Raw genomic sequence first — 72,089 nt, 5'->3', positions numbered from 1 at the left:
AGCTAAACAAGACATTAGGAATGACCTTAGAAAATGCAGGAAGTGAATTATCAATAAAGAGATGGAGATTCTGAAAAAGAACCAAATGGAAATCTTGGAAATGAAAGATTTAATTTCAAATTAAAAATTAAATAGAAAAGACCACCAATAGATTAGGTCACATTAAAGATCGATTTTTCAGACCTTGAAGACGATGTATATACTCTTGAAAATAAAGTTGACTGTTGAGGGCCGTCTTGGACAAGATGGCGCCTGGCAATGAGCCAAAGGGCACTGGGTACCAAAATAAGGAAGTACCCATAAAGGCTGCTTGCCTACTAGTTCCTTGGAGACTTATGACGTGTTGACGCCAGGCTCAAGGATTGGCTATCTAATATCATGCCGCGCGTGGACAGCTCATGATTCATATAGTGCTATGCTGACATTCCTCTGCATGCTCTCCTGTGTGAGAGAAAGCTTTGCTATAATTGGCTGATAAGCTTTGAGTCTGGGGGAGGAGAGAGGGAGAGGGAAGAAGAAGGGAGATAGTGGCAGAACAAAGGAGGCAGAAAAATAGGGAGGACGCAATAAATCTGGTCAACTAAAGATTGGTGGTGTCTCCTTTCTCCATGCCGGTTCTGGTGGACGGAACAGTTGACAAAAGAAAAGATGTTAAGAAACTATTACCAGAATATTAAAGAAATCTGGGATAATATTGAGACAAAATTTAAGAATCATTGGGGATAGAAGAAGGCTCTGAAATACAAACTAAAGGAACACACAATATTTTTAATGAAATAATATTAGAAAAATTTTCAAATTTTAAGAAGGAGATTGAAATCCAAATACAATAGGCATATAGAGCTCCAAATAAGCAAGATCAAAAAAGATTCTCTTCAAGGCACATTATAATAAAAATGGTTAATGTGTAGAATACAGAATTTTAAAAACTGCAAGAGAATAGTGGCAGGTCAAATATAAGAGTAAACCAATTTTAATTTCATCCAGACTCTAAAAGCCAGGATGACTTAGAATAACATATACCAACCTCTGAAAGAAAATGGGTGCCCACTAAGATTACTATAATCAGCAAAACTATCTTTCATAATTTAAGATGAAATAAAAGACTTCTACATTAAGCAGAAGCTCAAAGAATTCATAACCACTAAGCTTGCTCCATAAAACATACTCAATAAAATATTTCATATATAAGAAATGTAAAATAAAAGTGAAAACCAGCATAGGGATGAATTTCACTACAAGAATAATCAACTAAAAGAGAACCAAATCTGAATTATTAAAAATAAATCAAAATGGCAGGAAATAAATATCATCTCTAAAATTACATGGAATGTAAATGGTCTAAACCATTTACTCAAAAGACACAGATTAGCAGATCGGTTTTAAAAACAAGACCTAACCATATATTGTCTACAAAAGACACATCTTATAGACAAAGATATCCAAAGACTGAAGGTGAAAGGATGGGAAGTGAAAAATGAAAACAAAGAGAGGTATTTATACTTAGATAGTAGACTTCAAGTCAAAATGAATCAAAAAAGACAATGAAGGTCACTTCATTCTGGCTAAGGGAATCATTCAACAAGATATAATGATTGTAAATACTTAAACCCCAAACGACAGTTCACCTCCATATATAAAACAAACCCTTCTCAGGGCTGGGGTTGTAGTTCAGTGGTAGAGCGGTTGCCTAGCATGTGTGAGGCACTGGGTTTGATTCTCAGCACCACATGTAGATAAATAAAATAAAGGTCCATTGACAACTTAAAAAAATTTTAAAAAAACTAAAATCTTTCTCAATATAAAGAATCAAAGAGAGCACAATACAATAGTACTGGGTGATTTCAACACATCTCTCATTATTAGATAGGTCACTCAGACATAAACCAAGTGAAGGCACTTTGGAACTAAAACATACAATTAATCAAATGGCTCTAAGAGACATCTATAGAATATTTGATCCATTGATGACTGAATTCACTTTCTTCTCAGCAGCACATGAAGCATTCTGTAAAATAACTTATAAAATAAATATTAGCAAATATAAAATAATAGTTATAATTCCTTGCATCCATTGTATCAGTTCATAATGGAATGAAATTAGAAATAAATGACAAGATAAAAAATGGAAACCATTTTAATACCTTGAAATTAAATAATACACTTTTTTGGTACCAGGAATTGAAAACAGCAGTGCTTAACCACTACGCCACATCCCCAGCCCTTTTTATTTTTTATTTTGGGATAGGGTCTCACTAAGTTGCTTAAGACTTTCCTAAGTTGCTGAGACTGACTTTGAATTTGCTATCTTTCAGTTTCAGCTTTCAGAGCTGCTGGGAATAATACACTTTTTTTTTAAAGAAAAAATAATATTTATTTGCAATATAAACAAAGTCCCGTTGCTGGCTCGGGATATATATATATATATATATATATATATATATATGTGTGTGTGTGTGTGTGTGTGTGTATATACATATATATGTAGGATCACAAATTTTCCTTCATAAGATCATAAAGCAAAACTGGCCACCCTCTGGTATACCCTCATTTACACAAATCTGATACATCTTTCTGGTGTTTTCTTTTTAAAAATAAAAGAGAGAGAGAGAAAGAAAACCATGTACAGCTTGGAAGCTTTTTGTCAATTTCTCGACTGTGGCAAGATTTGAATCCACTGCCCTAAAGAATCCCTGAAAACCATCCCCCTGTGACGTAAGATGTGGTGGGGGCAGAGTTTCCGTGGCCTTGCTCACATGCTGAGTGCTGGCTCCATTAGGGACCTTGGCCCAACTGCTCACCCCTCCCAAGCCCCCATGCAGTCCTGACACCTGGTTAGAACTGAGGTTGGAGAAGGAACAAAACTGGAGGAGGGTAACAGAATCCGTGGCTTTGTCCTGCGGGTACAGGGCCGGGGGTGGGGAGCAGAGCCTCACACCCCTTCCACTTGTCCATTCTTACTCTACCTGCCCCTGCCCTAGGGCTGAAATGGGTACATGTTTCCTGGTAGTAAAAGGCATGGGCAGGAGGTAATCAAGGCAGGCTTCCAGAGAGAAGGGGACTGGGAGTTGCAGCTGGACCAAAGCAACAGCCAGGATGAAGGGAAGAACTTGGGAGGCAGGGCTGGGCTCCACCACCTAAGCTTACTTTTCCCCAGCTACTGGTTCTCCATGCCCAGTTACACAAGGAACTAGACAGAAGTCTTAGGTAAGTATATAGAAGGGTTCATGGCCTGGGCTCGCTGGGGGCTGAGACCAAAGGGCTAATGCTATGGCTTGGCAGTCCCCTGCAGCCCCACCTCCAGCAGGATAGTGGCAAGGGGGCGTGCAGGACCACCGTGGGGTGAATGGGAGGGCAGACAATGCAAAGACCCGGGTCCAGCCCACCAAGCAGAACTTGTGGCAGTGTGCACAAGCAAACACAACGCCAAGTTGGGCTGAGCCACGGGTGGGAGATGGCACAACTGGGGGTCCTGATGCCTGGAAAGCAGCAAGCCACCCCTATAAGAAGTGTCTGCTGGAGAAATGGAGGCCCCACACATGTGCAAAACACATTTGGTCAAGATCAACATGGGGTTTGTCTTTTCCATTAAAAACAAAAACAAAACGCACTGATAACTGCTTTTGAAATAGGAAGAAAAACAAAACTGAGACCACTTCACTCTCTCACAGGATCAAGAAAGGGATGAAATACTGGACTGGTTTATACAATCCGCTGCTGCATGTAGCCTGAAAATAATACTTTTCATTAAAAAAAGAAAAATCAAGAAGAGCTTGAATACTCTTTGCTCCGCAGAGCTTGGATTTACCTGCTAAAAGTAAAAAGTAAACTCAGGTCCATGGATGTGTCTTTAAAAACAGCCAGATTGATCAGGCCATCAGCAGAAAGGAGTGTCCTGGGACAAACATGAGGGTCCACTGGCCCCCAAAAGCCGTGTGTCTGACAGCTGAGGCCTCTCCAGCAAGTCCTGCCGAGGGAGGCCCTGCCCCCACAAGATGGCAGAGAGCTGGTCACCACTCAGCCTTGGCCTCTGGGCACAGGAGACATCCGTGGGTTCCTCAGGCCAGGGACAACAAGCTTGGGCCCTCCACTGGGCCCTGTGGAGGGGTGGGGGCCTCTGGCACCATGCCCATTCGTGCACCTGGCCTCACGTGGACTCAAGGGTGTTGAGTGGAAACAGGTTGTGGTTGGTGGGCGTGGAGAAGTACAGCTGCTCATTGGGCGCGTGGTTGTCGCATGGGCTGCTTAGCCCCAGCGTCCGCTCAAAGTCCAGCAACTGCCCCATGAAATTGAAGTTGGGTGAGATGTTGGACTTTTTCCTCTTGACGAAGTCATAGGCATCATTTAGTGACAGGTTCATCTTCTGCATTAGGTAGGCCACGGTGACCGTCACCGAGCGGCTGATGCCTGCCAGGCAGTGCACCAGGACACCACACTTCTTGGAGCGGGCCTCATCAATGAAGCTGATGGCCTCAGGGAAGAACTGGGAGAGGTTCTGGCTCCAGTGGTCAGAGATGGGGATCTGCTTGTAGGTGAACTCGCCACCATGCTCGAAGGCGTTGGGTAGGTTGGGAGTGACATTGAGGATATATTTGATGCCATATTTGCCGAGCACATCCAAGTTGGTGGAGTCCTTGGCACAGCCGAGGTAGAGGCAGGGCAGGATTTGAACGGGGAAGGCTGGCTGGCTGGATGGCACAGGGCTGCCATCCGATTCAGTGGCACTGCTGGGCAGCTCTCGGTCTGACTCGCCATCGGAGCAGTCAGAGCTGATGCGCAGGCCCCCCAGGCCCAGCACCGAGGTGGGCGGCGAACTGCTGGGCGAAGACGAGCTGTCCTCATTGGTCTCACAATGCTCTGAGTACTCAGTCTGGAACTTGTTGAAACCACCTTGGAGGTAGTGGGCCTGGCAGCCGTCGTCGCGTAGCTTCTGCAGGAGCAGTCCGAGCACCGAGGCAGGAGCACCGGGCTCGGGTTGTCACTCGGCCGTGGCCTCGTCGTAGAGCAGCACGGTAGCCGCCTTGCAACGCGTGGCAAAACGCTCCTTGTCGGCGTGGTTGGGGATGATGGAGTGGATGGCCAGGTTGCCCTTGCGCAGGCGGCGCAGCATGAGGCCCGGGATGGCCAGATTGATGGCCGTCTCAATGTGCGACGACTCGAAGAGCTCGTGGGGCGGGCAATCCAGCAACAGCAGAGACGCGCCGCCGCGCGCCTCCAGCTCTTCCTGCAGCCACCCGGCGCTCTTGCAGGGCATGGCCCCCGCTCCTGTCGCCGCGCCCGTAGCGGTGCCTGCGCCGGACCCAGACCCCACACCCGGTTCCGACCCCGCCCGGGTGCCCCCAGCCGCCGCCGCCCCCGAAGTCGACATGTGCACTCGCGCTGGAGGGCCGCGGAGCTGGTTTTTCATGGGGAGCGCGGGCGGCCCGGGGCCGGGGCCGGGCAGCCTTGCACTGGGATGGCGCCCCGGCCGCGCGGGCCCCAGCCACGTCTGCGGGCGCCCGCCTCCCGCCGAGCTGCGAGCCCGCCGCCCCGGCCTCCCGGCCTCAGTCCCGCCCGCCCAGCCCTCCGCCAATAATACACTTTTGAATGAAGAGTGGATGGAAGAAATCAGGGAGAAATAAAAAAATTCTTAGAATGAGAATAAAGATACAATATATCAAAATCTCTGGGGTAGTATAAAGACAGTTCTTAGAGGAAAGTTTAAAATATTGAGTTACTTCATTAAAAAATTAGAAAGATAAAAAATAAAAAATCTCATGTTACACAAGTCCCTGAAAGATGAACAAACTAATACCAAAATCCATAGAACACAGAAAACAAAACCAGAGCTAAATTTAATGAAATTCAGAACAACAAAAAAATTACAAAGGATTAATGAAGCAAAGCGTTGGTTCTTTGAAAAGAAAGCAAATTTGACAAAACCTTCACCAAATTAATAGAAGAAAGAGAAGACCCAAATTAACTAAATTAGAGATGAAAAAAGGAGATATCAGCTTTGAAAATTTATTTTGAAAATTTATACTCCAATAAGCTAGAAAAATAGCAAAGATAGTGACAAATTCCTAGAGATATATGCCATACCCAAATTGAACCATGAGGATCTAGAAAACTTAAACAGACAAAAATAAAGTAATAAAATTGAAGAAGCTATTAAAAACCTTTCAAGAAAGAAAAGTCCAGGACCTGATGGATTCTCAGCTGAGTTTTACCAGACCTTTAAAGAAGAATCAATGCCAATCCTCCTCAAATTATTCCATAAAATAGAAAGGGAGGGAACACTGCCAAATTCATTCTATGAAACCAGTTATCACCCTGATACCAGAACCAGACAAAGACACCTCAAGGAAAGAAAATTACAGACCAATATCCCTGATGAACATAGATGCAAAAATTCTTAATAGAATACTGGCAAACTGTATTCAAAAACACATTAAGAAATAAAGGTGCCATGATCAAGTGGGTTTCATCCCAGGGATGCAAGTTTGGTTCAATATACAGAAATCAATAAATGTCATACATCACATAAATAGAGTTAAGGACAAGAATAAATGATTATCTCAATTGATGCTGAAAAAACATTTGATGAAGTCTAGTACCTATTCTTGTTTCAAGCACTAGAGAAACTGGTGGTAGAAGAAACTTGCCTCAACATTGTGAAGGCTATAAATGACAAACTGAAAGCCAACATCATATTGAATGCAGACAAATTGAAAGCATTTCCTCTAAAAACAGGAATAAGAGAAGGATGTCCACTCTCACCATTCCTATTCAAAATAGTTCTGGAAACTCTAGCAAGAGCAATTAGGTGAGAGAAGAAAATTAAAAGGATACAAACAGAAAATTAAAAGGATACAAACAGGAAAAGAAAAGATCAAGTTAACTCTTTTTGCTGATGATATGATCTTATATTGAGAAGACCCCCTACTCCCCCCAAAAAAAAAACTCCACCAGAGGACTTGTAGGCCTGATAAATTTAGGAAAGTAGCAGAATCTAAGATCAACAAACATAAATCAATTGCTTTTCTATACTCCAATAATGAATCTGCTGAAAAAGAAATTAGGAAAACTGTTACATTCACAATAACCTAAAAAAACAAACAAAACAAACAAAACAAACAAACAAAGAAACAACAGCTTAGGAATGAATCTAATGAAGGAGAAGGAAGATTTATACAATGAAAACTACAGAACACCAAAGAGAGTCATTGAAGACCTTAGAAGATGGAAAGATCTTCCATGTGTTTATATAGGCAGAATTAATATTATCAAAATGGTCATACTACCAAAACTATTACACATAATTAATGCAATCTCTATCAAAATACCAAGGACATTCTTCCCAGAACTAGAAAAATTAGTTCTAAATTCATTTGGAAGAATAAGAGACTCAGAACAGTCAAAGGAATTCTGAGCAAGAAGAGCAATGCTGGAGGCATCGCAATATCAGACCTCAAATTATACTACAGAGCAATAGTAACTAAAACAGCATGGTATTGGCAACAAAACAGACATGAAAACTCAAAGAGTAGAATTGAAGACACAGAGACAAACCCACACAGATACAGTCATCTCATATTCAACAAAAGTGCCAAAATCATATGGAGAAAAGATAGTCTTTTTAACAAATGGTACTGGGAAACCTGGATATTCATATGTAGAAGAATAAAACTAGATTCCTATATTTCATCCTGCACAAAAGTCAACTCAAAGTGTATCAAAGACTTAGGAATTATACCTGAAACTTTTCAGTTGTTATAAGAAACATAGGGTCAACACTCCTTCATATTGGTGTAGACATTAACTTCCTTAACAAGCTTAAGAAATACAACTAAGAATCAACAAGTGGTATAGCATCAAATTAAAAGTCTTTTACACAGCAAAGGTAATGATTAAGATTGTGAAAAGGGTACCTCTAAAATGGAGAAAATCATTGTTAGCTACCCTCTGACTAGGGATTAATACTCAGAATATATAAAGAACTCAAAAAGCTTAACACCACTATTACCACCACCAATGAAAAGACCCCAATCAATAAATGGGAAAAAGAACTAAGCAGATATTTCTCAAAAGAAGAAACACAAATGGCCAAAAATATATGAAAAAATTTCAACATCTCTACCAATTACCAAAATGCAAAGCAGAACTACACTATGATTTCATTTCACTCCTGTCAAAATGGTGATTATCAAGAATACAAGTAATAATAAATGCTGGTGAGGATGTGGGGGAAAAGGCATGCTCATACCTTGTTGGTGGGACTGTGAATTAGTGCAGCCACTCTGGAAAGCTGTATGGAGATTCCTCAAAAAACTAGTAATTGGACCTTCATATGACCTATTATCCCATTCCTCAGTATACATCCAAAAGACTTAAAATCAGCATACTATAGAGATGTAGCCACACTAATGTTTAAAGTAGCACAATTCACAATAGCCATTCAGTGGAACTAACCTAAGTGCCCATCAATAGATAAATGGGTAAAGAAAATGTAGTATCTGTACACAACAAAGTTTTACTCAGCCCTAAAGAAGAATGAAATTATGGCATTTGGTAGTAATTGGATGGAAATGGAGTACATCATGCTAAGGGCAATAGCCAGACTCAAAATCAAGGGTTGAACATTTTCTCTCAAATGCAGAAGTTAGACCAAAATAAGTAAAATAATGATAATAATAATAAGTGGGTAGGAAACTCAATGAAAATAGAAGAGAGATCAGATGTACATATATGAATATGCCACAGTGAATTTCACTTTTATTTATATCCATAATGCACGAATTAAAAAATCTATATATAAAAAGATCAGAAGAGTAGAGGAAAGGGACAGGGTGAGGGAGGAGGGTAGGAAAAGGGGAAGTACTGGTGACTGAATTATAACAAATTACTTTCCACCCTTATATATAATAACACCAGAATGAACCCCAATATTGTGTATAAATATAATGAACTATTAAAAAAGTAAAAAGAGTTGTTTCTTTGGGATAGATTGATTTGTAGACTAATTTAATGAACTAACACTATGTTCACTTAAAAAAGATAACTCTTTGTTTCAGGGAGAAAGGAAAAAGGATTAATTTTGAGGATAATAAATTTCATGTCCTTATTATTTTCTTTAGGCCATTCTGCATTCCACTGGATGTTCTTTTTCACTCTGCTTTATACTATGAAGATGGCTCACACCTCTAACCAATACAGAGCTGTGTGAATCATCCAGGCTTCTAGCAGGGATTGGCATTCCATTCAGATGATTCAACTGGAAAGCTTCTAGTAGTCAGAGTTCTCCAGAGAAACAGAATCAGTAAGAGAATATATGTAAGTTTATTATGACAAATTGGCTTACATGATCAGAAGGACTAAGAAGTCCTATGATCTGCCAACTGCAAGTGGGAGACCCAGAAAAGTCGGTGGTGTAATTCAATCTAAATCTGAAGGCCTGAGAACCAGGGAAGGCACTGGTGTAAATCCCAGTCCAATCACAGAATTATATAAGTGAGATGTCTCAACCTAGGAATGGGGTTGGAATGAAGGCGGGATTCCTCCTTCCTCTTGCCTTTTATTCCATGTAGGCCCTCAGTGAATTGGATGATGCCCACACAATTTTGGGATGGCAAACTACTTTACTGAGTTTACCTATTCAAATACTAATCTCACCAGAAATCCTCTCACAGACACATCCAGAAGTAATGTTTAATTTGGGTGCTCTTTGGCACAATCGAGTTGACACATAACATTAACCATCACAGACCAATAAAGAGACTCCACGTATGGAGGAGTTGACAGAAATAAGAGAATCATGAATGGAAAGAGAGGCACACAGGGACTACTAATATTGAGAAAATATTACTAAGACCTGAAAAGAGCAGGGGAGGAAATGGTGCTTTGGAGCTTGGTGAGAGCTGCCACTGACAAGCAGGTATCCCCTGGGAGAAGCTGTAGTGAAAGATACAGCTATTGCGAGAACTGAGGAGTGTAACACAAGAAATATGCTCTCCAGACTGAGCCTTAGCGTTGGTAGGGCAGAGGGTGAGAGCACACTGGATTCTCACATACACTATTTCTAAATATTTAAAAGTTAAAAATCAAACTAAGAATTTGTATAGTAAAATATATTCTATCCTTCTACATTTTCAAATATACGCTTATGAATCTTGAACACTAGGTTCAACTTTATGATTCTCAGATTTCTTGGCGTTTCATGCAGAATCATGGTGTGGAGAGAGCTGGGTCTGGACTTCTGGCCCAGTTTGTGGCTCACATAGGAGGACGCCAAAGCTTGCATTTCCAGCTTTGCTCACTGCACCTTCAGTAGTCCCCCATCCTGATCTCTTGTGTCTAGGAATGTACAGTCTTTCAGTGGGAAGACAGATTCAGGAGAGAGGGTCACAGGAGAGGGCTCTGGAAGAAGACTCAGGGCCACAAGAGCAGTGACTCTCAAAGACCTGAGTACCCAGAGCTTGACGAGGAAAGGGAGAGGTGTAGGCGCTCAGTGGGAATGTGCTGTTTGTCGGGGTGTGGCCACCATATGGTCTTCTAAAGCATCAGGATCATGGGCCCCACTTGCCTGACTTCTCTCTCTGACTCTTCTATCTCCTGATGGTATCTCCTAATGGTTTAGTTCAACTGGTGGCCATCTACCAGTGGAGTCTGTGGAATGTAGTGTCTCTAGAGAATAATAGAGACAGCCATAAAGAGGGTCTGACTCTCTCCAGGGTGAGATAAGGCAGTTATAGTGTTAGGCATGTTATAAACATATTCATTCTCTATAAAATGTAAATCAATGTAGCCATTACTAAAAGTCAATAGAATGGTTCAGAGTTGTCACTGTCATCCCATTGACACCTAGCTAGGGGGTGGGATGAAGCTGTAGCTCCTGCTACTTCTGTGTCTCATGGTTGGAAGTAGCATTTTACCCCTCCTTTCTCTATCCTCTGTCTTTGAACATCTATGAACAGAAGCTGTACCCTGACTGCAGAGCTGGAGTCAGTACTTGCCATGGACACCCACTCAGGTCACATGAATGTCACTAACTGGTCATGTCGTGGAAATAGAGTCAGACTGGGTGGCTACGTAAGTAAAAAGCCAGAGTACTTTTGGAATTCATTAATTTTGATGTTTCTGATACCATGTCTAGGTGATATCAGAGCGAATAAATTTTATCAAGAATCTCCATGAGTTTCCTTCTTTTTTTTTATTATTGTATACAAATGGGATACATGTTGTTTCTCTATTTGTACATGGAGTCAAGGCATACCATTTGTGTAATCATAAATTTACATAGGGCAATGATGTTTGATTCATTATAGATTCTGGAGATTAGTGCTTTATCTGAAGTATGATTGGCAAAGATTTTCTCCCACTCTGTAGGCTCTTTCTTAGCATTGATGATAATTTCCTTTGCTGAGAGAAAGCTTTTTAGTTTGAATCTATGCCAGTTATTGATTCTTGCTTTTATTTCTTGTGCTATGGGAGTCCTGTTGAGGAACTCTGGTCCTAAGCCGACATGTTGAAGCTCTGGACCTACTTTTTCTTCTATAAGATGCACTGTCTCTGGTCTGATTCCGAGGTCCTTAATCCATTTTGAGTTGAGTTTCTTGCATGGTGAGAGATATGGGTTTAGTTTCATTCTGTTGCATATGGATTTCCAATTCTCCCAGCACCATTTGTTGAACAGGCTATCTTTTCTCCATTGCATATTTTTGGACCCATTGTCTAGTATGAGAAAATTGTATTTATTTGGGTTTGTGTCCGTGTCCTCTATTCTGTACCATTGATCCACCTTTCTATTTTGGTACCAATACCATGCTGTTTTTGTTACTATTGTTTTGCAGTAGAGTTGAAGATCAGGTATTGCGATACCCTCTTCTTCACTCTTCCTGCCGAGGATTGCTTTAGCTATTCTGGGTTTTTTATTCTTCCAGATGAATTTCATAATTGCTTGCTCTATTTCTTCTAGGTACATCATTGGGATTTTAATTGCAATTGCATTGAATCTGTATAGCACTCTTGTTGTATGGCCATTTTGACAATATTAATTCTTCCTATCCAAGAACATGGGAGATCTTTCCATCTTCTGAGGTTTTCTTTAATTTCTTTGTTAATGTTCTGTAGTTCTCATTGTAGAGGTCTTTCACCTCTTTTGTGAGATTGATTCCCAAGTATTTTATTTTTTTCGAAGCTATTGTGAATGGGGTAGTTTTCCTAATTTTTCTTTCTGAAGATTCATCACTTATTTATAAAAATGCCTTAGATGTATGTGCATTGATCTTATATCCCGCTACTTTACTGAATTCACTTATGAGATCTAAAAGTTTTCTGGTGGAATTTCCTGGTTCCTCTAAGTATATAATCATATCATCAGCAAACAGGGATAGTTTGAGTTCTTGTTTTCCTATTCGTATCCCTTTAATTTCTTTGGACTAATTGCTCTGACTAGAGTTTCAAGGACAATATTGAAAAGAAGTGGTGAAAGAGGGCATCCCTGACTTGTTCCAGTTTTGAGGGGGAATGCTTTCAGTTTTTCACCATTTAGAATGATATTAGCCATGGGCTTAGCACAGATGGCCTTTACAATGTTAAGGAATGTTCCCACTATCCCTAATTTTTCTAGTGTTTGGAGCATGAAGGGGTGCTCTATTTTATCAAATGCTTTTTCTGCATCTATTGAAATAATCATGTGATTCTTGACTTTAAGTCTATTGATCTGGTGAATTACATTTATTGATTTCCTGATGTTGAACCAACCTTGCATTCCTGGGATGAAACCCACTTGATCGTAGTGCACTATCTTTTTAATATGTTTTTGTATGTGATTTGCTAAAATTTTGTTGGGATTTTTGCATCAATTTTCATTAAGGATATTGGTCTGAAATTTTCTTTCCTCGATGTGTCTCTGTCTGGTTTAGGTGTCAGGGTGATATTGGATTCATAGAACGAGTTTGGGAGGGTTCCCTCCTCTTCTGTTTTATGGAATACTTTGAGAAGTATTGGAATGAGCTCTTATTTAAAGGTTTTGTAGAACTCAGCTGAGAACCCATCTGGTCCTGGACTTTTCTTTGTTGGTAGGCTTTTGATGACTTCTTCTATTTCATTACTTGAAATTGGTCTATTTAAATTGTGTATTTCCCCTCGTTCAGTTTAGGCAATTCATATGTCTCTAGAAACCTGTTGATGTCTTCAAAATTTTCTATTTTGTTGGAGTATAGATTTTCAAAATAGCTTCTAATTATGTTTTGTATTTCAGTCAGTCTGTTTTGATATTTCCTTGTTCATTATGAATTTTAGTAGTTTGGGTTTTCTCTCATCTTCTCTTTGTTAGTGTGGCTAAAGGTTTATCAATTTTGTTTATTTTTTCAAAGAACCAACTATTTATTTTGTCAATTTTTTGTATTGTTTCTTTTGTTTCAATTTTGTTGATTTCAGCTCTGAGTTTAACTATTTCCTGTCTTCTACTACTTTTGGTGTTGGTCTGTTCTTCTTTTTTTAAGGCTTTGATCTGTAGTGTTAGGTCATTTATTTTTTGAGTTTTACTTCTTTTATTAAATGCGCTCCATGAAATAAATTTTCCTCTAAGTACTGCTTTCATATTGTCCCAGAGATTTTGATATGATGTTTCTTTGTTCTCATTTACCTCTAAGAATTTTTTAATTTCCTTCCTAATATCTTCTGTTATCCATTCATCATATAATAGCATATTGTTTAATCTTCAGGTGTTGGAGTAATTTCTGTTTTTTACTCTTTCATTTATTTCTATTTCAATCCATTATGATCTGATAGAATACAAGGTAGTGTCTCTATTTTCTTGTATTTGCTGACATTAGCTTTGTGGCATAATATATGGTCTATTTTAGAGAAGGATCCATGTGCTGCTGAGAAGAAAGTGTATTCACTCTTGGTTGGATGGTATATTCTATAAATGTCTGTTAAGTCTAAATTATGATTGTGTTATTAAGATCTATGCTTTCTTTGTTCAATTTTTGTTTGGAAGATCTATCCAGTGGTGAGAGAGGCATGTTAAAATCAGCTAGTATTATTTTGTTATGGTCTATTTGGTTTCTAAAACTGAGAAGGATTTGTTTGACATACATGGATGAACCACTGTTTGGGGCATAGATATTTATGATTGTTATATCTTGCTGATTTATGCTTCCCTTAAGCAGTATGAAATGTCCTTCTTTATCCCTTCTGACTAACTTTGGCTTGAAGTCCACATTAACTGAAATGAGGATGGATACCCCAGCTTTTTTGCTGAGTCCATGTGCATGGTATGTTTATCCCCATCCTTTCACCTTTAGTCTATGGGTATCTCTTTCTATGAGGTGAGTCTCTTGCAGGCAATATATTGTTGGATCTTTTTTTATAATCCAATCTGCCAGTCTATGTCTTTGATTGATGAATTCAGGCCATTAACATTCAGGGTTATTATTGAGATATGATTTGTATTCCCGGTCATGTGGTTCATTTTTAAAATTTCATTTATTTATTTATTTTTTTGACACAACTTGGTTCCTCCTTTATTTGACAGTTCCTTTAGGATAATTCCTCCCTTTGCTGATTTGCTTCTTTGTGTTTTATCTCTTCCTCACGGAATATTTTGCTGAGAATGTTCTGTAATGCTGGCTTTCTTTTTGGAAATTCTTTTAGCTTTTGTTTATCATGGAATGATTTTATTTCATCATCAAATTTGAAGGTAAGTTTTGTTGGGTATAAGATTCTTGGTTAGCATCCATTTTCTTTCAGAGTTTGAAAAATGTTGTTCTAGGCCCTTCTAGCTTTTAGGGTCTGGATTGAAAAATCTGCTGATATTCGTATTGGTTTCCACCTGTATGTAATTTGGTTCTTTTCTCTCACAGCCTTTAAAATTCTGTCTTTATTTTGTATGTTACATATTTTCATTATAATGTGCCTTGGTGTGGGTCTGTTGTAATTTTGTGTATTTGGAGTCCTATAAGCCTCTTGAATTGATTTTCCATTTTATTCTTCAGATTTGAGAAATTTTCTGATATTATTTCATTGAATAGATTGTTCATTCCTTTGGTTTGTTTCTCTAAGCCTTCCTGAATCCCAATAATTCTCGAATTTGGCCTTTTCATGATATCCCATAGTTCTTGGAGATTCTGTTCATGATTTCTTACCATCTTCTCTGTTTGTTCAACTTTGTTTTCAAGGTTAAATATTTTGTCTTCAATATCTTATGTTCTGTCTTCCAGGTGTTCTATCCTACTATTTATGCTTTCTATGGAGTTCTTAATTTGGTTTATTGTTCCTTTATTTCAAGGATTTCTGTTTGTTTTTTTTTTCAATATCTCTCTTTATTGAAATGATCTTTTGCTTCCTGTATTTGCTCTTTTAACTGTCAATTGGTGCTATCAGTCAATGCCTGCATTTGCTCTTTCATCTCATCATTCAATGCCTGCATTTGCTCTTTCATCTCATCATTCAATGCCTGCATTTGCTCTTTCATCTCATCATTTGCTTCCCTGATCATTTTAATTATGTACATTCTGAACTCCCTTTCTGGCATTTCTTCTGCCATGCTGTCGTTGGATTTTATTGATGTAACATCTAGATTTGTTTGGGGCATTTTCTTCCCTTGTTTTCTCATATTGTTCAGGAATCAGTGGGTCCTTAAGATATTGCAGATTTCCTCTATTGACTTATAATATCCCTGAAGATTGCTAGTATATTCCCTCTTATCCTTCAGTAGCCTGCAGACTTGGAGGAAGTTGATAATGCGGTGCTCCACAAGGAAGTTGCCTCTCTAGGGATGGTGACCCTCAGGTGGGGTATATTCCCTGATAGTCGGCAGAGGTGCTTGGTCCACTTGTTGACCAATGGTCATCCAACGGGGAACTAGGCTACAGCCCGAGGCAAGGCCTATTTATGCCTGTATCTCTGGCTTTACTGTCCTTGTGGGAAAACCTCACCCGGCAGGGAAGACTCACCTGCTGGGGAGGTCTCGCTGGTCAGTTCCCCTCCTAGAGGTTCCCCTCAATCTACAACTATCACCTGGGCTGGTCTGTCTTCCTCTGCAATGTTCCCAGGGGCCAGGATGTACCTCCTGGACCTGGCAGCCTCACCCTTCGCAGACGAGTCTCCTTAGGCTGCTTCTACTCAGAGAATCTGCCCGCAGTCCTGGAAACTTCGCTCCACCCCTAGGCATGTCTCTGTGCGGCTCTTCCACCAAGAAGCCAGTCCTGGGACCCTGCTCTGTGCCTAATCACCTGGCTATGCGGCCCCTCCTCTGAGCCGCCACCTGGAGCCTCGTACAATAGCTCCGAGACCCAGAGACCCACCTCACACCTCCTCCTCCGGACAGTCACCCGGTTTCTGAAGCAGTCACTAGGAGTTCAAGCAACTCACTTCACGTCTCCTCCTCCCGCCAACTGCCCATAGCCCTAGGCAGTCAGTCCGAGTCCAAGTGACCCACCCTGTTCCTCCTCCTCCTTGGGGTAGCCCCCTGGGTGTTCTGGAGTGGTCTTTCTGAGTCCAAACAACTCGCCACGCAGCTCCGTCTCTCGCAGCCGCCTGTAGTTCTGATGCAGTCACACCTAGACTAAGCGACCCGCCTCGTTCCTTCTCTTCCTCTGGGCAGCCCTCCCCCGCCCCCTGGTGTTCAGAAGTGGTTGTTCTGAGTCCAAACAACTTGCCACTCACCTCCTCCTCTGGCAACCACCTGTGGCTCTGATGCAGTCACTCCTGGACCAAGCAACCTGCTGCACTTCTCCTCTTCCTCCGGGCAACCCCCCGGTGTTCAGAAGCGGTCCTTCTGAGTCCAAACAGCTCACCACGCAGCTCTTCCTCTGGCAACTGCCTGTAGCTCTGATGCAGTCACTCCTAGACCAAGTGACCCGCTGCGCTTCTTCCATTCCTCTGGGCAACCCCCCAGTATTCAGAAGCTGTCGTTCTGAGTCCAAACAGCTCACCACGCAGCTCCTCCTCAGGCAGCCTCCTGGAGCCCCAGTGGTTGCTCCAAGTCCAAGCGCTGAGCTGAGCTGCCTCCTCTACGATGATCCCAGTTGTCTGTGTTTACCACTCCAGTGGGGGGAGTGGCGTCTTGCCCAGCAACTCTACTTCACAAAGTTCCCTGTGTTCCGGGGCTACTGCCCCATCTGGGAAGCCTCCCCAACGGAAGAGACTCACCCGGCGGCTTTGAGTTGGTCCCAAGTCTCTCACTATCTCCTCTTTTGAATCCTGGTTCCTGGAGCAACATGAAATGCAGTCCGCCATCTTGAAAACCTATCTTTTTTTTTTTTCCAAGCATAAAAATTATAAGGTTTAATATGACTTCAATAAAGATATTTCATCTCTACAAATAAAAATTGGGATAACTTCACAAAATGATAAAGTGTTACCTACTCAGAAAATTTTACTCACATTTTAAAATAAAAAAGAAAAATTTTACAGATATTAGTATGTAGCATAAAAAAGTTTGTTCTACATTTTAAATGAAAGTTATTTTTATAAATTGCTAAGCCTTTACAATTTTAATTATAATTAACATAAGTTTTAAATTTAAGCCAAATACTAAGTCATATGAAACACTTTACTCTAAAACAACATAAAAACTTCCATTGAGCCAAAATTATTATCTACCTGAATGAATACACTTTTTTGTGTGTGTTTTCACAGAGTGTATTATTACCTTATTGCTTCACACATCAAATACATGCCTGCACAGATACATTTTAAGCACATGTTTATCAATCAGATTGTAACAGTGGTCTGCTTCACCTTTTGAATATAGCTCTGAGGCTTATCCGTAATCCTTGGAATAAATTATTCTAATATTCCCAGCCTAAGGCAAAATATGGAAATAATCACCATCCATTTGCCCTTTGTCTAGGACTTAATGGCAATTAAAGCAATGTGTTTATCATGATCTAATTCAATCTTCCCTGTGCCACTGGAGTTTAGAAAGGGTAGATTTAATTTTACTTTTACCTAGGAAGGCACCCAGACTCAGGGGACATTTGTCATGTTCTGCCATTGCACAATGTGACAATAAGTGACAAGATTGTAATTAATGCAAGGGTCCTGAGAGTGAGTTGTAAGGTGTGATGGTGCTCTCCCTGTTCCCTGCATAGGCGACAGCATGTTAACCCAGACTCAATTCAATATGATTTCTTTTCTATTTTCCTCCATTCCACTTTTCCTTGGGCATAATTAGGTGCTGCAGGTTCTCTTTCGGACCAGTTATTGATGCTTGTTCATCTTCTGCCATCCATCATCATGACTGGTTGGTTGCTCCATATCTGTACATATAAAACTCTTATTTAAAAAGTGACATGCTACACTGTAGGGACACATCATAATTAAATATAAACAAGTCTCAATGAATGACTTTTAAATTCCTCCAATAATTTGCTGTTACAAACAATGCTGCCATAAACATTCCTGTACACACATATTTTCACATATATTTGATTATATGTGTAGGCTAAGTATCATTCTATGAACAATTCTCAGAATGGTGCCCATTTCTATTTATTTTTGCCTGAAAAAGTGTGAAGATAGGCCTGTTACCCAAGGATGTGTTTCATTTTTAAATAGATTTTATTTTTTAAAATGACACATAATAATTTTGTTCTTGTATATGATATGTGATATTGCAATACAAATACATAAGGTGCTATAATCATCTTGGGTCATTGGCATATATATCACTTTAATCAACCATCATTTCTTTATGTTGGCAACATTCAAAATCCTGTGCGCTAGCTATTTTGAAGCATGCAAGTAACCGTTGTCAGCCTTCATTATACTACTGTGTTACAGAATGTTAGAAGTTACTGAAGTTACTCCTTCTAATCAATGTAACCCTGTACCAACTAACCATATTATGTCCATATCTCCTCTCCCCACACTTCCCAGGATCTGATAACTACTATTCTAATTCTACTTCTACAAAATCAAAATTTAAGCTTTTGCATATGTTAGATCATGCATCATTTGTCTTTCTGAGTCTGGCTTCTTTCCCTTAACATAATGTTCTCCAGTTCTATCTATGTGCTGCATAGGACAGAATCTATTCTTTTCTTATGGCTAAATAATATATATGTATATATGTAATGTGTACATATATACACAAATATATGATGTATATATGCTTATATAAATATCATATTCACTTTATCCATTCATTCATTGATAGATGATTCCATACACACACATATCTTGGCTACTGTGAAGAGTGCTATAATAAATAAACTGCTTTTATTTATTTTTGGAAATATACTCAGTAGTGGAACAGCAGGATCATATGGAAGTTCTACTTTTTCTACTTTTATTTTCATTTATTTTTTCAATTTTTGTTTTTTGTGGAACTTCCATACTGCTTTCCAAAATGGCCATACTAATTTATATTCCACCCAGCAGTGTATCAAAGTTCTCCTTTCCCCACATCCTCACCAGAATTTTTGTTTTGTAATTTTGATAATAGAAATTGTAACTGGGATGAGATGATACCTCTCTGTGGTTTAATTTGCATTTACCTGATGATTAGGGATGTTGAGCATTTTTTCATATACTTGTTGACCATTTGTATATTCTCTCTTGATAAATCTTTCCAGGTTATTTTTTCATTCTTAAATTATTTTTATTAGTAAAGTATAATTATGCATAAAAGTGGTTCATTATGAGATATTTATACACATATAACATAATTTGCTCCATTGGATTATTTAAACTTTTTGGGCCTTTGTGTTGCCTGCAAGGATGTTTTTTGAGTAAGGTCCTAATTCTTATGTTTCTAAAAATTTCCAAAGGGCATGCTTCATATCTTTGTTCCTCAGGCTTAGATCACAGGATTTATGAATGGGGTTCCTACAGAATAAAACAAGGTAACAAGTTTCTGCATTCCAGCTTCATGCTCAGATGTTGGGCTCAGGTACATGATCATCACTGAGCCATAGAAGAGTGAAACTACAGTCAGATGGGATCCGCATGTGGAGAAAGCTTTTCTTCGCCCAGCTGAGGAAGGAACTCTCATTACAGCCCTGAGGACCAGAGCATAGGACCCCATGATAAAAAGAAAGGAAATAAACAGGAGCAGAGAACTTAGTATCATCCAGAAGAATTCCATCACTGGGGCTCTGGAACAGGTGAGGACTAACAGAGGACCTGGATCACACAGGAAGTGGTCAATAATCCTGGATCCACAGAAGGACATCTGGGAAATGATGATGATAGGGACTGGGAACCAGAGGAAACCAAGTGCCCAACAGGTGGCCACGAGGATGTTGCAGAGACGCCCAGTCATAAGAGTAGGGTAGTGTAGGGGCCTGCAGATGGCCAGGTACCGATCAAATGCCATAACTGCCAGGAAAAAGCATTCTGCAGAGCCCAAGGAGAAGAAGAAATAGAACTGGAGGAAGCACCCAGAGAAGGAGATGACCTTGGTGTCAGACAGGAAGTTGGCCAGCATGTTGGGGACCGTGGAGGTGACATACCAGATCTCCAGGAAGGAGAAGTTGGCCAGCAGGAGGTACATGGGGGTGTGGAGTCTCTGATCCCAGTGCACAGCACAGATGATGGAACCATTGCCCATGAGGGTCAGGAGGTAGACAGTGGAGAAAAGCACAAAGAGGAGGATCTGCTCCTCCCTGGGCCCAGGGAAGCCCAGGAGGATGAAGCCAGTGATGGTGCTGTAGTTGCTGGGGGAGTTGAAGGATTTCATGTCTGTGAGCTGTAACAGCACCTGCAATTATTGAATATTCTAGGAATAACAGTGGGACTTTTTTTTTCTGAAGAAGAAACTGAAAGTTATTTGTTATTAATTTAAGATTTATTGAGTATTTATGTTTGCTAGGTATTTCTTGTAAGCACTGGGCATATAGTAGTGCACAAAGCAAATTGAAATCCTTAGTTCATGTAGCTCTCCCCAGTCATGGCTCTTTTTCTTTCCTCTTGAACTAATAATACTAGTTCAGCTCTTTTCTTGGTCAACACCTTCATCAAAGTAGAAATTTTTGCTATTTCAAGGAACCATATTGTGGAGGTGATTGGGGATATGCAAAATTCTTGCATTTAGAAGGGTTTATAAATTTTTAAAAATGAAATAAGTGTACTTCCTTTGTACTCTAAACCATCACCTAAGGCATTGGCTTGTTGGCCTTGATAATTTAGGGAACAAAAATGTGGGACATTTTGGTTGGGGAGTAGCTCAGTGGAAGAGTGTTCACCTAGGAGGCATGAGGTCCTGGTTTGATTCCCAGCACTGCATAAACAAAACAAGAAATAAAAGAAAAGGAAAGAATATGAGACTTTTAAAATCGATGCATTATAGTTGTACATAGTGATGGGATTTTTTAACATATTCATACACGTACACAATATAACATATAATTTGGTCAATATCACTTCCCAGCACTCTCCCCTTTCTCCTTGCCTCCAGGACTTTTTGATGTCACCAAAATATTATTGGACAGTGATCGTATTTAACCTAACTTGTGGAGTCATCATCTCTAATAATATTCTTTATGCATATAATGAGTGAATTATTAAATTTACTGAGAAAAGCTACCTGAAAAAGTATAGCTTAAGACCCCCTGAATAGGTAACCTGAAAGTTAAAATTAACATTTTTATTACTAGATGGATGAATAGTTGAGTAAATATTTGAGGACTCTTTCTCCTTCCCGTTTCAAACATTGTCCCTCTTCCATTTCTCATATTCTTCATATACAACCCAGTCGCAAATCCTAGTGACTATTTCCAGAATGTGCCTTGACCCATCTGCTTCTCTCTCTCTCCAGCCACTGCCTCTTACTCTGAGTTCAAGCTACCACTATTATTTCACTAGATCACTACAAAGGCTTCCCAAATGACCTATCTGCTTCTTTACTGCCCCTTCTCTATACAGCAGTCACACTGACCTTTTATCAGTGTAGATCAGATCATGTCATTTCTTTGCATAAAAACATTTAGTACCTTCTTCAACCTAGCATGAAATTCAAGTTTTGTGATGCATGGGCCCCTGAATAATCTGGCCTCTGCATATTTCTACTAACTTCCTCCCTTCTTCCTGCCTCTTTCCTTGTCTGCCTCCCTTTTCACATTTCTTCAGTTATATGGGCCTTCTTTCAGTTCCAGAATAAGCTAAATCCTTCTCTGACCAGGTCTGGAAATCTCTTCTGGAGCTCCTTCTTCAGTTTGTGTCCCAGGTATTCTCTCCTCAGGGAGAACTTTATCAAAAGTAAGCTTCTCTGCTTTTTCTGTGTTTGTAACTTTCTATGTATTTTCTTTCTGGAACTTATCAAAATCTGAAACTATTTTATTTCTTCACTTACTGGTGTGCCTTGTTTGAAAAATTCATTGTTTTATTATAGTTTCTAGGACATACTGAGTGTTTTCAAATGGTTGTATAACTGAACAGTTCTCTCTTTTATTAAAAGTATTTTTCTTACAATAACATGTTTATCATAGAAGCCTTAGAAAATGCATGTATAATAAGGAATATAATAAAATCCTTTAAGTACATATTAATCAAAGATATTTTGCAAAAATATGTTCCAAGTCTTAAAATAATATAATTCATATGAGAAGTATTTTTATAACATGTGAACCTAATAGCAAACAAAAAAGATGAGTAAAAGTTTCAAGAATGTGTAATTTACGAAGTCTGTATTTTCTGAAGTTAACAGAGTGCTGATAGAAATTTCATAGAATTCATCTGAAAGGGGGTTACGAGAAATAGAATGTTCTTAGTAGTGAAAAACATTTCATTTTAGCTTATTATTTCTCTAACTGCTAAATTATGGGCAATGGGGTAGAAGAGTGGCATTTAAAAAAATCAAACAACTAACTTGCTTTATGGAACTAACATAGTTTTAAACATGTTGGTGTATTAGTTTCTTAAATGTAAAATGGAATTGTACTATATAATTCTTAATATTATTCACCTCTAAGGTGTTTATGTGGGATTTTCCAGACCACACAGGACAGCTAGACTTGGCAAATCTAGAAGTGATGTATAATTATGGGAAGGAAAAATTTGGTGAACATTGTAGGAATTACGTATGAAGGTACACTATTCAGGATAATTCTCGTTCAACCTAAGAATAGAAAGCAGATGTTGGGTTAACAGGTCACAGTGTGAATTGACAGGTTCCTCCTGAGTTGGCTGCAGAGGGTGATGTGGCCCAGGTAGTGTGTGCAAAGTTCATCTATGCATGCCAATTTCTGGATGATAATTTAACAATCTGGGTAATTTTCACTGATACTTTCTTCTTTTCTGAAACTCAGACCTAGGGACTAGGGTGGTGTGGAAGTCTTGGTATTACTAGTTAACCTCTCTCAGCAACCAGTCCAGACAATAAGCATATTAGCAGAACCTTTGTCCTACCTGGCCTGGAGATGACATGCCGTGGAGCTTGACCATCTCTTTTAGGAGTGAATCCTGCCTCCACCTCTTCCGCTGTACATGTTAGGCAAATTTTTAACCTTTGAATGCTTTGGTTTCCTCTTCTGGAAAGTGGAGAGAGTAAAAGCACTGATTAAATATGGTATTTCAAGGATTAAATAAGTAATATTTGTCAAATGCTTGATATCCAGTCAGTGCTATCCAGCTGTCTGTCCCATTGTATAAGCTCTTTCTTGAACTCCTTTGACAATAAGTGTCACCCACTATTGGCAAGTGGTAGGCAGCTGTGATACATTAGAAGCAGTGCTGGATTGGAAGACGGAGCCCTGGAATTTGGATTTCAGCATTTACCTTGCCCAATGATAGCAATTCTACAAACCAATTATTTCTTACTACATAGTTTCCTCAAATGTATAGTGGAAATAATGATGCCTTCCCAAAGGGTTGTCATGATGAGCGCTGAAGGAGATAGAGAATTGACAAGGTAGAAACACTTTGTCAGTATCTGACATACAATGAATAGTAGATGCTTTGTGGAAAACTATGGTAGAGTTAGCAGGAGACTGTTTTTCAGAGGTATAGATTCTCCAGTTATATTTTAATATTTTCTCTCATTTAATACTACACTACCTTCTTTCCTGAAGCAAAAAAGAGAATCCCAAGTGAAACTTCTCAATCAGCTTCTTGCAGGTTTTTCTGGGAATGGGGTAGTTATCTTTGTAATAACAGCTGGGGAGAAGGTGTGAAAATAGGTTGGGATGAGGATCAGTGAATATATTGTTGTAGGATCCTGGGATTATAAGCAAGCCTGACTTTTGCTCCTTGAGAATTCATTTACTGCTTCTAGAAGAACAGTACCAGAGACAGCTCTCTACTAGTTATTCCCTTGACAACTTCCATTCTTCTTTGGAGACCTTTGTGCCTTCCTTTCTGCTTTGATAGTCCCTAGTGAGGGATGAAGTATACCTATTTTATTGGGTTTAATCTCTCAGAGGTGGCCAGTGATGCCATCAATAGATCTGTCAATCACTCACCGAATCTCTTCAGAATACCTATCATATGCTCAATGCAAACAAAATACAGGGAAGGTGTCTGTATTGCAGGAATTTATTTTTTTGGCCTTCTGATGAGTTGATTTCAGTTGGTGGTTCTGAGGATGTATCTTCCATCCTTAGCAGGAAGAGGAGATGAACTGGGGAGTAAGGGACCTCAGGCCAATTGGTCTGTGTGTTTACAACAGGAATCACACCCTTCTCAGACCACCATGGCCTGCTAGATGATCTCCTTTCTCTTCTTTCAGTTAGAGCTTCTGAGTCACAACAGTTCTACTGAGGAAACCTCCTCTCTTGGGACACTTATCACACCTGAAGGTACTTGAGGGGCCATAGCAGGGCCACTCTGCAGCAGGGTACAGAGAAGCTGCCATTGGGCTTCAAGTTTTCTTCTTCCCCAACAAAAGTGCAGTTTTGAAAGTATGACTCATAGTTTGTCCCTTCATAATCCTTGAAGGAATTTTTATCTTAAACATCATGATTTCCTCAGTCCATTGCATTACACTCAGAGTCCGGATCCTGGGTAGGGAGGCCCCTGCCACACAGCAACACTGTCCTATTTTGAAAGTCTTGCCTCAGAATTTCCTGTGCTTTCATCCTATGCTCTAGCCACATTTAGGCACACACACAAATTCCAGTCACATATTTGTTGAGTGAATCATTTCACCTTATGAAAGACATGAAAGATCACCCTTATTTGAAAGGACACTCCACCTCTGTGGAGTGATAATCCAAAGAGCTGAATTCAGGTGTGGAGAGGCTTAGAAATTAATTCCATGCAAGAATATCCATGTGTTTCTATACATGTTTTTCTTCTTTTGTCTTTCCAAACACTTCTGGTTCCTCTTATTAGATTTGGGAAATCATTGATATTATGACACAGGTGCATAGTGTGGTCAATAGTATATTATGTAGACTCAGGCATCTATTCACCATTTATTATTGTAGAAGTCAATCAACTTTCAATAATCCTATGGCTTGAATTTATATTTCTGGTAATGATTATGTAAAAGATATCCCTTGCAGGGAAACGTCATAAAAAGGTTACAAAACAGCATCAATGATAACCAAACCTTCAGAAGAGTTGATAATATTCTATTCACATAGTATTATTCTTATTCATTTATATTTTAGTGAGCTACTTTTAAAGGACAAAGTTCAAGGCATTTGTATACCATAACACACTAGTGTTAGTAATCACAGGCAAAGATCAGGGTGTAACTAACTTCTGTTTTTCTTTTTGTTTATTATGGGTTTACAGACTCCAGCCATTTGACTCAATGCTCATCTCATGAGCTCAGATCAGATACTGAAAACAATTTTTAATTTTTCTCTAGGAAAAAAATGTTTTAAAAGTCATGTATAGAGTCTGATAAGTACTTGCCATTTAAAGTTCAATGGTTCTTATTCCATTCTATTATTTATTTGTACTATGAGGCAGTTACTTTAATTTTCAAAATATGGAAGTTTGACTTTGGGGCTGGGGTTGTGGTTTCAGTGGTAGAGTGCTCACCTGGCACACATAGGCCCTGGGTTCGATCCTCAGCACCACATAAAAATAAAATAAAGGTATTGGGTCCACCTATAGAAGTTAACTTTGATGAAAATTCTTATCCATGGAGTTCTATAAAAAAGATATCTGTAGAATTCTATAAAAAAGAATGATTTTGCTTTAGACATATACTTTAGAACCTTGTTATTTTCAAAAATGTACTAACCTTTGCAGGCTCATTGATTTAAAAAGTGGCCAATTTGTCCCAAGGCCAACATCATTCTAAATGGAGAAAAATTGAAAGCATTCCCTCTACAAACAGGAACAAGATAGGGATGCCCACCTTGACCACTTCTATTCAACCTAGGCTTAAAATTCTCTAGCCAGAGCAAAAGGCAAAAGCAAAGAATAAAAGGGATATGAATAGGAAATGAAGAACTAAAACTAGCTCTATTTGCTGACAACATGATTCTAAATTTAGAATACTCAAAAAACTCTACCAGAAAAATTGTAAAACTTATAAGTGAAATCAGCAAAGTAGTAAATTAAAACTCATAAATAATTGCATTTCTATATCCAATGACAAATCAACTGAACGAGAAATTAAGAAAACCATCTCATTCACATAGCCTCTAAAAGAAATAAAGAGTTGGGAATCAATCTAATAAAAGAGGAGAAAGATGTCTACAATGAAAATTACAGAACACTAAAGAAAGTAATTGAGACTGGCCTTAGAAGATGGAAAGGCCTCCCATGTTCTTGGATAAGCAGAATCAATATTGTCAAAATCACCATACTACCAAAAGCACTATACAGATTCAATGCAATTTTCCATCAAAACTCTGATGACTTTTCATGAAAATAGAAAAAGTCATCATAAAATTCATTTGGAAAAATAAGAGACCCAGAATAGTCAAAACAATCCTTAGTGAAAAAAGTAAAGCAGGAAGCATCACAACACCAAGCCTAAAATTAAACTGTAGAGCTATCATAACAAAAACAGCATGGTATCAGCACAAAAACAAGCAAAAAACCCAATGGAACAGAATAGAGGACACAGAGACAAACCCACAAAAATACAGTTATCTCATACTAGACAAGATGCCAATAGCACACATGAAAGAAAAGATAGGCTCTTCAACAAATAGTGCTGGGAAAACTGGAAATCCATGTGCAGTGGAATGAAATTTAACCCCTATCTTTCACCCTGAATAAAACTCAGCTCAAAGTGGACACAGGATCAAAGACCTAGGTATTAGATCAGAAACCTTGCGCATACTAGGAGAAAATATAGGACCAACACTCCAACATATCGACTCAGGAACTGACTTCCTTAAACACAACTCTGAAAGCATAAGAAGTAAAATCAATAATCAATAATGGAATGGCATCAAACTAAAAAACTTCACAGCAAAGGAAGCAATCAAGAGCATGAAGAGAGAGCCTACAGAATGGGAGATAATCTTTGCTACGTACCTCAGAATATTAATCTCCAGGATATATAAAGAACTCAAAAAACTTAAACCAAAAACCTCCCAAATAACCCAAACAATAAATGGGCAAAGGAATTGAACACGTACTTCACAGAAGAAAAAATATGAATGGTCAACAAATATATGAAAAAATGTTCAACATCACTAGCAATTAGAGAAATGCAAATTAAAACCACTGGATTTCATCTCACTCCAGTCAGAATGGTAATGATGAAGAATACAAGTAACAATAAATGTTGGTCAGGATGTGGGGAAAGGGCATACTCATACATCGCTGGTGGGACTGCAAATTGGTGCAACCACTTTGGAAAGCAGTATGGAAAGTCCTCAGAAATTTTGGAATGGAACCAACTTTGACCTAGTTATCCCACTCCTTGGCATATACCCAAAGGACTGAAAATCAGCATAGTACATCAATGTTTATAGCAGCTCAATTCACAATAGTGAATCTATGGAACCAGCCTAGGTGCCCTTCACAGATGAATGAATAAAGAAAATGTGGTACATATACACAATGGAATATTACTCAGCCATAAAGAAGAATAAAATTATGAATGGGTCTGGAGAATATCATGCTAAGTGAAATAAGCCAGTCCCCCCAAACCAAAAGTCAAATGTGTTCTCTGATATGTGGAGCTAACCCACAATAAGGAGGTGGGGGCAAAGGGAAGAATAGAAGTGCAGCAGATTGACAATGGGGAATGGAGGGAAGGGAGCAGGTATAGGAAAAGGAAAGATAGTGGAATGACTCAGACATAGTATGAGTTTCTTTTATAAGACATGAATTTTATGTTATGATAATTTCTTCATGCATCTCTTGTCTCTTATTCTTAAGGTTGTACACTAGTTTAGAAATGAAATGTTGAAAATTACAATGCCTATTAGATTCCATATTCATGCCATGAAGATAGCCTCACATATATCATTATTATCATAAAAGAATAAAGCCAAGGCCAAGTTGGAGTCACAGAAGCAAATCTTTGTTGCACATCTGCTTAATGAACCCCTAATAAAGCTCCCAGGATCAAAACCTAAGGTCCCTGATGTGGAGGAAGGGAATCATAACAGCATATAATCAGGGCGAGCAGATGAATCTTATCACTGGTGCTGGGGATCAGGTGAGAGCCAGCAGAAGTCCTGGTGAGTAAACTGGGAGTTTCCCAAAGGCTTTTTGTAGGAGGTACTGATGTAAGATCAGAAATGAACAAAAACCAAATATTTATCAAATGATTAATAACTTGGCATAGTAGAAGTTGTAAGGGACTATGACAGCAGCAAAGCCACCATCCAATGCCGTAATTGCCAGGAGGAAGAAAATGGTCAAACAGCTGATGTCAGGCATGAACTTGGTCAAATGAAGAAATGTAAGCATTTTAGGTACAGTGGAGGGGATGGCAGATATTTATTTATTATTTTTGTTTAAGAAGAGTTTTACTAATGTGTTAATATTTTAGTAAAGTTACAGCAAGGGATTTAAAAGGCAGACTGTCAGGCTGGAACAGGCTAATTAAGTAGTTTCTCTTTTTCTTTTTGTACTGGGTATTGAAGCCAGGAGCCCTTAACCACTGAGCCACATCGTCAGTCATTTTAAAAAATATTTTTAGAGACAGGGTTTTGCTAAGTTGCTTAGGACCTCATTAAGTTGCTGAGGTGGCTTTGAACTTGAAATCCTCCTGCATCAGCGTCCTGAGTCTCTGGAATTTCAGGCATGCACCACTGTGCTGGGCATCAAAGGATTACGAGTAAAATATCACAGACTTATAGGATTTTTAAAAATAACTACCAAATCCAGAAAATAAATTACATTTGAAAGATTAAATCTGTGTTAGCACCTACACTATCTCTGAAAGTAAAACTTTTAACTGCTTCATTCTCTCCTGATATATTTCTTAACTTTCTCCAAACAAACACTAGGAATATGCAAGCAAAATAATAGCTAGAAATACTGACTCAGACTTTGGAGTTTAACTTTAAAGTCACTTAACTTACTTGTACCAATTATGATTTCTGTGTGCTGAATAATGTGTATGAGGAATCTATGAATGATAAGGTGGTCTGTAGGTTTAAAATTAGTAACATAAAGTCTTATTCCTATCAATTTTTCCTCCTAAGTAATATAACAAAACCATAAAATATTTATTATACTTGCTTATTACACATTCAGGGAAACAGTAGGGACATATGTATTTGATGATTTGTGTATTATTTGTGTAATGAGCAAGTAACACATACCACATCTTTCCAACATTCAAAGTAATTCAATAATAGCATAAAAGTCTCCAAAGAGAAATACTGGAAATTGCATTAAGTACTACTTTAATTACATATAACTTATAATAAAACAAATAACATTATCAATTATTTTTCAATGAGCTTTGCTTTGAGAAACAACAACAGAAATCAATCTTAGAATCTAAATCATGGCAAAATGATAGTTCTTTGAAATCTGGAAAATGCATTAGCATAACCACCATTATCCTCCTCTCATCTGGAGAAAAGACTTTTTATTAATTTGGGGAATAAGACTGCATACGGGCTGAGATATGACTTATTGAAGTCTAAAGTCACCTGGAAAACTGACCAAAGAAATGAAGAGAATTATTGTTACTGGTGACAGATAATAAATAAACATTGTGTTGGGCTGACCACTGCATATTTTATTAAATCACTTTGAATAATAAAAAAAGAAATGCTAGTAATCAAAAGATTACAGAGTCCTACACAATATGGAGACCCAAAGTGGATGCTGAGCTACTAGAAGATGCTCCAAATGTGGAATTTTGGGAAAGTTAGTACTTGACGTAATTGACACTGTGGCTCAGGCAGTCAACACAAAGGATTGATGCTCTGGAGAGGAGGTAGGGACACTGTGTGATCAGCCAGTGGGTAGATGAGTGTCCCAGCTGGAAGTGGGATCTTTAATTTTATGGTTTATCTTCCAAAGCTTATACCTCTGTCTTCATAAACACTAATTTCAAAGACTCAAAATCCTCTTTCAGTAGGGTCTTTCAGGAGGAAGCCATGAGGAGAATATATCTTCTCATTCTGTTCTTGAATATATTTAGAGACCTTAGAACCTTCTCATAATGAATTTCCATGCATAAGAAGATTGTATTAGAGTTTGAACTGTTTATTCAAACTGCTACCTATCAATCTGGTTTTCCAGCTATACGGGAACTCAATCCGGAAGTGGCAGTATGTGTCACTGCTGTTGTCTCCTGAATGAAAGCCTTCCAGGACACCAGCACCTGCAGCATCCTCATGGCGAGGTCAGGACCACCCAGCTGTGAGTTCTGGAGGGTGGTGAGGATGCGCCATGGTCAGATTTCCAGCAGGAGCCCAGGACTCCTGCTTACAAGCCCCTTGGATGTACCACCACCTTCGAACCTCCTCACCGGTCCCCTTTGTGCGTGTCACGGCTGGCCTTCAGTTACTGCCCTGCCCAGGCCCTGTGGCCCTCACATTCCTGTTTGACCCTGGAAACACCAACCCTGAGAGCAGATACGTAGGAAAGAGAAGTTGGCAGGCAGGGCTTACATGGAACAGTGGAGTCTCTGATCCAGTGGATGACACAGATGAACCAGTCCGATGACTCTCAGGAGGTGGATAATAGAAAAGGGGACAAAGAGGAGGATTTACACCTCTGTGGGCAAGAGGAATGGTGGAGCAAGTGATGGTGTGGGAGTTACTGAGTTGCCCCAGGTGTTCATGTACAAATATTCTTAAGTTGGGAGAACACTCATCTGACAATGGAGTGCCTGAAGAGCTGCTATCTTTAGTCTCACTTACACCAAGCTGAAGTGAAATGAGGCTCTAACTCCTGAGTATTTTGAAATATTCAGTTTTCAATGACCTTTCCAACTCCCCTCTTCTTCTCTCTCTCCTCTAGCAACATTTGGTGAATAGGTTCTCTGATTAGCCATGTGGTCAAGGGCTAGTTAGAGCAGGGGTGTGTGGAGACATCCTCCCTTCCTACTCCAGGCTGAGTGAATGACATTAACTGCTGATGGATGTCCCAGGACGGCTATTAGACAAATAATATGGCTATGGAAGGAGCCCAGAGAAGTATCAGAACCAAGTTATTCAAATGTTTTTTGATATGTTAATGTGATATCAAAGTGGTGAATTTAGTGACTTATTAATGGTCTCTCTAGTTTCCTGATTATTTACTTTTTTTTTTTTTTCAGTTCTGGGGTTGAACTCAGAAGCTTGTACATACTAGGTAAATCGTTATTTAACTAAGTTGATAAAACATTTAAATGGAAATAAGATTAAACAAAGGTGAATTAACATCTCTCTGGATAAATTAGTAACAGTTCTGAAAAATCAAATTCTGGTGGCAAATTACCACACTAGCAGCTGAAATATCTTTTCTGTATTGTCCTTTTTTTTCCTCCCAGGAATTTATCTTTAAGTGATTGGTTTAGGAGATTGATTAAACAGCCCACACTAGATGTTCAAGTCTAATAAGAAGTGACTTAATCTCCAGAATCTATAAAGAACTCAAAAAACTCTACACCAAGAATGCAAATAATCCAATCGACAAATGGGCTAAGGAAATGAACAGACACTTCACAGAAGAAGATCTACAAGCAATGAACAAACATATGGAAAAATGTTCACATCTCTAGTAATAAGAGAAATGCAAATCAAAACCACCCTAAGATTCCATCTCACCCCAATTAGAATGGCGATTATCAAGAATACAAGCAACAACAGTTGTTGCGAGGATGTGGGGAGAAAGGTACACTCATACATTGCTGGTGGGGCTGCAAATTAGTGCGGCCACTCTGGAAAGCAGTGTGGAGACTCCTTAGAAAACTTGGAATGGAACCACCATTTGACCCAGCTATCCCACTCTTTGGCCTATACCCAAAGGACTTTAAATCAGCATATTACAGAGATACAGCCACATCAATGTTCATAGCTACTCAGTTCACAATAGCCAGATTGTGGAACCAACCTAGATGTCCTTCAATTGATGAATGGATAAAGAAACTGTGATATATATATATACAATGGAATATTACTCAGCCATAAAGAATGATAAAATTATGGCATTTGCAGGTAAATGGATGAAACTGGAGAATATCATGCTAAGTGAGATAAGCCAATTGTGAAAAACCAAAGGAAGAATGATATCGCTCATAAGTGGATGATGACACTTAATGGGGGGTGGGAGGGGTTAGTGTTAGGGTTAGAGTTAGGGTTAGGGAGGGGGACAAGAATGGAGGAAGCAAGGACTGTATAGAGGGAAAAGAGGGGTGGGAGGGGTGGGGGAGAAGGGAAAAAATAACAGAATGAATCAAACAACATTACCCTATGTAAATTTATGATTACACAAATGGTATGCCTTTATGCCATGTACAGAGAAACAACATGTACCCCATTTGTTTACAATAAAAAAAAATTAAAAAAAAAAAAGTTGACTGAGTCCCTCTAATTTTTGCTTAATATAAGGCAATATTGTATAATTACAATGATTCAAGTTGCTGTTGTGTAGGAGTTAATCATATTTGATTATCCATGATTTAGATAGGGCAAATGTTCTGTTTCTTTTTGTAGGGAAGGAAACTGAGGCCTAGAGGTTTAAATTAGTTGTTTGAGGTTGCACAATTCTTGAATGACTGAAGAGCAAGTTGAACTTCAGCACATTGTGAACTGGCTGGCATAGTTACTATGATTTTTTAAAGTTGCTTGTACAGTCTTCCATATGCTAGCCAGTTTTTCTTTTCTTTTTTTTTTTTTTTTGGTAACCGAGACACTTTATTTTTGGTCTTCTTCCCTCTATTCTACTTCCTTTCCAGTTTGTCATGCTTTGTTGAAAGACCCTGATTTTGTTTATTATCCATCTTTGGTCTATTTTAAAAGCAAAACTATTTTGTATACTTAATCTTACCTTGGAGGGATTTGCATATTGTAAGGTTAAATGCAAAAGCAAGATGGGGAGAAGTCTATGTAGCATTATTTGATTTTTATAAGACAAACAACCCAAACCTCCGAATATATGATAATAAATATTTATATATAATTAGAAGCATGGAGTATAAGCATGCACTTATATTAAGTATAAGTACATCCTGGGTTATCAGTGTTGTTTATCTAGCAAAGATGGAAGGAGTGGAGTAAGAAATAGACTGAAGGAAAAGTGATGGTGGTGGGGAATAGCAGGGAATAAACAAAGGAATTACTAGAACAGTCTGTACAATGTCCCACTGATTTTTAAAATTTTTTTTAGTTGTAGATGGTCATAGCACCTTTATTTTACTTATTCATTTTCACGTGGTGCTGACGGTCAAACCCAGTGACTCATGCATGCCAGGCAAGGGTTTTACCGCTGAGCCACAACCCCAGCCTAATATTTATGATTTTTATGTTGAGAAAAGAGCAAGCTATTTTTTTTTTTATTGTGGGTGAAAAAACTAGTGCATAAGTCTTCCTTAAACAGAAGGTGTCAGCATGTCCCTTGAGTTAAAAAGAAAGTTAAATATTGAATCCATAAAAATCAGGTTAAATACACAAGGTACAGTTCAAATGATGTGATTCTGGCTCAGAGGAAAATAAGTTCTGAGTACAATGCTTTAAATATCAGCATAAATATTTGCACTTTGATATCCTTTGGAGATTAGCTTTTATATTGGGATACCAAATGACATATTTTCTTATTGCACCCTATTTCTCTTACATCTACCTGTGTACCTGTATCTATTTGTTGAACTGGTAATCTGTTACGTTTCAGAGCCTTATTGTTCTGATGAAGGATATCCATTAATAAATCAGTGGTCAATTGTGAATCATGTTGGCACAACGCCATGTGGACACATTCTGGGGACACTTCTGTTTTGTGTATTGTGATATATTGGTACACGGAGAGTGACCAGCTATATGCATTGTCACCCCTTAGTACTCTGGGCTTTTATTTGTGCCATTCTTCTACTTGCTCCACAGCAACTGTAATTCTTTGTTTGTAGAGCAACTTGTTTATCTACCATGGGTTTATGAGCCCCACAGGGAAGGAGATAGTGTCTTATTCATTCATAAATTCACTTATAAATCATAAATAAATGATTTAATCACTATCTCATGCCTAGAACATTGAATATGTCTATTTTTTAAAAATGACTAAGTGACCATGGAGGAAGATAACATAAAATTATAAGAAAAAAAACCACTTTCAATTTTTCATAGTTTACTTATTCTTATGGGTCATCAGAGGATGAAAACGTTTTCCCTTTGTCCCAACACAGAGAACTTGAGTGAGATGATACCAAGATTTCACCAGATTTCTTATTTTTTCATTTTCTATCAATAATCAGCCGTGTTCCTGGTTTCTCAAACAATTTTGAAGAAATGTTTCTCTGGTTTTAATTTTATAATGGTACAGTTCTAGAAGTTTTTTTTTTAAATTCTTACATTAAATGCTATTTTAATGTATGTTTCAATGCAATTAATTGCACATAAAAGAAATCTAAAAAATATAAAAGCATATATAGTGAAAATGTGTCTCTTTCCTCAAAGTAATCATTGTTACTAGTTTCTCCTCCTCCCTCAACCTCCTTTCTTTTTTTTTTTTTTTTTTTTTTGGAACCGGGGTTTTTTTGGTACAGGTGTGTTCAACTACTGAGACACATGCCAACCTGTTTTCAAATTTTTATTTTAAGGGAGGGTCTTGCTAAGTATCTGAGGCTGGTTTGAACTTGAAATTGTCCTGCCTCAGCCTCTCAAGTCCTGGTTACCAATATGTGCCACTGTGCCCCACTTCTTCTATCTCTCTCTTTTTTCCGCAAGAACATGTTATGCATTATGAACATAAATACATGCATATCTGTATAGTCTTTCTTCATTAAGGAGCCCAGGATAAAGATTTCCTTCATCTTGCTTTTCTTTTAACAATTTGTCTTGGGGATAATTTTCACATGTACAGAGCCTCATTTAAAAGTTTTATAGTTTTCTGTTTCATGGGTATTCAATAATTCACCTAATTAATGGGAATTTAGATGGTTCCAATTATTTGCTCTTAGAAACAGCAGTCAATATTCTTGCATGTGTGCCACTTTTCTTATGTTTATACACTGTAAGATAAATATCTAAGAGTGAAATTGCACTTGAAAGGGAACTCCAGTTAATTTGATAGATATCTGGAAAATGTCCTCTCTAGAAACTATGCCAGTTTATGTCTTTCTCAAGGAACAGGGAGGGTGTCTTGACATGTAATCATCAAGGAAGACACAGCTTCCATTTCCAAGTTTCTGTGGGAGGGAAGGAGCCTGACTCTGGTGGGCTAACTTCCAAGTTGTCAATCAATTTATTGGATTGTCCATGCTGAATACTGAATTCTGGTTTATTGCTTTTCAATAAAAAAAACTGGAAGTTTTCTGTGTTGACAGATTTGTTTTTAACTTTATTTTCCCCAATGAGTTTGACTAAATTTTTTAAATTGATGACTTTATCATTTGTAAAATTTGTACATATTTCAGAAAACTGGTAGCCCACACATTGTAGAAAATAATAAAGAAATTAAAAATACATAAATAAGTAAAATGAATAAAATAAAAAATAAATAAATCAAATAATACATAAATAAATAAAATATGTAAAAAACCAATATGAACAATTTTCTGAATGACATCAGTTAATTTTCTTTTTAAAGAGAAGATAAAATCATACTAAGTGAGAAAAGTCAATCTTAAAAAACCAAAGGGCGAATGATCTCACTGATAAGTGGATGATGATACATAATGGGGGGTGGGAGGGAGGCAAGAATGGAGGAAGGAGGGCCTGTATAGAGGGAAAAGAGTGGTGGGGAGGGGTTGGGGGAAGGAAAAAAAATAACAGAATGAATCAAACACCATTACCCTGTGTAAATGTATGATTACACAAATGGTATGCCTCTACTTCATGTACAAACAGAGAAACAAGTTGTATTCCATTTGTTTACAATAAAAAATAAATAAATAAAAAAGTAGATGAAATCAGAATCACAATCTTTTAAACAGACTCTTAAGGTAATATCCCCAGTAATTTCTTCATTGCACATTTCATATCAGTGTTCCTCAGACTATATATGACAGGATTAATGAGAGGAGTAAAGACAGAATAAAACAGAGTCACAATCTTGTGCATCCCAGCTTCATGCTCAGATGTTGGACTCACATACATAACCATTACTGAGCGGTAGAAGAGTGAGACCACAGCCAGGTGAGACCCACAGGTGGAGAAGGCCTTTCTTTTTCCAGCTGCTGATGGGACCTTCAATACAGCTTTGAGGACGAGGACATAAGACCCCATGATGAAGAGAAAGGGGATAAATAAATGTAGGGAGCTTAAGGTGGAGCTTGTCAACTCTATAACAGGGTTTCTGGAACATGTAAGGGCTAACAGAGGACCTGGATCACACAGGAAGTGGTCAATAATCCTGGATCCACAGAAGGACATCTGGGAAATGACAATGATTGGAATCAGGAACCAGAGGAAACCAAGTGTCCAGCAGGTGGCCACGAGGATGTTGCAGAGACGCCCAGTCATAAGAGTAGGGTAGTGTAGGGGCCTGCAGATGGCCAGGTACCGATCAAATGCCATAACTGCCAGGAAAAAGCATTCTGCAGAGCCCAAGGAGAAGAAGAAATAGAACTGGAGGAAGCACCCAGAGAAGGAGATGGCCTTGGTGTCAGACAGGAAGTTGGCCAGCATGTTGGGGACCGTGGAGGTGACATACCAGATCTCCAGGAAGGAGAAGTTGGCCAGCAGGAGTACATGGGGGTGTGGAGTCTCTGATCCAGTGCACAGCACAGATGATGGAACCATTGCCCATGAGGGTCAGGAGGTAGACAGTGGAGAAGAGCACAAAGAGGAGGATCTGCTCCTCCCTGGGCCCAGGGAAGCCCAGGAGGATGAAGCCAGTGATGGTGCTGGAGTTGCTGGGGGAGCTGAAGGTCATGTGTCTGTGAGCTGTAAAAGCACCTGCAATTACCAAACAACAGTGCAGAGGACAAATAACAACCCAGATGTTTTTTTATTCATCTTCAGAAATGCAATAAACATTTAAACAGCAATAGACAGCTTTTTCTCTAATCCTGAAATATTGTCCTGTTTAATGACATTAGAAGTTAGTGGGTATCACTGGATAGAGTTTTCTTTACTTAAATGTATGGAAACATGCATAGTATATAAATATATAGCTTAATAAGTTATTATAAAGAAAACACCACTGCAACTACCACTGAGCTCAAGAAATAGCACATCACTTATACCTGAACTCTCCCCTCATGCTCCATGTCAATCAATATCTCTGCTTCTCTGCTCCAGTTTTGACACTCTTCTTTCCTTATGGTGGTTGCTTCCTTGTTTTTCTGTATAATTTATAAACTAAGTATGTACTCCTAAACAATGTTCTTGTTTTTTTCCCTGTTTTTATACTTTGCACAAATGAAACTGCACTTTTGGACTTTGGGCTGTTTCTTTCATTTGTCAGTAAGTTTGTGAAATTCATGTTGTTACATGTTTGTGCAGGTGGTCCATTTTCACTGCACTATACAATTACATTGTATGAATAAGCGACAACTTAATTAATCATTCCACTGTTGAAAGCTTTATTTCCAGTTATTGTTATGATTTGAGTCTTAAGGAGCGATGTTACTTTTGCCATATAGTTCATCTTTCCTGGTTCACTTGTAAATGCACTTGTGTAGGGACAGCATGCCTTCTACTCTGGTAGATTAAGGTACACAGTTGTCCATTGATTATTGCACTGTTCTGCACTCTCATCAGAGTGGCAGTACATCAGAGATTAGATTGTCCATGTTCTCCTCTAATGCTCAGGTCTATGTGAGAGCCTGGGGAATGTCATGTAGACTGAACTGCATTGTAACAACTTCTCTCCTTTTCTTTCTTCTAGTGGCCATGGGGAACACTCTCTCCCTGGCAGTATTTCTTTAGGAGTAGGTGGTTCCATCAAAACTGCTCCATTGTCAAGAGAAACTATTACAGGAATGATAAAGAAAACAGTTACCAACCCTGGGTTAGGAGAACAGTTGAATGCAGAATAAAATTTTCAGCCACTCTGGGAAGTTCATTATCCATTTTCATGAGCCTTGTGATCAGCCCTATGATTTAAACCAGGTATTTCCTTACTGTACCTGTTTCTTTTCCTATATGCCTCTACCAAGAGTTCTTTGAATTGGTTCACTCAGGAACATCTTCCTGTGTAGCAAGATTTAAATATCACTTTGCCATGGGCTTAATGTCAATTTTCCTGAGAAGTTACTTTATTAGAAGTGACTGGTAATTAACTGAATGCTTTACACCTAGAGAATTTCCAATAATTATTCATAAAATGAGTGAACAAATGCAGTCTTTCAGTTCCCAAAGAAATATATCTATTCGAAGTAAAACCGATTCAAATTGTTTGACTGTGGAAGAGGGGACATTTGGGACTATTTGGAATCACTTGTTTCTTTGCAATAGTTAACTAGCTTGTTGATTTATGCTATTTGCAGTCTACCAATTTCAGGAGTAAAACACTCAAATTAATTTTAGGAAGCAGATGCCTCTTACTCTTCTTAAAAGAGTTCTCCGGCCCTGGGTGGCAGGTGTAGCAGAGGGACAGAATCAGCCTTAATTTCTTCTTGTTGAAACAGATTTTTTTTATTTTCTGGGTTGAGAAGGTAAATTTGCAGAGTCCATTATTTCTTATCCCATTTATACCAAATGTGGAAACTATCATTATTGATTTAATTTAAGGAAATTTTAACTTGAAAGGAAGAGACATTTTTTTTCTTCTCCCAACCACAGCTTAAGAGCACCTCTAGGTAGAGTAACTAGGATAATTATACTTCTGCATAATAACTTTATAAAAAATAACAACAATCCTTTATAAATGGCACATGCAGAAGAAACATGAAAAATATATATTTTCCACTTTTCTGGAATATATCATCTATTAATCAGTCAGTCATCTTGAAAGTTTGCATAGTTATCCAAGGAGTCTGACAATAATCTACTTGGAATATTGAAAACCAGTAAGATTTCCCTGGACAAATTGCAGGTGGTGATGGGAAAGTCTGTTGATTACAGTGTATTGTTATTTGGAAGGAGACTAGAAGACTGATTAATATTTTAGAACTTATAATATGCTTGAAAAAGTGTTCCTTCCTAGATGTAGTTCTAGATTTTATCTGACTTCCATGACAGGTACACTCATGTGTCCAATAAAATTTTCCAAGATGCTGCTGGTTCATGTCTTAATGTATATTGCCTCAGTCCTTTTGTGGAAAGAGCATGTTCCTGTTCCTTGCATTAAAAACTTACATTTTCTAAGTTCTCTTTGACTCTGATTTTAAGGACATATGACTTAGACTAAGATTAGGTTTCAAGATCTCAAATACTCATTTCTTTTGAAGGTGAATTTAAACCAGATGTAAAAATATCTAATAAATTTTGCATTAATTATTCCATTTTAGAATGAAATATTAAGAAGGCAGTTTAAAGTAGCTATTTAATCAAAAATCTTAGTTTTGAATGAGGTCATTAATAAATGTTGGAGCCATGAGAGTCCTTTTAACTGCTAATAAATGAAAGAAGTGATTTGAGAGAAAATTTACTGTAACAGATAAAGGTGATTTATGGATTTTAAATTACATAAAGTTAAAAAAAATCCGTTTTTTGATCTATAGGTTAGGTATTGACTAAAGGAAAAAATCAGTTCTTTACAAAATAAATTACTAATTATGATTGAGCATTTGAATCAAGGTGTTTTTTAGGATGTTTCTAAATGGTAATGTTTTGAGATAATCACTTTTCTAATTATTTAAAATTATTTTCAGCACTGAATGGTTTTGTTAATGTTCAAGAACTTTACCCCTGTGGTCTATTTTTTTTATTTCTTTGTTTTTGCAGTATTGTGGCTTGAGCTTAGGGCCTTGCACATGCTAGGCAAGCACTCTACCACTGACCTACATTTTAGCCCCCATAGACCCCTATTTTATTGTTTCTTTTTCTGGCCCCTCACATCCAATTTGTTAGTGATACTTGCTGCTTCTGTTGATAAAATATGACTTCTGCACTTCTCTTTTTTTTTCCCACTGCCTTGTCCTAAATTCAGATTATCACTCTATTAACTCTTTCAGAGTAGTTTCATGCCAGAAAGTCTTGCACAACTGTTTAGAGAACAGGGAAAATGTGTAAACCATTCTGGGTGGGCCAATACTATTTTATAGTTAGCCAGAATGCATTGCTCCTCACCTTTTATTACTTATCCTCTCTGTGCAGAAGAAACTATGATATTTACCTGCCACAAGTCGGAGCTGGAGTTGTCAAGAAAACAAACCATCCTAAAACAAAAAAGTCTACGCTGAGCATGTAGCTCAGTGGTACAGTACTTGCCTAGTATGTGAGACAACCTGGGTTGCATTTCCAGCACTGAAGAAAAGCACAGCAGGACAAGACAAAACAAAACAATAAAATAAAACAAAAATGTCTAGCTGATTCACTGTGCATCAGCTCTAGAGGGTTCTGTGAACACAGATACAATATTGAATTTATGGACCCAGGCTACATGGATTTTTTGACTAACAAGAGCAATTGCTTTTTTTTGGGGGGGGGTGTTTCAAGTACTCCTTAAATAATCAAACTCAGAAATGTTGAAACAGGTATGCCTGAGACAGGTTGTATCATAGTGTTTGAGAAAGGCAAATCCTGGATATTGTAATTTTCCCTCAAGGTTCAGGACAGTGGAAGTCTTGGTACCTGACCCTGTGCCCCCAGGCTAAAGTCAGTCCAGAAAAGACTTATGGCATTTCAGTTCCCTCCTCTAGCTAGTTTGCACAAATTCAGCGAGGGGACGACCACATCTGTGATTCTGGGTAATGAGTTTCTAGAAAATATCTTTAAAAAGCAAGATTGTCCAGATTGATGGTAAATGATGGACAACTGTGTCTAATAGAAAAAATCCCTGAATTAATGTCAAGAACTTTCTTACCAGTTACAGGAAGTTAATGCTTAATATCTTTAGGTATAAAATGGACATAATTGTATTCATGTACAAATATATCACAATGAATCTGCACATACACACACACATATGTACATTTAAAATTTTAAATGCACTAATTAAAATAATAATTCAGTAATGTGAATAGAAGGGAGATCAGCAGAGTAGAGCAAGCAGTGAGGGGAAGGGATGAGAAGAAGGGACAGGGAAGGTAGTGAGGAATGAGGTTGATCAAATACGGCATGATGAATCCCAAAATAATGTATAATTGCAATGCACCAACAAAAGAGGGCAAAACTGTGACTTTTAAAAGTACTATCATAAATATTCTGAAGAGAAAATGTGTGGGGAAGTACCTTGGCCAGTGTCTGACTAGTAAAGGTTTAAAAAGTCAGGCTCACTGGTACACAACTGTAATTCCAGCTACTGGGAGGGCTGAGGCAGAAGGATGGTAAGTTGAAGGTCAACCTGGGCAACTTAGTGAGACCCTGTCCCAAAAATAAAATAAAAACGGGGCTGGGATATAGTTCAGATGAACACTCCTGGGTTTAATCCCCAGTATTGACAAAAAAGATAAAAAAGAGTGTAAGAAATTGGTAGTCTGTGTATGACCACAGTAAATTCAAAGAGAACTGGGGTTAAGACTACAAGATTCTGAAACTATATGAATGTCTTTTTACTCTTCTAAACACTCTATCATGTTATTACCTGTATCAGCAGAGAGAATCCCAAACTGAAGCTTCTCAGAAGTTTCCTTTTTATTTTCTTTGAGAGCAGTGATGGTCTTTTTAGCCATAACCAGGAGGAGAGACAGGTGGTGACTGTGATGTGTATCCTTGATTTAGTTGACTGAAGGGCAGAGGGTTAATAAGCTACCATCAGGCAGTAAGTTAGTCTGTTTCTCCTGATCCTTAAGGATCCATATATTGGTTCTCAAGGAGAAGAGTGTTGAGAGACAGCTCTGTGCTTGTTATTTTCTTCCCTTGGGGCATTCCTTAATTTCTATATTTTTTGGTTGTTTTTTAAACATTAAAATATAGTATCTTTTGTTTACTTCAAACTTCTCACAAGTGGAATGAACTATCGATAAATAACTGATAGATTGATTAACCAACCTAGGAATAATACCGTCTGTAACTCCCCTAAGTGTGCCTACCATGTGGCCAAGGAAAATCTTACATCTTAAATCTTAGGTGAGGGGAAAAGCATTCCCAGATACCCATACCTGATCTGAAATTCACAGAGGAGACTCAGAACTATTTCAGCTGGTCTGATGCTCACAGCTAGTCTGTGCTATTCTCTTGTTGAGCATAAACAATCTCACAGGTTACAACCTCAATCAAGGGATCTGATGAATGTTTGAATTGTTTCCAGTTTTTGGTTATTATAAATAAACCTACTAGCAACTTTTGTGTACAGATCTTCGTATGACATTGTTCTTCTTTGACTTGGGTAAAGAACTTGGGATGAAATGTTTATCAATTGTTAAATGCATGCTTCATTTTGAAAGAAAATTCCAAACTGTTTCCAAAGTTGTTGTACCACTTGAAATTCCCAGCAGCAGTCTATGTGAACTCCCAATTCCTTCATATCATCATCCACACTTGTATGTCAGTCCCTTTTGATTTTAGTCTTCCTCATGTCTGTACCAGTATCTCATTGTGGTTCTACTCTATATTTCCTTAATGACTTATGATATTGACCATGTTTTTATTTACTTGTTTGCTATCTGTTAATCTTCCATTGAATGTCTCTTCAAATCTTTTGCACATTTTAAATTAGGTTGTTTGTTGTCTTTTTTTCCCTTGTATATATTTGAAGTGTGCAACTCGTTTTTATGTACACATACAGAGTTAAATGACAACTACAGTCAAGCCAAAGAACACACCCATCATCCTACATAGTTACTTTTATATGTGTCTCCAGAATACTTCAAATCTATTCTCTCAGAAATTTCCATCAGATGATAAATGTTATTAGCTAGGCTTCATGGTGTACATCAGTCTCTGGACTTATTCATCCTTCATGACTGCAGTGTATACCTTTGTCCTGTGTGTGCCCATCACTGCATGCCCACCACCTCTGGCAACCACTGTTCTACTGCCTATGTGTTCCATCCAATTCAGAAGCCACATATAAGAGAGACAAGGACATATTTTTCTCTCTGTGCATGGTTGATTTCACTTACATAATGTACTCCAAGTTCCATATATTCAAGGGAAGTGAAATAAATGTGCATCATGATTCATAATAGCCAAGAAATGAAAATAACCTAAGTAACTATCAGTGGATGAATAAATAAATAAAATGTAGTATATAGGTATAATGTAATATTATTCAGCCATAAAAAGAAGTCTTGTTATTTGTAAGAGCATAGATGGAACTGGAGATCATTATGGATTGATCCAGGCCTGGAGACACAGGACCATGTGATCTCACTAATATGGAAATCTAAAACCATTGATCTCATAGACATTGAGAATAGAATGGAGGGTACCATGGGCAGTGGAGACTAGGGTGAGATAAAGAAGGGGGAAGGTTGATCAAAGGTTGATGAGTTACAGTTAGGAGCTAGAAGTTCTGGTGCATCATTGCACAGTAGGGTGATTAGAGATAATGAGCATGTCTGGACATTTTAAAAAAGCTAAAGAAAGCATTTTGAACATTTCCATTGTAAATAAATGCTATATTATCTGAGGAGATAAATATTTTAATCTTATTTAAATACTATACAACATATGCATATATTGAAGCTTTACATGGTACCCATTAAATACGTATAAACTTGCAACTTTTAAAATAAATTTAATTTAAAAAGATGGTCATACAAAATATAGTGTCATTTCATGTTCAAAACACCAGAAAAACTAGGGATAGTAGGAACATACCTCAAAATTGTAAAAGGTATATACGTTAAACCCAAGGCCAACATCATTCTATATAGAGAAAAATTGAAAGCGTTCCCTTTAAAAACTGGAACAAGACAGGGATGCCCTCGTTCACCTCTTCTATTCAACATAGTCCTTGAAACTCTAACCAGAGCAATTAGACAAAAGAATAAAATTAAAGGGATATGAGTAGGAAAAAAAGAAGAGCTAAAACTATCCCTATTTGCCAAAGACATGATTTTATATTTAGAAGACTCAAAACGACTCCACCAGAAAACGTCAAGAACTCAAACAAATTCGGCAAGGTAGCAGGATTTAAAATTGATTCATTAAAATCAATTGCATTCCTATACACCAATAACAAATCCATTGAAAGAGAAGTTAGGAAAACTATCCCATTCACACTAGCCTTAAAAACAAAAAAACAAAACATTGGGAATCAATCTAATAAAAGAGAAAGACTTCTACAATGAAAACTACAGAACACTAAGAAAGAAGATGGAAAGATCTCCCATGTTTTTGGATAGGCAGAATTAATATGACCATACTACCAAAAGTGCTATGTAGATTTAATGCAATTTCTGTTAAAATTCCAATGATGTCAAAGGGAAATGAAGGGAAGGGAAGGGGGAGGGGAATAGGAAAGACAGTAGAATGAATTGGACATAACCTTTCTGTTCATAAATGAATCCTTGACCAGTGTAACTCCACATCATGTACAACCACAAGAATGGAAAGTTATTTTCCATTTGATGTGTCAAAATACATTCTACTGACATGCATACCTAAAAGAACAAATAAAAATTAAAAATTCCAATGACATTCTTTATAGAAATAGAAAAAGCACTCATGAAATTCGTTTGAAAAAATAAGAGGCCCAAAATAGCCAAAGTAATCCTTAGCAAGAAAAGTGAAGCAGGATGCTTCACAATACCAGACCTTACTTCAATTATGTTACAGAGCTATAGTATAAAAAAAAAAAAAAAAAAAGGTATGGTATTGGCACCAAAACAGACAGATAGATCAATGGTACAAAATGGAAGACTCAAAGACAAACCCACATAAATACAGTTACTTCATACTAGACAAAGGAGCCATAAACACACATTGGTAAAAAGACAGACTCTTCAACAAATGGTGATGGGAAAACTGGAAATCCATATGTAATAAAATGAAACTGAACCCTGTCTCCCACCTGCACATAACTCAACTCGAAGTGGATCAAGGACATAGGCATAGAACAGAGACCCTGTACCTACTAGAAGAAAAAGTAAGCCCCAATCTCCATTATGTTGTCTTAGGAACCAAATTCCTCAACAAGACTTTTAAAGTACAAGAAGCAAATCAAGAATCAATAAGTGGGATTGTATCAAACTACAAAACTTCTTCACAGCAAAGGAAACAATCAAGAATATGAAGAGGGAGCCTACAGAATGGGAGAGAATCTTTGCCACCTGCACCTCAGATACAGCATTATTCTCCAGGAGATATAAAGAACTCAAAAAACTTAACGCCAAAAAAAAAAAAAAAAAAAACAAATCAAACAAACAAACAAGAAAACCAATTGAAAAATGCAAAGGAACTGAATAGGTATTTCACAGAAGAGATACAAATTGTTGATAAATAAATAAAAAAAAATGTTCAACATCACTAGCGACTACAGAAATGCAAGTTAAAACTACACTTAATTCCATCTCACTCCAGTCAGAATGGCAAATATCAAGAATAAAAATAATAATAAGTGTTGGCGAGGATGTGGTGGGATTGCAGATTGGTGCAATCATTATGGAAAGCAATATAGATATTACTCAGAAAACTTGGAATGAAAACCACCATTTGACTCAGTTATCCCACTCCTTGACATATACCCAAAGGACTTAAAATCAGCATACTATAGGGATGTGGCGACATCAATGTTCATAGCAGCTCTATTCACAGTAGCTAAACTGTGGAACCAACCTAGGTGCCCTCCAACAGATGAATGGATGAAGAAAATGTGGTACATATACACAAAGGAATATTACTCAGACACAAAGAAGAATGAAATTATGGCAATTGCCAGCAAATGGATGGAACTGGAGACTATCATGCTAAATGAAATAAGCCAATTCCAAAAAACCAAAGACCAAATATTTTCCCTGATATGTGGATGCTAACTCACAATAAACTGGGGTTGAGGGTGGGGAGGGAAGAATAGGAGTTCATTGGATTAGCAAAGGGGAAAGAAGGGAAGGGAGGTGGGAAGGGAATAGGCAAGACAATAAAATGAATTGGACTTAACTTTTCTATGTAAACATGTGAATACATGATCAGTATAACTCCACATCATGAACAACCACAAAAGTGAAAAGTTATACTCTATGTATGTTTGATATGTCAAAATACATTTTACTGTCATGTAAAACTTAAAAGAATAAATAAAAAATATGAAAAAATACCCATGGCTTCTTTATAGAACTCAGAAAAACAGTCCTAAAAATCATCAGGAGGAATAAAAGACCCAGACTAACCAAAGCAATTCTAAGCCAAAAAAATGCCTGAGTCGTTACAATACCTGACTTCAAATGATATCACGCAAGTAGAATAATGAAAACTGTATGATACTGGCATTAAAAAAACAGTTGAAAAGAACATAAGAGAAGACACAGAGACAAATCTGCAGTGATACAGTCATCTGATCTTTTACAAAGGTGCAAAAACATATATTGGGTAAAAGACAGTCATTTTAACAAATGGTCGTGGGAAACTGGTTATCCTTATGTAGAAGAATGAGACTAGGTCCTTATCTCTCACCATAGACAAAATTCAACTCTAAATGGTTCAAAGACCTTGTAATTAGACCAGAAACTATGCAACTCCTAGAAGAAAATGTAGAGTGAACACTCCAATATGTAGGCACAGGCACTGACTTTTCTCAATTCTACACCTACTGTTCGGGAAATAATTCCAAGAGTACATAAATGGGATGGCATCAAATTAAAAAAGTCTGAACAGCAAAGGAAACAATTAGAAAGTGAAGAGAGAACCTACAGAATGGGAGAAAATCCTTGCTTGGTACTTTTCTGAAAGAAGAGTAAACCTAGAATATATAAAGAACTCAAATACTTATCAACAAAAAACCAAATAACCCAATTAATAAATGGTCAGAAGAACTAAACAGATACTTCTCACAAGAAGAAATACAAATGGCAAACAAATATGTGAAAAAACTGTTCAACATAATTAACAATTAGGGGAATACAAAGAAAAACTACACTGAAATTTCATGTCACATCAGAATGGCAGCCATCAAAAACACAAACAATAATAAATGCTGGAGAGTTTGTTGAGAAAAAGGGACACATTTACACTGTTGGTGGGATTACAAATCAGTTCAACCACTATGGAAACCAGTGTGGAGGTTCTTCAAAAGACTGGGAATGGGACTATCACATAATCCAGTTATACTGCTTCTTGGTATTTATCCTAAAGAATTAAAGTCAGCTTACTGTAGAAATACAAGCATATACATCTTCCTAGCAGCACAATTCACAATAGACAAATTATGGAACCAGCATAGGTGTCTGTCAATTGTGAATGAATAAATAAAATGTGGTATAGATACACAAAGGAATTTTATTCAAACAAAAATAAAGTGATGTTGTCTGCAGGAAAATAGATGAAATTAAAAAGATGTTGAGTAAAATAAACTGAACTTAGAAGGTCAAGGGTTATATGTTGTTTCTCTTATGTGGAAGATAGAGAGTAATAAGGAAAATAAAGGTGTATGTGTGTTGGGGGCAATCTCATTAAAATCAAAGGGAGATGAGTATGGTATAAGAAAGGGACAAGGGGGCAGAGAGAAGTGGAAGGAAATTGGAGGAATGATATTGATCAAAGTGTATTGTTCTGTTGTGCACATTTATGAATATGAAACAACAAATACCATCATTATGTACAACAATAATGGACTAATAAAAATATGAAAAAACAGAGGCATTGAATTCCTTTAATTTAAATTACCTTCTAACAAATCTTGATTTGAAGGCAATATGTATTTTAATTAGCATGTTCTAGTCCATCACTTGACAGTCAGAAATGAAAAAATTTGAGACTTTGTCTCTAAATGCAAATGGATAAAGCCACATTTGTCACCCGCAGATGTAAAGGGGGGAAAGCAAATGGGGAGAAAACATGATCCACTCATGAGCTCTCATGAATTTTGACTAATTTTTGTGAGTATCCTAATTTTTCTCAAGGCTGCCTTCATATCTTTGTTCCGGAGACTGTAGATGAGTGGGTTTATAAGTGGGGTCACTGAGGAGTAGATCAAGGTTACAATCTTCTGTGTCCCACCTGGACTTCCAGAGTTTGGGCTGATGTACATCACCATGAGTGTTGCATAGAAGAGAGACACCACAACTAGGTGAGACCCACAGGTGGAGAAAGCCTTGTGTCTTCCAGCAGCTGAGGGGACACGAAACACTGCTCTGAGGACCAGGGTGTAGGATGCGAGGATGAAGAAGAGAGTGATGAAGATAATGATTGAACTCAACAAGGAACAGGAAAGCTCAATTCCAGGGGCAGGAACACAGGACAGGGCCAGAAGAGGGCCGGGGTCACAAAGTGGTCAATGGTATTGGGACCACAAAAGGGGAGTTGAGTGATAAAATAGATAGGCACTGGATAGCAGAGGAAGGCTGTCACCCAGCAGAGGACCATCAAGACTGTGCAGAGACGATTGTTCATGATGGTGGGATAGTGCAGAGGCCAACAGATGGCCAAGTATCGGTCAAAAGCCATAAGGGGCAATAGGAAGGTCTCGTTGGTGCCCAAGGAGAAGAAGAAGTAGAACTGCAGGAAGCAGGCTGTGAAAGAGATGGTTTTGGTCTCAGACAGGAAGTTTCATAACATATTTGGGACAGTGGTGTTGATGTAACAGATTTCCAGGAATGAGAAGTTGGCTAGCAGGAGGTACATAGGGGTGTGGAGCTTATGGTCCAGCTTCACCGCACAGACAATGGCCCCATTTCCCATCAGTGTCAGGATGTAGGACACAAGGAACAGGATGAAGAGGAAGACCTGGATCTCTCTGGAGCAGGAAAAACTCAGGAGTATGAATTCAGTCACCATGTTGGCTCCTGATGCATTCATGGCTTCCTAAGGGCAGAGAAGAAAAATGGCAATGTCACATATAACCTCATTTCCTAAACCTTTGATCCTCAGGGATGTTGCTTTTTTTTTTCTTTTTACATCATGAGTTCCTTAGTCTCTGTTGTTCTATTAAATAAACTGATGAAGATAATACTGTTAACTACACTGTGGAAGACTGTCAAACTCTGTGAGAATGCTTTTATGATCAGACTTTGGATTCTTTTATTTAATTTTATTTCTATATTTTGCAGTGCTGGGGATTGAATTCATGGTCTTGTGCATCCAGGAAAGTGCTCTACCACTGACCTACATCTCTAGCCCCATACACTGGATTCTTGCATTCTATTTCATTTGTATTTCTGAATGTTCTCATAGTCAAAAACAGTGTCTTTAGCAATAAGCCGCTGGAGAAGGTTAATGAGAGTGAATTCAACTTGTGTGGGGAGGTAATAAAGTTACATGTTGGTGTCCATAGAATGAAATATGAGAGACTTCTAGTAATAATTACGTGTATCTTCAAAATGGGATACACAAATGATAGATATCACAGGAGGAGAGAGAAAGGTAATGAATAACACAATGAAATCTTAGTGCCATTCACCTCTTGTTGTGCAATTCACTTTTCATTCTGGAGGTATCAGTGTTGGTATGTAAAATAACCCAGACAGAAAGTACCAAAAATGCCATCCTACCTCTGTGTTCATCAAACTTTGTTCACTCAGGAAACCTTGGACTCTCTAGACATCTGCATAATGACTTTCAGTTTGGTTCCATTATTTAGCCTTATACAACATCTGCAAAACCGTAGTCTATGTAAAGTCCACTTGTATGTAGAAGTGACAGTGGATTTGGTATATAATTTAATATGTTTCAGAAATCTGCCTGGGGTATCAGGATTTGGGGGAGATATTTGGCATCCTGATTTGTTGATGGGTGAAGAGGGTGGCAAAAGCCATACTCGCAAGCAGACACCTCTGTGTCCCGAGGCAAAGGTGGGAGCCACAGAACATATGTCTGGACAGGAATCCTCTCTTGTTTCCCCATTTCCTCTGTCACTTGAATCTCATTACAGTTGGAAGGTTGGAGTTGTTTGGAAAGTGAAGGGAGAATCCTCATGAGAACGTCCTTCTCTGAGTTAGACTCTGTTTGGGACATGGTCTGACTTCCTTAGTGAGAGAGGAAAAACAAAGTCAATGAAATCACTTGATTCATTTGCCAGAAGTTTCATCTGAATAGTTGATTGATTTTCAGTATGATTTCCATTAATGAAGGACAGTCATATTTTGGTCCTAAATGCCAAAGTGAAAATGATAGAGTGATGTTTATTCAGGTAAATGTAGGTTCAGAATACAGCCCCAGACACTATAGAAATTTATAGTTAATAGTATTCAGTAATGTGTTAGTTACAAAGTGTACTACTTTCCAGATTGCATCAGGTTCTACTTTTGAAGGATAAGTTTGGTTATCACATAGGATGGAAGGGATTCTGAATTTGTCACAACATACCTCAATTGAACAGTTTTTTTTAATGCCTGTGAATACAGCCTCCTAGGTCTAGAGTGGCTGTGGGTATTTCCTCTAGAGCAGGAATTCTGACCTCAGAAACTACAAGGACAGAGTAAAACAGTACGAAATATTTGGTGAGGAATATCAAGTGGGAATGGACTCACCAGTCCGGTATGCTCCATTATCTTGTTGCTCTCCCTTCCTAGAGGCTGATCATGTGCGCTTTGGAAAAAGAAAACATTGCTAAAATAAGCATTATAGAAATAAGGGAGGGTTTTCAGGCCTGCTCCTGATAATATTTTTGTCAGTCCTCTCCAGATGTTACCTTACTAAAATTTCTGTTCCTCTAAAGAGCTGGTTCTCACTGAGTTCAATTTGTGGTTAATAAAGACTGAAGTTACATACTTCTGAGGGTCTTTCCTCATCTTCCTGTCCCTCACTTCCCTGTTTCTCAGCCCTCTGACCTGTAAAGATAAACCTCTTTCCATCAATTTATGTGATTTTAGGGGCTGTTCTTCTAGTCACACAAAAGAAGGCAGAGCTAAAGGGCTTGAGTTGTTTTACACTTGTACCTCTCCTGAACCCATCTTCTCCTAGAATTGGTGATACTGTCTCATGATCTGTTTTCACTGCAGCAAAAGGCAGACAGGGCAGAGGGCATGGCCTCCTTGGAAGCCAGAGACCATAAGCAGGGGTGGAGGTACTCACTTGGAAAGGGACTGGCATATTTACTATGAATCAAAGATTTATCTCTGATAGGTCTCCCATACCTGCTCATCCTGAGGGATATATTCTGTTATGGATTGCACATGAGGACTTTCTGTGGGAAGACTGTCAATCCCGAGTGTTCCCTTCCCCCTGGAGCCCATGAGTGTCTCCAGTGGTGATCACATCATCCCATAGGATTCTGAGTGTGCACATTTAATTTCTTCCATTAACAGCTAAGTGTTAAGATGGAGCAAACACTAAAACAACAATTCCTGTTCTTTCACATTTCATTTTGTTCATCTTTTGAATCTGTCTGCATGTTTTGCAATCCTTTATTGGTCAATGTCAGAGTTATTGCATTGTATTTCTCATTCACTTTCTTATGACTCAATCAATGATTTGAGAGGGTGTATGCCATTTAAATTCTTTTTTTGTAATTTTCTTTTATTTAAAAACTTTTAAAGCAAATGGTTAAATTTTCCTGGCCATCTCTGCACTTCTAGTATGATACCCATAAATATGTACTGTTTCACTGTGAGCAGAACCCAGGAGCACAGACATGGAGGTATGTAGGGAAATGCTGAAATTCTAGAGTACATCTCCTCATTTTGCCTATAGGTTGTTTCAGTGTTTTTAGCAGTTTCCCTAATACTTGACACAATTGTTGAAATTTGCTTCCTTTGGTTAAGTGAGGCATTACTTAAAAGATGACACAAATTTTTGGACCTCTTATTTTCATTATTTTTAAGTGTGTGCATGTGTAAGCAGGGCTTGCACATCCCGTCTCAGGCATGGAACAGGACTGTTTTCCATTATTGGTTTGGAGCCGTCTCTACTACTGAGACCAAGCAGTTAATAATCTGATTACAAGGTATTCAAAAAGCAAAGGGAGGCTTTTGAACTGACTCATTTTCTCAGTGTTATTCCTATGTGGTAGAAATATTTTTGTCTTTTAAATGGTAGCAACACTTTTAGAAATGATGAGCATTTATATCCTAGGATGCTCAATTATTTTGCTTTACAGAGTGTTTATTCATTAAAGCCTTTTGCTTTAAAGGCACAATGGCCAATTTTCTTGACACTAAGTCTCTGTCAGAATTATTTTTATGAAGCAAGAATTTCGGTATCCCTCAGTGGGTGATAGGGCCATGTTGACATTGGAACTGAAGAATTAACCTTCAGGAATTAACAGAAAGGAAATGAGAAATCAGTTTTCATCTTTAAAAATATGTATTATAATATATAACAAAGTCATACCTCCTAGAGAGGAAAGCAACTTGTAAAATATTTCCTCCTTATATTTTAACATAAAAGATGATGACATAGTACTGATATTAAGGAGGATGAGAAGCATCAAGCCTGATCTATGTCATATGGAGGAGTTGATGGTCTTAATGAGTACTGAAGAAAAATCTCAAGTTCATTAATATATGATGTGTTGTATGAAATAAGCATTGTTTCAGCATTCAGATTCATGTTTATTTGTATTTTTGGTCTGTCACAAACCACCCCTGTCCTATTAGGCACAGTTGCACAGACTAAATATTTTATCTGTTAAGTACCTCGAATAAAATATATACTCAATAAATGCTATTCTTCTCTTTCACCCTTCTTTGGTTCTTAAATCAAATTTGGTTTTAATTAATTATTAAATTTAGTGTTTTCTCTGGAGATTTTTATTATAATTTCATATTTGTGAATAAAATAATTCAGATTATACATGTGCATTTATATTCTACCATTTTATTAAATAATGAAAATATATAAATAAAATTTTAAATTTAAATGAATCAGTAATAAGCAGAGTAAAAAGAGATCTAGATACATCAGAAAACATAAGCTAGAGAAAGATACCAGATTTCTGTCACAAAATATAGTAGATCTAAACAGGATGTGGTGGTACACGCCTGTAATCCCAGTGGCTCGGGAGGTTGAGGCAGGAGGATTGTGAGTTCGAAGCCAGCCTCAACAAAAGCAAGGCACTAGGCAACTCAGTGAGACCCTGTCTCTAAATAAAGTATAAAATAGGGCTGTGGAAATGGTTCAATGGTTGAGTGCCCCTGAGTTCAATCCCTGTAACAAAATTAAAAAAAAAAAAAAGAAAGAAAAGAAAAGAAAATATAGTAGATCTAAATCAACTCTTTAATAAAGAACTAAAATGATGATTAAAATACACCATATGACAACACAGTTATAATACATTAAAAACAAAGGACAGAGGGAGCCGGTACAAAGGACAAACAAGCCAGACTAATAAATAAAACTCTCAATTTGAAGATCAAATATCTTTGAGTATCTCTGAACCTATGACAAAAGGAGCTCAAAACATTTTTCTAATTATGTAATGAGACAATATAAGTCAGAGAAATAAGTTTTTTAATAGCATGATACTTCAAAAATTTATTTGATTAGGTTCCCCCGTGGTTTATTCAAAAAAGTTTAAAATTAATTCTGTTCAATTTTATTATACAATACACAAAATGCATAAAACATTTATATTAAAGCTTAATGACCCCCACACCAAAGTCTGACGTCGCAGAGCACGCCCCCCCAAACCAAGGTCAGTCTGGCGCTGAGTCTGCCTGTCCGCCTGCTCCCCTACTGCTGAGGGACACTGTACCTGCCTCCGTGCTGACTCAGCACACCCCTGCTGGGCTCTCCAGCTCCTTTGGAGGCTAGTGCAGGCACTTTGAATTATTCCTGAGGGCGTGGCCATTATCATTGGAAGGGCAGCTCCCATCCTGAGACACCTACAGGAGACTGGAAGCCCTTTGACAGGTACCCCTATTTACTCACTTATATCCTACACCCTTTCCCTATCCTCTTGTTCACAACTAGAAATATTGTAAATAGTAATTGAATTGATCCTGTTTTAAAAATGTTAAAGTCTTTATAGGGGCTATCTGGTTCAGGGCTGCATTTTCTCTGTATTAGGTGCTACTGGTATTGAGCTCCCCTTCAAAGGAGAGGTAGTGGAAAACTGCAGGGTCCTAATAAGCCTGCAAGGGGCAAACTTCAGTATCTCTGATCTTCACTGCTAGAGGGTAATATACAGAAACAATATGAAAAAACAGGGGAAGAAAGCATCCCTAACAAAATAAGATGCTTATTATGATAGACTCCAATGACAGCATGGCAGTAGAAATGACAGAAAAAGAATTTAGAATATGCATGATTAAAATGATCCTGAAGCAGAAGATAAGATAAGACAGCAAATGCAGGCAATGCAAGACCATTCCAGTAGACAGTTAAAAGAGAAAATGCAAGAAGCAAAAGAACACTTCAATAAAGAGATTGAGATTCTGAAAAAAAAAAAAAAAAACAGAAATATGTGAAATGAAAGAAACAATAAACCAAATTAAAAACTCAATAGAAAGCATCACCAACAGAATAGACCTCGTGGAAGACAGAATCTCAGACAATGAAGACAAAATATTCAATCTTGAACATAAAGTTGAACAAACTAAGAAGATGTTAAGAAGTCATGAACAGGACCTCCAAGAATTATGGGATATCATGAGAAGATTGAATTTAAGAATTATTTGGATTGAAGAAGGCACAGAGATAAAAACCAAAGGCACGAAAAACCTGTTCAATGAAATAATATGAGAAAACTTCCCAAACTTGAAAAATGAAATGGAAAGTCAAATACAAGAGGCTTACAGAATGCCAGGTGCACAAAACTACAACAGATCCAAACCAAGGCACATTATAATGAAAATACCTCACATTTGAAATAAAGATAGGATTTTAAAGGCTGCTAGAGAAAAGCATCAGATTACATACAAGGGGAAACCAATAAGGATATCAGCAGATTTCTCAGCTCAGACTCTAAAAGCAAGAAGGGCCTGGAACAATATATTTCAAGCTCTGAGAGAACATGGATGCCAACCAAGAATACTATACCCAGCAAAACTAGCCTTCAGTTTTGACAATGAAATAAAATCTTTCCATGATAAACAAAAGTTAAAAGAATTTACAAATAGAAAGCCTGCCCTACAAAACATTCTCAGCAAAATATTTCGGGAGGAGGAAGTGAAAAACAACAATACAAGTCAGCACAGGGAGGAACTACCCTAAAGGAAAAGCCAATCAAAGGACAAGTAAAAAACCAAAAATAAGCCAAAATGAGCAGGAATAGAAATCATATCTCAATAATAACCTTGAATGTCAATGGCCTAAATTCAATAATCAAAAGACATAGACTAGCAGATTGGATTAAAAAGAAAGACCCAACAATATGCTGCCTTCAAGAGACCCATCTCATAGAAAAAGACATCCACAGACTAAAGGTGAAAGGATACCATACACATGGACCCAGTAAAAAAGCAGGGGTCTCCGTCCTCATATCAAATAACGTGGACTTCAAACCTAAGTTAGTCAGAAGGGATAAAGAAAGACATTTCATACTGCTTAAGGGAAGCATAAAACAGCAAGATATAACACTTTTAAATATTTATGCCCCAAACAATGGAGCATCTATGTATATCAAACAAACCCTTCTCAATTTTAAGAATCAAATAGACCAAAACACATTAATAGTGGGGGACTTTAACACACCACTCTCACCACTGGATAGATCCTCCAAACAAAAACTGAACAAAGAAACTATAGAACTAAATAATACAATCAATGATATAGAACTAATGGATATTTACAGAGTATTTCATCAATCATCGAGCGAATATACTTTCTTCTCAGCAGCTCATGGATCCTTAAAAATAGACCATATGCTATGCCACAAAAAAATCATTAGTAAATACAAAAAACAGAGATCCTACCCTGTATCCTATCAGACCATAATGGAATGCAATTAGAAATGCATGATAAAATAACAAACAAAAACTACTAAAATACCTTGAGACTAAATAATATGATACTGAATAATGCAATGATAACAGAAGACATCAGGGAAGAAATAAAAAAATCTTAGAAGTAAATGAGAACAATGACACAACATATCAAAACCTCTGGGACACTATGAAAGCTGTACCTAGAGGAAAGTTCATTGCATTGAGTTCATACATTAAAAAGATAAAAGTCAACAACTAAATGACCTAACATTGCACCTCAAAGCCCTAGAAAAAGAACAGAGCAACACCAAAAATAGTAGAAGACAGGAAATAATTAAAATCAGAGCTGAAATCAATGAAATTGAAACAAGAGAAACAATTCAAAAAATTGACAAAACAAAAAGTTGATTCTTTGAAAAAGTAAACAAAATTGATAAACTCCTAGCCACACTAATGAAGAGGAGAAAAAACTCAATTACTAGAATTTGTGATGAAAATGGAAAGATCACGACAGACACCATTGAAATACATAACATAATTAGAAGTTACTTTGAAAATCTATACTCCAACAAAGTAGAAAATATCGAAGACATCGACAAATTTTTAGAGACATATGATCCTCCCAAAGTGAATCAGGAAGATGTACACAAACTAAACAGATCAATTTCAAGCACTGAAATAGAAGAAGCCATCAAAAGCCTAGCAACCAAGAAAAGCCCATGACCAAATGGATTCTCAGCTGAGTTCTACAAGACCTTTAAAGAAGTACTGATACCAGTACTTCTCAAAGTATTTCAGGAAATAGGAAAGTAGGGAACCCTTCCAAATTCATTCTATGAGGCTAGCATCACTCTTCTACCAAAACCAGACAAAGACACATCAAAGAAAGAAAACTTTAGACCAATATCCCTGATGAACATACATACAAAAATCCTTAACAAAATACTGGCAAATCGCATACAAAAATATATTAAAAAGATAGTGTACCATGATCAAGTGGGTTTATCCGAGGGATGCAAGGTTGGTTCAACATCCAGAAATCAGTAAATGTAATTCACCACCTCAATAGACTTAAAGTTAAGGATCACATGATTATTTCAATTGATGCTGAGAAAGCATTGATAAAATACAGCACCCCTTCATGCTTAAAACACTAGAAAAAATAGGAATAGTAGGAACATACCTCAACATTGTAAAGGCTATCTATGCTAAGCCCACAGTCAACATCATTCTTAATGGAGAAAAACTGAAAGCATTTCCTCTAAAAACTGGAACAAGACAGGGATGCCCTCTTTCACCACTTCTATTCAACATTGTCCTTGAAACACTTGTCAAAGCAATTAGACAAACCAAAGAAATTAAAGGGATACAAATAGGAAAAGAAGAACTAAAGCTGTCACTATTTGCTGATGACATGATCCTATATTTAGAAGATCCAAAAAACTCCACTAGAAAACTTCTAGAACTAATAAATGAATTCAGGAAAGTAGCAGGATATAAAATCAATACACGTAAGTCTAATGCATTTCTATTCATGAGTGATGAATCCTCTGTAAGAGAAATTAGGAAAACCACTACATTCACAGTAGCGTCAAAAAAAAATAAAATACTTGGGAATTAATCTAATGAAAGAGGTGAAAGACCTGTACAATTAAAAACTACAGAACATTAAAGAAACAAATTGAAGAAAACCTTAGAAGATGGAAAGACCTCCCATGTTCTTGGATAGGCAGAATTAACATTGTCAAAATGGCCATTCTACCAAAGGCATTATACAGATTCAATGCAATTCCAATTAAAATCCCAATGACATTCCTCATAGAAATAGAAAAAGCAATCATGAACTTCATCTGGAAGAACAAGAGACCTTGAATAGCCAAAACAATCCTGAATAGAAAAAGTGAAACAGGAGGTATCACAATAGCAGACATTAAACTATACTACAGAGCAACTGTAACAAAAACAGCATGGTATTGGCACCAAAATAGACAGGCAGACCAATGGTATAGAATGGAAAACACAGAGACAAAACCACATATATACAGTCACCTCAAACTAGACAGAGGAGCCAAAAACACACAATGGAGAAAAGATAGCCTGTTCAACAAATGGTGCTGCAAAACTGGAAGTCCATATGCAGTAAAGTGAAATTAAATCTCTACCTCTCATCCTGCACAAAACTCAACTCAAAATGGATCAAAGACATAGGAATTAGACCAGAGACCCTGCACCTAATAGAAGACAAAGTAGGCCCAAATCCTCATGTTGGCTTAGGATCAGACTTCTCAACAAGATTCCCAAAGCACAAGAAATCAAAGCAAGAATCAATAAATGGGACGGACTCAAATTAAAAAGCTTTTTCTCAGCAAAGGTTACAATCAAGAATGTGAAGAGAGAGCCTACAGAGTGGAAGAAAATGTTTTCCACATGCACTTCAGATAGAGCACTTATTTCCAAAATTTATAAAGAACTTACCAAACTTTACACCAAAAATACAAAGAACCCAATCAATAAATGGGCCAAGGACCTGGACAGACACTTTACAGAAGAAGACACAGAGGCAATGAATAAATATATGAAAAAGTGTTCAACATCTCTAGTAATTAGAGAAATGCAAATTAAAATGACTCTATGATTTCATCTTACTCCAATTAGAATGGCTTTTATCAAGAACACAAACAATAATAGATGTTGGCATGGATGTGGGAAAAAAGGCACATTTGTACATTGCTGGTGGAGTTGCAAATTGGTGCAGTCACTCTGGAAAGCAGTATGGAGAATCCTAAGAAAACTTGGAATGGACCCACCTTTTGACCCAGTTATCCCACTCCTCAGTTTATACCCAAAGGACCTAAAATCAGCAAACTACAGTAACACAGCCACATCAATATTTATAGCAGCTCAGTTCACAATACCTAGATTGTAGAACCCACCTAGATGCCCTTCAGCAGATGAATGGATAAAGAAACTCTGGTATATATACACAATGGAATACTATTCAGCCATAAAGAAGAATAATATTATGGCATTTGCAAATAAGTGGATGGAATTGGATATCATGCTAAGTGAAACAAGCCAAGCCCAAAAAACCAAAGGCTGAATGTTTTCTCTGATAAGTGGAGGATGATATATAATAGGGGTGGGAGTGGGGAATGAGAGAATAATGAGGGAACTTTAGAATATGTAGAAGAAAATGAGAGGGAGGCAGGGATGAAAAATGGTGGAATGAGACAGACATCATTGCCCTATGTATGTGTATGATTACACGTTTGGTGTTAATTTACATTGTGTACAACCATAGAAATGAAATTATGTACCCCATTTGTGTACAATTAATCAAAATGCAGTCTGTAAAAAATTAAAAGCTAAATAAAAATAATTTAAAAATTTAAAAAAAGTTTAATGAATAATTATAAGATAAATATCTAATAGTCACTAATAAGATAAGAAATATACAAGTAATAATAAATATTGGCAAGGATGTGGGGGAAAATTACACTCATACATTCCTGGTGTGACTGTGAATTGGTGCAATCATTCTGGAAAGCAGTATGGAGATTCCTCAGAAAATTTGGAATGGAACCACCATTTGACCCAGTTATTTCACCCTTTGGTATATATCCAAAAGATTTAAAATCAGTATACCATAGTAACATAGCCACATTCATGTTTATAGAAGCTCAATTCACAATAGCTAAGCTATGGAACCAGCCTAGGTGCCCTTCAACAGATGAATGGATAAAGAAAATGTGGTGTATATATACACAATGAAATTTTACTCAGTCATATTAAGAATGACCTTATGACTTTTCCTGGTAAATAAATGGATCTGGTGACTATCATCCTAAGTGAAATAAACCAAACTCAAAAAACCAAAAGTCAAATGTTCTCTCTGATATCTGAATGCTAATACACAATAGGGGAAAAGGAAGAATAGAAGTTTATTGGATTAGACAAAGGGGAATGAAGGGAAGGGAGGGAGAATGGGAATAGGAAAGACAGTAGGATGAATCAGACATAACTTTCCGATGTTCATATATGAAACTCCATATCATGTACAACCACAAGAATGGGATCCTAGTTAGAATAAGTAATCATGTATGCATGATATGTTCAAATACACTCTACTGTCATGTATATTTAAAAAGAGAAAAGTTTAAAAAGACAAGAAATAGAGCATTTTAGGAACACTGAAGGTGCCTTTGCTTCCTTTTTCGGTGATACCTTTCTGGTCCTAACTTCAATTGTAATGGTTTGTTTTATCTCTTGAACTTTGTCTTGGTTTGTTTCATTATGCTATGATAGAACATCAGAGAGTAGGCAATTTATAATGAACAGATACTTATTTTCTCACAGTTCTGGAAGTTGGAAAGTCCAAGATTAAGGTTCTGGCATCTGGTGGGAGCCTTCTTGCTGCATCATCACATGGTAGAAGGCAGAAAGGTAAAAGAAAGAGCCTGTTTCTGAAAGCCCTTTCATTAGGGCAGTTCAACCAATAAGGGTAACACCCTTATAGCCTAATCACCTCTTAAATCCTCATCCCTCAACCATCCAATACCATTATGGGGGCAATTAAATTTCAACGAGTTTTTCTTGGATTGGGGCATGTATCTAAACTATTGCTGGTTGTTTAAATATAATATCACAGGTTGGGTGGCTTAAAGGACAGAATTTATTTCCTATGGTTCTGGCTGCTAGGAAGTCTAGGATCAAGGTGTCAGCTGATTCTGTTTCCTAGTTTACAAATGTCCACCTTCTCAGTGTGTCCTCAAAACATAGAGAGACTGAATACTGGTCTCTTTTCATCTTTTAAAAAGAGCACTTATTACAGGAGCCTCACCCTCCCAAAGGACCCATCTCCAAACATCCTTGCATTAGGAGTTTGATTTATAGATTTTAGTGTGACACATTGAGTCTACAGCATACTTATTTGCTTTATAATACTGATCTACCAAAAATGATTTGTTTGCTTATTTAAAAAATTCACATAAACAGAATGATATTTATTCTTCTAAAAATCTTATTTTTACTTTACATAAAGTAATATTAACTCATTGAATTCACTTCAGTTTGATTAGCTTTTGCTCCAAGTATTTTGAAGCTTTGTTGTTAAGCATATACTAAATTTGTAATTCTTATGACATCCCAGAGAATCAATCCCTTTTGAATCATGCTGTATCCTTCTATATTCCCAGTAACATTCCTCATTCTGAAGTTTACTTTGTCTGATATTATTTAGAGTAACTCCAAATTCTATTGATTAATGTTTGCATGCTATATGTGTTTCTACTATTTTACTTTTAGCTTTTCTATCATTTTATTTAAATTATATATATAGACAATAAATACATATCCAGGTTCTGCTTTTCTCCCCAATATTAAAATCTCAGTCTTATACTCATTTGTTTAAATAATTTACATTTAATGTCATTTCTGACATAGTTTTTGGATTAAAATTTATCATTTTTGTAAGTACAATCTTGCTTATTTTATTTGGTCCTTTACCTGTGTGACACTAAATAAAGGTTAAGGTGGGCTCCTCCAACTTGTTGGAGGCCAGATCTGGTATGGCCCCATCTGTCACGCCCACTTCCATATGAAAAGATTATTGGCTCTTATATTGATTATATAAGTTTATTAGTAATTAATTTATAGCCAGCTCTGTCCTCCGAGAGAAATCCCTTCCTTCATCCACACTGGACGTAACTTAAACCCCCACAATTTACATTCCTAACAACAGTGTATAGAGCTCCTTTTTCCATATCTTTGCCAGCATTTGCTATTATTCTTTTTCCAATAACAATCATTTAAACTGGAATGAGATGATATCTCACTGTAGTTTTACTTTGCATTTTCCTGATGACTAATGATATTGAGTATCGTCTTCATATTTTTTTTTTTTTTGTCATTTGTATTTCTTCTTTTTTTGTGAAGTGTCTATTCAGATCATTTGCCCATTTTTTATTTGGATTATATTTTTGTTGTTTTTGGCTTTTTTGAGTTTCTTATATATTCTGGATATCAATCATTTCTCAGATTAATAGTTGGAAAATACTGTCCCCCAATCTTTAGGTTATCTCTCTGCTCTGTTGATTGCTTCCTTTGCTGTGTAGAACTTTTTCGTTTGATATATCCCATTGTTCATTTTTGCTTTTATTTCCTATGCTTTTGGGGTCCTATCCCAAAAAATAATTGCCTACACTTGTGTTTTGAAGCATTTCCCCTATTGTATTGTCTAGTAACTTCACAGTTTTAGGCCTTGCATTTAAGTCATTGATTCCCTTAGACTTGATTTTTGTATAGAGTGAGAGATGGGATCCAATTTCAGTCTTCTGCATTTGGGTATCTAGTTTTCCCACCACCATTTATTGAAGAGGCTATCCTTTTCAAATATACATTTTTGGCAACTTTATTGAGAAGCAGTTGGTTATATGTTTATGATATTTCTATTCTGTTCCATTGATCTATGTGTCTGTTTTTGTGCTCCTGTAGAACTATGGCTCTGTAGTATGTCTTGAAATCAGGTCTTGTGATGCTCCCAGCTTTGTTCTTTTTCATTATATGTTTACTTCTCTTAACCATTTATAGTATCTTAAATACAAGCATGTTAAAAAACATTAAATAAAAGAGACATTTATTTTTTGGGGGGGAAATCAATGACTACTATAGTTGGATTATAATATATCTTATTACAATTTATTATTTATTAAATTTGGTTGATTTGCATCAGGGCAGCTTTTGGGGGTGGGGGGAGGTAAGGGAAGAATGGAAGAAGGATGTTGTGTAGATGGAAATAAGGGGTGGGGAGTGGGCGAGAGAAGGAAAGATAATAGAATGAGACAGACATCTCATGTACATGAGATGTGTATGAAGACACAAATGGTATGACTCTACTTTGTGTACAAACAGAGAAATGATAGTTATACTCCATTTGTGTACAGTAAATACAAATTTTAAAAAAATAAGAAAAGGAATGTAAGTATGATTTGGTTGTATTTTATAGTACCTTTTAGAATCTCCTAAATTCTAATGCAATAATTCCTAGCCCTCTTTTTGTATTTCTAACTTCTGGGGGAACTTTTCAAAATACCTATTTCTAGGCTCCACCCACAATTTTGAGTAAGTTGGTTGAAAAATCCCTGTTCAGATAAGGATGGGTATCAATAGAAAGCCCTAAATGTGGTGGTGATCACTACAACCCTTTCAGCATCTCTGGGGAAGATCAGTGCTTTTTCAACTTTAATGTGCATGTGAATCTACTGAGGATTTATATAACAATGAAGATTCTGATTCAGTAGACCTGGATAGTTTCTGAGATCTCATCTTCTCACAAGTTCCCTAGTGATGACTGCCTGATAATCCAAAGACTGCACTTTCAGTAGTAAGGTTGTATAATGTATTTTAAAATGTGCTGGGGTGGAAGAATATTTAGTAAAAAGAAAATGAAATAAAGCAACTTATATTATTAGGCAAAAGGAGGGAAGGAAGTAATTTCCTAGATATTAACTTTCATCTTATTAAACTTTTCCACTAATTTGATTATCATTTCATGGTTTGTTCACTTTAAGTTGACCTCACATTTTTTTCAAGGAAAGTTTTTCTTTTCATTTCACCTGAGGGCATATAAAAAACAAATGTTTATCATGATAGAATGATGGAATATAGTGAGGAAATATGAACACATTTATTTGTTTTGTTTAGGTTGACATTATTGACATCTAGGTACAATGTTGGGTTTCTGAAATTACAGAAATTAATAAAGGGTGTTCCTGCTCTCAAGGAATTTCAATCTAATAAGGATAGGGAGGCATGTGGAAACAGATTTGTGAACAGCTGATTATAACAAAAGGAAGAACGAAGGACATGTTGAGTAGAGGCATAGGAGCGTACCGTGGAAGAGGCTGAGAACTCCACCTGGGGAGGCGTCACTGAGGATGTGATCCTTCACAGTCATGTTCACATCTACCTGCCAGCTTCTCAGTTTGTCACTCACAGTGGGCTCCCAGTCTGAATTCATGTGAGAATAACTCACTAACATAACATCATAGATCAATTTTAGGAACCTCCTAGAACTTTCTTCAAGGCATCCTTCATTTCTTTATTCCATAGGCTGTAGATCATGGGGTTGAAAAAGGGGTCAAAACTGAGTAGAACAAAGTTGTGAACTTCTGCATGCCTTCTGCTTGTCCTGACCTGGGACTCACATATGTTATCATGACTGAACCATAGAACAGAAACACGACAGCCAGGTGTGAGGAGCAGGTGGAGAAGGCCTTCTTGCAGCCAGCAGCAGAGGGTACCTGTATCACAGCTCTCAACACCAGTGTGTAGGAGCCAATGATATAGAAAAAGGTAGCAAAGATGAGGACGGAGCTCATGGTGCCACATAAGAGAACTGTGCCTGGGATTGGGACACAGGCTGAAGCCAGGGCCAACAGGGGACCCAGGTCACACAGAAAGTCATCGATCACATTTGGGCCACAAAATGGCAGCTGGGTGACGAATATCACTGGAATCAGAAACCAGAGGAAACCATAGACACAGCAAAAAATGACCAGGCTGCTACAGAACTTAGTAGTCATGATGGTGGGGTAGTACAGGGGGCGGCAGATGGCCAGGAACCGGTCATAGGCCATGATGGAGAGAAATAAACATTCAGTTGTGCCCAGGGAGAAGAAGAAGTACAACTGGAGGAGACACCGAGTGAAGGAGATGGATTTGGTCCTGGAGAGGAAGTTGACCAGCATGTTGGGCACATCAGAGTTGAAATAGCATATCTCCAGGAAGGAGAAGTTGGCCAGAAGAATGTACATGGGGGTGTGGAGACGGTGGTCCCAGTGCACTGCACACACGATGGCCATGTTTCCAAGCAGAGTCAGGATGTAAGTCGTAAAGAATATGGAGAAAAGGAAGATCTGTATTTCCCAGCGGCAAGGGAAACCCAAGAGGATGAAGTCACTCACCATATAGGAGAAATTTCTGGCCTCTGAGCTCAATATCTTTCTATCCTGTGAGGATTATAGCACAAATTACACATCCAGAGGGAGTTACATTTTCTGATTCCTCCCCACAGGGAGAGTAAGCACACTTTCCTGGTCATAGGGCACGGGGTCTAGACCAGTGGGTTCTCTTTGTTTTTTGATTGGATACCCCAACAATACAGTTATTGAGTGTCCTCTTCTAAATGTTTATATTCACTTACAAACTATATATAAACAACTGTCCATCAACAAAGTGAATCTTGGTAAAACTTTTTGGAAAAAGTTTTCTTGGAATTCAAATAAAAGTAGAAATCCAAATCTTTTCTTTCTGTATTCCTCTGTGAGTTGCTTGGCATAACAAACTATGGAGAACACTGGTCTAAACAATACAGATCAGTGTCTGGCTAAAATTAAACTGAGATGTCAACTTTGACATAAATAATTCATTTTTAAAATTTTAGAATTGAACTAGACTTGGTGGCACACACCTGTAATCCCAGAGGCTTAGGAGGCTGAGGCAGGAGGCTGGAGAGTTCAAAGCTAGCATCAGCAAAAGTGAGACACTAAGCAACTCAGTGAGACTCTGTCTCTAAATAAAATACAAAATAGGACTGGGGATGTGGCTTAGTGGCTGGGTGCCTCTGAGTTCAATCTCTGGTACCCTCCCCCTCAAAAAATAAAATAAAATTGGCAGATGCATGAAACAAAACAGTTGTATAGTCTAAGCAACAAGCAGAAGAGGACATGAGGCTTAAGAAACCAGATGTGAAAATAACCATATAGGGACAGAATGACTTTAAGCAGGATATACCTGGGCTACAATAAATGACCATTCTGGGCCCTGATTAGAATCTATTCTCTATTTGTAGGTTGTTGTAGTGCATGGGCTACTGACTTTAGTGTGATCAGAATCCTTGGGGATGCCTTTCAAAGGTACAGCTCCACCCTGGTTTGAGATCTACCAGTGTGCCAGAACATGAACTTTGGAGATGCAGCAGGTCTTGGCTGGAATTCTGGCTCTGATGCTTTGTAAGCAGTACTTCCTGGTGAAAGCATTTACTATCTGAAACTACATTACTGGCTCTGTAAAATGTGAATGATTATACATAGATAGCAAGGCTTTGTATAAAGTAATATATACAAAAGTAGTTTATAGATTATAAAGTGCATTAACTATTATAAACTGTTTAGCAATTATTGTGCTGGATATTATTCTCCCTTGTTAGAATTCTAATGGCTACAGAAATCTAGGATGTAATATTTCAAGAAGACATCGTAATATTTAGGCTTTGGGTTTTTCAGCAGCAGCATGACTCAGCAATCTTGTAAATTAAGCTGTTTTTAAAATGCAGAAGAATTTTTTTTTTTTTTTTTTGGCCTGGGGAATTTTGGTCATGGGACAGGTTAAATATGTGTGTGTTTTCTTAAGATTGTTTTTTCCCCTCAAAATACACCATAGCTCCCATTTTCTTCCTGCAGGCTATCTTCCCTGGCAGGGCTACCATTGCAGTCTTAAATGACTGGATTATTTCCTGATGACTACAATTGTGTTTTGTATTGAGGCCACCTAGATTCCAATCTGCACAATTTCTCAGGTGATCCCTTTCCAGGCTGACATTTCTCACTTGCTCCCTCATGGGCATTCCTGTGAAAGTGAGGATCAGATTGTCCTCAAGTGACTACAGTAGATCAGCATCAAAAAAAAAAAAAAAAAAAAATTTCAGAACAGGCAGCCTTGTGGAAACTGTTTTGATTCAACCTTTTCTTTTCTCTCTTTTAATTTAGTGCTTTATTCAGCTTTAAGGAAACCTGAAAATCAATTGATCCACAGATAGATTCACACATACTCTCCATTCATTTTTTTTTTTTTTTAATTCAGGGGAAGAGAGGATGGTTTATCTGAATTTTGCCTTGATGTAAATCAAAGTTTCACTCAGAAGAAATATGGATTTATCACCCTGATTTTACTTTTTTCTTTCTTCCCCATCTAATAAGCTTAAATGCACTATACCTTTTCATCTCCCCTCCTAACTGTGCTCAGTATCTTTATTTTTAGTTGAAAAATATGTAGTATGATTTTGGAAGTGGTTTTTTTTTTTGTATATGGTACAAAATATTAGCAGAAATCAAGATTTATGGGTATAAGAGAGAAATAAAAATATAAAATCAAGGAAGAAAAAATTTGATAACATTAAATATCACTGAAAATATCAATCTGCACCCATTATTTCCTAGCACTGAATATTGAAGGAAATTAGAAGTAATACTATTCCAAATTTTGAATACTTGAAAAAAATACTCAGTAACATTTGTATTAAGAAAAGAGTAGATTCTCACTAAGAGGAGGCAGGGCTCCTGTTGAAGAAAGGATTGATTTCAGGTCTGGGTTCATCTTGTCTTTTCCTGCTTCTCAGAAAGCAAGGAGATGCTTGAGAGTGAGTGTGTTAAAAGGACCTAGGCAGATCTCTTGAAGGGGCTTCAGTAGATAATTTTGGGAAAATTTCAGTATCAAAAAGGATAATGGCTGTAATTTATGTTAAAACATCAAATGAATAAGAACACACTAGTGCCCATAATAATAAAACAAACAAAAAAGATTTGTTCTACCTTTTCTTAATAACATCAGTTATGTAGGACAAAATAACTCAACAAGCAAAAAATTCAATAAACTCTTATGGAAATTCAATCCTAAACATCTGTGATTTGTGCAGTATTCATATTCTGTGTTATAATGTACACAAAGGTGTGTGACCAGATGGCACACATACCAGGTGTGCTGGAGCCGCATTTTCTGGGGGCAACTTGTTGACCCAGAATGAATCATAGGCATGTGGGCTCCTTTTACTCATTATAATCCTAATGGCACACAGAAATCTAGGATGTGACATTTCGAGGGGGATATCCTAATATTTAGGCTTTGGGTTTTCCAGCAGCATGACTGAACGAGCACTATCTCCTCTCCTAATGCGATGAAAGCCTCACATAATATCAAGATGAAGAAAGCTTGACTCTAGTCCTATTTCCAGGCTCAGAGTTTGTGCTGGGGGGAGGGAATATCATTGCTTCTCCTGCTGTGGCTGGAGGCTGTGGTTAGAGCTTTGCAGGTACAATTATAGAAGTGACAGACCAGCGCTGGGAATCTTGACATCAGTCTGGTGGCAAAGACAGTGATTGTCCACACTACTCTCATTTCCATGGGACTTCGCAGAGGGCAACTCCCTCTTTGGAGGGGCAACTTGAAGGAAATCAACTTTGGACTGGTTAACCCTTATGTCCAATGTGTATTAGGCGCTTTGGTTTTCTTAATTACACTAGAGGGGAGTCATAGCAAGGATTACTACTTCCTTTCATATATGAAGAGATAAAGGCTCAAAGAGGTTAAATGCCTGAAGTCTTAAACCAGCGAATGGTAGGATAAATTCTATGCCTTTTCTCCTATTCTGCCACTTTCTCCCAATTTGAAAGAACTTCCTGTACATATGTGTCTAAAATGTCACCATCCTAGAGAAAAGATCCAGGGAAGTAATAAAATGTTGCTTTTATTGGTGCTCTTCATGTTATCATATCATCTGAAGGGAGGCAAGTGGGATCTTCCTCATATCCTACCACTTAGGTGAAATTATAGTTTTTCCCCTTTATTTTTCATGACTTTCTTATTTTTGTAATGATATTTTAAAAAGCACAAATACTACATAAAATATTTGATTGCAAAAATTCAGCTTAATTCATTGTCAATTGTGGTTATAAAATGGCATCAACAGGTCATCCAAAAGGACATCTGCTGCAATTGTTATTTCATGGCATTAATTCAATAAGAGGTGATCCCTCTTAAATGAACTGGATAAAAAGGGGCAGAGCAGTTTTTGGAAGGGTCATTTTACTCTTTTCTGACTTTTTTGATACACATAGCTTCTCTATACCTATCCATAGCCTAAGGCAGATCACCTCTCATGTATTTATGAAAAATCTTAAAAATTTAAAAAGAAATATAATTGTTTATTTGCATTTTTAGTGTTGTAATTCTATTTGTTGGAGTCTTTGATTTATTATTATTTTTTCTTCTCAATTATTTATTATCCTCTTTTCTCTTATTGCCTCCACAAATCCCTATTTTCTATTCCTTTTTTTTTTTCTAGCACAAAGGGCAATTTGATCAATATGCTATGTCCTCGGGACCTACTTAAAGAGATGGGACTACATCCACCACACTACCCACCTGTTTCCTCCTACATTCTGGAGGAAATAAACTGCCAAGTCTGGCTTTTCATTTCTTGGAATTATGTGTTGCTTATATTTACTGACCTCAGAGAAATCATGGATTAGAATAGAACCTTAAGAATCGTGTTTTCTTCTTGTTCTGAACTCACTGAATCTTGGAGCTAATGGTTTTCCAGCTTCCCTTCGACCAGCAGTGAGCCTGTCTCTTCTACCTTCTTGCTGGTGGTTTTCTAGCTTCTGCTGGAATAGCAGTGCCGAAGAGCTTGTTACAAAGGAAGGCAGGGCTTCACCTTCAGAGCAGCCTTCATTTTTGGGAGTTGCAGTGATCTTCTTGCTCTCTCTCGAGTCACTCTCCCATTTTGATTTACTGCTTTGGTCTTCCACTTCAGGAAAGGGAAGTTAGCATTTATTATGCGCCCATCCTATGTGCACCCTCTGTAGGCCTTTGAATACCAATTATCCTTTTTACCCCTCCAACAATTGCAGAAGTAATAATAGAGTCACAGGAAGACTGAGTACCCAGTCCATAAACAGTAAGGCCAGTGCTGGGCAAGATTTGTTTCTTTCTCCTACATTGTACAGATGTTCATTGTCAGTCTACACGGCAGCACTAAAAGACATTTGAGGACGGCGTCCACATCCTCTTTGAATCTTCTCTATTTAGATTAACACTCTTGGTTTCTTCAACTGAATATGACGTAATCTCCAGGCCTTCTTCATCCTGGTTACCTTCTTTTTATTGATCATGGTCTTTTTGCAAATATTACACAGAACTCTTCATGCTGTTTGATTGACACAGAGCACAGAGGAATTATAACCTCTTCTGTTTCTGAAAATTCAGGCAGACTTCAACTATCACTTTCCACTTGATTTTTTACTGAGTTTGCATTCTACCAAAAGCCTGATGGCTTGTTCACAAGAAATACTAAAAACCAGACTGGCTCCATCTGATGCATGTGTTGCTCAGTTTTTGAAGTGAAAGTGGTTTTTATTATTCAGTTTTACTGTTTTCAGTCTATTAAGACCTTTTAGACTTTCAAAATATTAGCTTTTAAATTTTTATTGTCTATAAATTGGATTAACATTTTTGTGAATTTCATGTTTGATTAAAATATTATGAAGAACATAAGAAAATGGTTTTTCAATTCACTTAAAATTTCTTCTGTGTTAGCATCGATATTATCAGTGATTGTATATAGATGACTAAGCCAAAAATACATGGTACAAAGGTGGTGAAAATCATGGTTTATCTCTGAAAAACACTCTGGTATATATTATTAAACAGATAGTTTATTTAAAGTTTGTAGAGACAACTTTTAGACTTTACCTTTATGGTATTAAACAACTGCTGCTTTTGCTCAACCTTAGTTTTTTAAAACTTTCATTATTCAGGATTTTAAAAAGAAATTTATAATAATCTTAAACTACTTCTGTAAAGTCAGCACCCTGGAGAATAATTTATGTAGGTCTGAATGCTTCAGGTACTTAAAACAATTGAGATTTACTTCATTTTCATGTCAATTCTCTTTTGCATGTTTCTTATTTCTTCTTTGTAATGGAAATCATCTTTCAGAGATGTGCATATTCTAATGTTGAAAGACCTTTCCATTGGATCTTAGTCCAGTGAAAAACTCCTTAAATTTTGTAGAGAAACTCATTCTTTTTTATTTCACTATCTTCATTGTCTCTGTATGTACTGTTTGTCTTTCTATTTTTTCCTTGGAGTTGCTTCTAAGATGACAAGATCACTTGAGATTTGTTCTTGGAAATTTAAAAAACTCTACAATACTACCTACTATACATAGTTTTAGTGCTTAAACTATTAAAGGGTAATGTTTCATAATATATTTTCAGTAAAATGCCTTTAAAAACAGCATAAACTTTTTGATTACTGCTTATCATGAACTTTTTTTATTACTGCCTCTTTGCTATCATTTATTGAATAATTATGTGATAGAAACAATCTTTTCAGGCTTATTTTTAGACCTCATTCTGCTTTATAGCTGTTTATTGATCTAAACTATTTCAAAAATTCAATAAAAGTAGTGCCTATGATATTCTTATACGCACTTGTATGGTTTTCAAGACAAAGGGTGTTTTGGAACATACATTTATATGCCCGCCTAGTGAAATGTCTTTAAAATCAGAAATACTATTCTTTTCCAATAAAATTAAGGAGCATTATAAGAAGTGAAATTTAAATGTACACATGGCTAAATAATTAACCTCAATATTTCTAGTGAAGATTGTTAATTTAAATATGAAAAATAACTTTTTTTTTCCTTTTAAATTAGCAAAGATGAACAAATATGATACATAGTGAATCATCAGTGTTGATAATGGTGCAGTGAAATAACACTCAAAAAATTGTTGGAGGGAATATAAACATCAAAAAGGGTTTTCTGGCAGGCAAATTGGAAACAACCAGAGCTTTAAAAAAATGTATGCCCATTAAATAAAATTTAAAGTGAATTAAAATG

The 72,089-nt window shown here is 37.4% G+C and overlaps 3 protein-coding genes and 3 pseudogenes across 3 annotated transcripts; all 6 read right to left on the bottom strand.

Annotated features, from left to right (window-relative positions):
• Positions 1 to 4,147: 4,147 nt before the first annotated feature.
• Positions 4,148 to 5,446, bottom strand: LOC124977798 (dual specificity protein phosphatase 7-like). The gene is given in 1 exon segment (XM_047541642.1): positions 4,148 to 5,446. A coding segment is annotated over 1 exon segment (1,260 nt). The 5' UTR covers positions 5,408 to 5,446.
• A 14,346-nt stretch (positions 5,447 to 19,792) lies between these two features.
• Positions 19,793 to 20,674, bottom strand: LOC124977408 (olfactory receptor 11G2-like). The gene has a single exon (XM_047540928.1). It carries the CDS (start codon positions 20,672 to 20,674, stop codon positions 19,793 to 19,795), a length of 882 nt encoding a protein of 293 aa, XP_047396884.1.
• Positions 20,675 to 30,326: 9,652 nt separating this feature from the next.
• On the bottom strand, positions 30,327 to 30,658 carry LOC124976421 (golgin subfamily A member 7-like; annotated as a pseudogene).
• Positions 30,659 to 36,395: 5,737 nt separating this feature from the next.
• On the bottom strand, positions 36,396 to 37,332 carry LOC124976420 (olfactory receptor 11G2-like; annotated as a pseudogene).
• An 11,130-nt stretch (positions 37,333 to 48,462) lies between these two features.
• LOC124977487 (olfactory receptor 11H6-like) lies at positions 48,463 to 50,030 on the bottom strand (annotated as a pseudogene).
• A 14,497-nt stretch (positions 50,031 to 64,527) lies between these two features.
• On the bottom strand, positions 64,528 to 65,376 carry LOC124977929 (olfactory receptor 11H6-like). Its single transcript, XM_047541872.1, has one exon. The coding sequence runs from the start codon at positions 65,374 to 65,376 to the stop codon at positions 64,528 to 64,530; it is 849 nt and encodes a 282-aa protein (XP_047397828.1).
• Between the last annotated feature and the right edge of the window lie 6,713 nt (positions 65,377 to 72,089).

The sequence above is a fragment of the Sciurus carolinensis genome, chromosome 2, assembly GCF_902686445.1.
Source record: "Sciurus carolinensis chromosome 2, mSciCar1.2, whole genome shotgun sequence".
Taxonomy (NCBI): domain Eukaryota; kingdom Metazoa; phylum Chordata; class Mammalia; order Rodentia; family Sciuridae; genus Sciurus; species Sciurus carolinensis.
The sequence above is the reverse complement of the archived record's forward strand: the minus strand, read 5'-3'. Positions and strand labels throughout refer to the sequence as shown.

Excerpts from the sequence above, each read along its gene's own strand:
- LOC124977929 (XM_047541872.1), bottom strand. The coding sequence starts at position 65,376 with ATGGTGAGTGACTTCATCCTCTTGGGTTTCCCTTGCCGCTGGGAAATA.
- LOC124977408 (XM_047540928.1), bottom strand. The coding sequence starts at position 20,674 with ATGAAATCCTTCAACTCCCCCAGCAACTACAGCACCATCACTGGCTTC.